General features: G+C 41.6%; 2 protein-coding genes across 5 annotated transcripts; both read right to left on the reverse strand.

Moving 5' to 3' along the window:
• Positions 1–6,194: 6,194 nt before the first annotated feature.
• Positions 6,195–27,018, reverse strand: zgc:100829 (uncharacterized protein LOC445149 homolog). The gene is made up of 8 exons (XM_061804462.1): positions 26,882–27,018; positions 26,212–26,695; positions 19,907–20,051; positions 19,715–19,814; positions 18,368–18,406; positions 18,230–18,274; positions 15,275–15,551; positions 6,195–7,004 (listed from the first exon to the last, which is right to left on the reverse strand). The coding sequence occupies exons 2-8, from the start codon at positions 26,381–26,383 to the stop codon at positions 6,781–6,783; spliced, it is 1,002 nt and encodes a 333-aa protein (XP_061660446.1). The 5' UTR covers positions 26,384–26,695; positions 26,882–27,018; the 3' UTR covers positions 6,195–6,780.
• Positions 27,019–28,340: 1,322 nt separating this feature from the next.
• Positions 28,341–36,508, reverse strand: puraa (purine-rich element binding protein Aa). 4 transcript variants are annotated; one of them, XM_061804466.1, is made up of 3 exons: positions 36,147–36,508; positions 33,442–33,659; positions 28,341–33,332 (listed from the first exon to the last, which is right to left on the reverse strand). In XM_061804466.1, exon 3 carries the CDS (start codon positions 33,236–33,238, stop codon positions 32,378–32,380), a length of 861 nt encoding a protein of 286 aa, XP_061660450.1. In that variant the 5' UTR covers positions 33,239–33,332; positions 33,442–33,659; positions 36,147–36,508; the 3' UTR covers positions 28,341–32,377. The 4 variants fall into 4 exon arrangements, with proteins under 4 accessions (XP_061660450.1, XP_061660449.1, XP_061660448.1 ...); XM_061804465.1 differs by having other exon boundaries at positions 36,106–36,508; XM_061804464.1 differs by lacking the exon at positions 33,442–33,659 and having other exon boundaries at positions 36,147–36,506.
• Between the last annotated feature and the right edge of the window lie 35,581 nt (positions 36,509–72,089).

Below are 72,089 nucleotides of genomic sequence, written 5' to 3' on the forward strand. Positions count from 1 at the left end.
GAAAATGGATGCATGGATGGATGGATGGATGGATTGATGGATTATAGCATTTTACAAAATCACAGTTTTGAAACTATTCTTGTGTCTGCATGACTGTATTGTATAGTATGTAATCCCTGGTGGCCAACCAGTGGACACGAGAAGGAGGAGGACAATGAATAGAAGTGCTACATGAAATCATGATCCACAAACTGTTAAATTATTTACAATATTATGTAATTGTTATTCCATGTTTTTATAAAGTACAATAATGTAGGGTGCTGCTTTCGTGATTGAACAAATCCATTTCAAAGTCCGTCTCACAAGGCACCCCTGTGAAAGTGGCGACAGAGGCCTAAAAATAAAAACAAGTTTTTCCTCAATGGCAGCAGGGAAATAACTTGGTCACGGGTGTGAGAGGTTGATGGGAACAGGAGGTGTCGGGGTGGGGGGGTGGGGGGGAGCTTTGAAGCGGGTTCAGGGTTTGACCGTCTCGCTGCTGCGCAAACATGCTTGACACTTCATTCCTTTCCAGCTAATGTGGAGCCGAGCGCAGGATGTTAACCTTCCGCCTGCCTTCTGATAGGCCGCACTCCTTGCGCCGCTTCCTGCTTTCCCAGCTGTTCGCGACAAAAGGAGACTCTGGAATTAAACACAATGAAAATACAGCGAGATGCCGTCACACAGTTGAAACGCTTTGAACCTTAATGCTGGCTAATGCATCACAGCCTAGCATAGCGATCCCAAGCCTCTTCAATCGGCAAATGAGCCAATCTGGCTTGAACCCGAACAACAAAATAGTGCCACAATCTCTGCTCCAAGTCTTTCTCAACTTGAACTAAACCAGGTTATGAATTTTACATTGGGAAAATCCAGTGGTGAGCAGAACAATTGTTTACTGGGCCTTAATACAACCGCAAACATGCTGCAATTATAGAAATAATCCACAATACCTGTATACAACTATACAGTATATTTACATCCATCCATTATCTGAGATGCTTATCCTCACAAGGGTCAAGGGGGCGCTGAGCCAACCCCAGCTGTCCTCGGGCAGGAGGCGGGGTACACCCTGAACTGGACGCCAAACAATCGCAGGGCACATAGACGAAGAGAAACGTTCACAGTCATGATCCACGGGGAGGACATGCAAACTCCACACAGGTGAGGCAGACTGACAGTTGTGCCACTGTGCTGCCCACATGTTTATATATTGAATAAAAATTGTGGATATATATATTGAACAACACACAAGTGTCCCACGTTCATCATCTGGAGCGGTTCAGAATCAATATTTATCGATTGAATGACAGATACGCGAAACAAAAATTTCAACGAATTTCATTTAACGCAACAGAAATATTGATTATCAAATTTATTCATGTGGGCAGAATGTACAGATGTGTTTTGCTAGTTGAAGTCGGCCAATACTAGTTTTGCCCCAATCAGAGGACAGAATAATGCTGATAGCCCTTGTAAGAACGATTTTGAAATCCGATTGGTTAAAGCAGCCATCCTATTTCTGAAACAGTATAGTTTACGATACATCTCTCATCCTTAATGATTGTGAAAGTCCTACGCAGTTTAGACTCTCATGGCAGCAGGTTCCAAAAACTCCCAACATCCACACTAGAAGCAGCGTAGCCATGACAAATGCTACAAAATGGAGCTGTAATGAGTTTTGTTGGATGGCCAGATGCATCTCCTTCTTGTGTATGACTTGACCAACGTTGGGTCAGTATACTACACAACTATTGTAGTGTGCGAGACGCCGTAAACTGCAGTAATATTGGTCGGTTTTTGTAGAGGCTAAAGAATATATGGCTGTGTGAAATTTATCTTCAAATATCCATCCCTTAAAGGACAGGTGTCAAACACAAGGCCCGATGGCCAGATCTGGCCCGCCACATGAATTTATGTGGCCCGCGAAGCCAAATCTAGAGTGTCAGTTTCAAAGATTTTTCAATTCTTGTCAAAATTTGTACAAACATTTCAACTTGTCATGCATCATAAGTGATAAAGTGGAGATGTTACAACCATTTTTGTGTTACCAAACATGAATAATTGAAAAACACATTACCCTTGATTTCTCTTTCCAAAAGTAGATCAGAAATTGATGATGTAAATACGATGAGATGATTAAATATTTGTATTGTGTCACAGTCATAACGGCCCTCTGAGGGATACCGGAACTACAATGTGGCCCCCGAGAAAAATTAGTTTGACACCCCTGCCTTAAAACATTATAACCATACCACATACATGCTAGCTTTGTTAGCCCACTATGTGCAAGCATTAAGCTAGCAGACAGATTCTGTAAAACAAATAACTTGTAATTGTCTTCATTCTACATTGTGTTTGACAGTAGACTTCAAGTGAAAGTGGCAGTAAATATCATCAAACATTTGACCTCTGTAATTGCAAACAACGGATACTCGACCAAATATTAACATTGGTTTTCTCAGGTGTTCAAATACTTATTTGCAGCTGTATCACACAAATAGATCGTTACAAAAAAAATCACACATTACATTTTCTGGATTTTTCTTTTTAGATGATCTCTCTCACCGTGGACATGTACCTACCATGAAAATTTCAGACCCCTCCATGATTTTTAAGTGGGAGAACTTGCAATATAGCAGGCTGTTCAAATACTCGTTTTCTACACTGTATGACTGTTTGAAATGTAAAGAGGTCTCACCTCGATTTGCTTGTTTTTGTGCCACGGTAACTTGGGACTTCCTTCAAACGTCAAGATTAAGCCAAAATACGGACGAGTGACTCGGACATACAGTTTGTGACTTACATTGTCCATATGTGCCTAATGTTGTGGCTGGTAACGGCGTATTATCTTGTGACGCGTCTACCTTAGCCCGGGTGCTACGTCGTAAAGCAATGTGACAAGCTCGCTGTCCCAGCCAGAGTGGCTGTCACCATGATTTGAAAATTTGGCCGTCACATGCCAGACTGAGTCCTAAGCCACGTTTCCTCTATGAGCGACACGACACCCTGGCACCCGCAAACATTTCATAACGTTGCCGGGGAGACGGAGGTCACATGAGAGGACCGACCCTCGCGTCGGGGCGCTTTGCGCTCGGGCGACATTCCCGAGGATTAGAGTCACGATGCTGCGTAAATGTGAGACGCCGCCCTTGGCAAAAGACAAATACGGTTAAACTTAATGGGGCCCTGATGTGGACGGAGCCTCGTTGGAGAGTCGGGGCAAAACACATCTCGCATTAGTATGTATGTAGCCCGCGTGGAAGCGTGGGCGCACTGCGAATTTGTGTGTTGACGCGGCCCTGGTGAGCACGGAGTTAATGCGAGCAGGGCTGTGGCAGTCCTCCTGCCCCTCAGCCAGATTAATCATGCAGGAGAGACACAGCAGGGCCCCCGTTCGTTCCGCCTCAGGGTGAAGCTGTGCCCGCATGCTCTCCGTATCACATGGTCCTTGCCCCTGGGGTGGCGTGGAGGAGGGGGGGGGGGTTATTGACGGTGTGCTGGAACGCCACAGCACGCAGCAAGGCTTTTATTTCTTTTCTCCATGCTGGCTTTTTTTTCCTTTTTTATCCTCTGTCAACCCTCACTTTCTTCTCTTCCCTTCATTCACCCATCTGCGTGTGAAGGGGGGAAAAAATGGAAAAACAGACGTTTGCCTCCCCTGCAAGGAGACAACAACAGCGTGCGTTTTTTTTTTTTTTTTCTTTTCGGTTTTTAATCTCCCTCCGGAGGGTCCTGACGACAGCAGCGGCCTGGCTCGGTGTGCGATGAAGAGGGCTAGTGTGTCGGGGTGGAGGGGACAGAGGGAGGGACGTGAGGGGAGGGCTGCTGAGGGACCGGCCACAGATATCTCCTGGAAACAAGTCTACGACGTCTCTGCACGTCAGAGAACAGCCACGGCCATTGTTTTGGCTTTTTTTTGGGGGGGGGGGGCGACAGACGTGGCGGCTCGGTTACTTGAGCACTTTTCCAATGGTGCCGTGTGACTGTGGCGGACCACGATGTGTGCTGAAGGAAAAAGGGGATCAGGTTTACGCTACTGGTTACGGTCCATCCATCCATTTTCTTTGCCGCTTATCCTCACGAGGGTCGCGGAGAGTGCCGGAGCCTATCCCAGCTGTCAATGGGCAGGAGGCAGGGTACACCCTGAAATGGTTGCCAGCCAATCGCAGGGCACATAGAGACAAACAGTTGCACTCACAATCACACCTAAGGGCAATTTTAGAATGTCCAATTAATGTTGCATGTTTTTGGTATGGGGGAGGAAACCGGAGTGCCTGGAGAAAACCCACGCAGGCACAGGGAGAACATGCAAACTCCACACAGGCGGGGTCCGGGATTGAACCCGGGACCTTTAGAACTGTGAAGGCCAACGCTTTACCAGCTGCATCACCGTGTCGACTGGTTACGGTTTCACTTGGAATTAGGGACGGGCATTTGACTGCATGACCTCAATCGGGAAAATGAAGTCTCAATTAATCACCTGTTCTTTTCAGTTAAAATTACATGGGGCAGCACAGTGACCAAGTGGTTAGCTTTCCTCACCGCCAAGAAATACAGAGTTCAAATCTTGGCTAGGAACCTGCGACACTCCCCGTGCTAGTACAGTGTGCCACATCCCAAAAATATGCATATTGGTTTTACTTAAACACTCGAAATTGTCCATTAGCGGAATGTGACAGTGAATCGTTCTTCGTCTGTATGGGCTCTGTGATTGGACGCTCACCAGTCCTGGGTGTACACCAAGTCTCTTACAAAGTCAGTCATATGACCCCAATGAGGACAAAAGGTACATAAAATCTGTATCTACGCCATTGTTTTATTGAGCATAACAATTCTGGAAGGACTTGTCTTGTACTCAGTTAAAATCCATGTAAAGTCAAAAGGTCTTTTGAATTTGACCCACCAGAAAAGTCTTGTGAACAACCCTGTCAAATTTAATGATAAGGAAAAAAAAAAGCCAAATATTGTATATAAATTGAGGATTCAAAAGTGTGAAAAAAAAATTAAGCCAATGTCGCCGCTTAAATCCTTACTGAAATGTGCGGAGTCATCATGGAGTTTTTCCTAACTGGGAAAACGAGGCGCTCTAGAGTGGCCGTGACACTACAAAGCCCCGGTTCACATCCTGGCTGTCACGCTGGACTTAAAAACATACTTTTTTCACATCACTCTTCTTCCGCCTTGTATCTCTGATGTGCGTGCAGTCACGATGACAACAAGCGGGTCTAAAGGGCCCACGCCAAAGGTCTGAAACCACTTTATAGAATTTTTTTCGACTCTTATGTTAAAACACAAACGCATAAGGAATCCCTAAGAGTCTGGAAACACAAAGAAAAATGCATACATCCGCGTGTATTTCATGTGAGATTGAATGCAAACACGTCAGGGGATATCACAGTAGTCCCAAAAGCAAAGTTATGTTGACCACAGTAGTAATCTCGAGATACCACACCAAATACACCTCCAAGTGGTTGTGAGAGTAGACGATTTACAGTCCTCGGTGCACCTAAAAGGCATGTTTTTGGAACGTGGGAGGAATCCAAAGTACCTGGAGAAAACCCACGCAAGCGCAGGAAGAAAATGCAAATTCCACCCAAAAACTCCTAAACCCAGAACCTCTCATCTGGACTGTGAGACAATGCACAAATGCTAACCGCCGTGCTGCCAGATTGCACAGAATAAAGTTTTTTTTTTTTTTTTTGCTGGTTTGTCTTAAACAACCCAAATAATTTGCTTGCTTTGATTATATCACAACATATTTAAGTTCTTAAAGTAGCTGTATAGAATACATTTCATTTGTTGCTGCTACGTGGCTTCCCCCCGACAGCCACCGACTTTAGGCAGTGTCGCCAATGTTAGGATGTTGAACGCGTTTGGCCAAAACTCACGAATGACTCAACTTTGATCTGGCAAACCCGAGTTCACTTTACTTAGATTGGAACGCCACAACTTGACAAATCCTGCCCATCCCGTCTTGAATCACACCTGTTACATTGCAACCGCTCTGTAGCGTTAGCTTGATGCTAACGCCAACACAATAGCTTGTCCACCGGCATTCTAAATCATTAAAATAATCTGTGCTTGATGACAGAATGACAGAAACGCTTTTTATCCCAAACCAGTGCATCGTGCAAATTGCTGCCATTTTTCGTTCATTCTGGACATTTTTCCCTTTCAAATAAAGAATGGCTACAGCTGTCATGTGACTTTTAAATACATCCATTTATTGCCTCTTTGATTCAATGACACAAGCTCGACATCCAAAATGCCTCAAATTTGTATACACTTTAAAACTCGTCCATTACATATCATTCTCCCTATAGAAAATGTAAAAAAGTAGTAAAAAAAAAAAGACACTGTACAAGTCTTTAATATAGTACTGAGACGTAACACTGAACAGATTTGGATGATTTGGCAATGCCCATCGAACCTGTCAAGATTTGATCCAATGGGAGGGGTTGGGAATTTTTGGCACCGTCATTGGACCTCAACGAGCTCCACCGAGGCAGGGAGTCATGTGACACACCATAATAACGTTCAATGAGGCGATTCCATTCAAGCGAGGATCCTTCTGTACCTTATTCCACCTCAAGAGAACGAAGAGAAAACCGCGCATGACCTAATGCAAACTGAATCACAAAATAATGTGACAGTCACATGAGACAGTTCAAGCATTTCCATTTTTTTTTTTTTGTGCTTTGGTATACTGACAGCAATGTAACAAATGTCCTTCCACATGGTCCAATATTGTCCAGTGTGGCTTCTCTCTGGATTCTTTGGGTCTGCATCGCGGTTACCTTACCGAACAGAAGAAGTGGCGGATACGCGCAAGTGGCTCGGCTTGGTCGGGAGAGGAGGCTTGACGCCGCGCGTGGGAGTCGTCGGGGGGGTCAGACCAGTATCGACGCTGAAGGTTTTCATCAGCTGGGCCACTCGGCCCCGTCCGGCGTTAGGCGCCGTGCTCCCCGATGAGCCCACCTTCATTGACGACACCCTGCCAGGCGCTTCCAACGCAGTCATCCCTGGGAAAAAAAAAAAAAAAAAAAAAAATATTTATTTGCTTTAGAAAGACCTTTCAGCCATAGTAACAAGTATGATAATAATGTGAATATCTCCACATTGGTGCTGCCCTTTGCCTATTAAAGAATCAGGATCTTGGGTTCTAATACTAGTGGAACAGTCACTACACCTCAAATGCGCTGTTAGGAGCAGCGCTGGAGCTAAGGCTACCAGGTTTTTCCAAATTAAATTTCGTTTATTTCTCAGTAGAACACACTCGACTTATACAGCATGTATTTTTGTGCTGATTTTCTTGGGTTTTATACTTTTTACATTTGTTTTTTTTCCCCACCTTTTCACATTTAAAAGGATTCTTTTAAATCTTGTGAAAGTAAGTGAAGTAAAGTGAAATGTCAGAAGAATTTAAGGTAGAGGTGGGACTGCATCAGGGATCCACCCTGAGCCCCTTCCTGTTTGTGGTAGTAATGGATAGGCTGACAGATGAGGTTAGACTGGATTCCCCTTGGACCACCATAAAACAAATAATACATACTTTGTTTCGTGATATTTTGTGATTGACCAGTGAGCAAGAACTGTGGTTGCACTTTTTCCAGAAAAAAAAAAAAAAAAGTGATCTCATGGCTTCCCAGACTCCAATCAGATTGCTTTGCTGGCCTCTTCTCTGCTGTGATCTCGTCATTACAGTTATTGATTGGGCTGTTCTTGAGAAAATTCAAGCTGTTTCTTTGTAACTTTAGATTTGTGTTACTACAAAGTAATACACAGCATAGGGGCATTTATTGGAAAAATACTAACAGCATGTTGTTATACAAGTACTTTTACAAAATACACTATGCTGCCCACAAACCTACTGACCACATATGAGACGCTTAACTTTTTGTTTGTTTTTTTTTTTAAATCTTGGAGAGATGCTAACACTATTTTCCCACAATTTCTCCAGCACAGAACAGTTTAGAGAGTATGATGGTGCCCAAAAAGGTGAAATTTTGAAAAAAATACGATTTGGGGAAAAAACAGACGAAAATGCAAACTCTAAAAGATTGTTATTAAAGCTAGAATTCTTTCAGCAGCTCTATCGTTTGCTCTTTCCTCACTCCGCTCTTGTTTTTTTGTTTTCGCTTTTCCTTTCCGCCTCCCTTTATCCCACCGTGGCTGAGCAGAGGTCATCCTCCATGGAAGTGCAGCGGGGACACAGCTGGCCGTAGTTTGTCCCTGCGTGTGTGTGTGCGTGCGCGCTCGCTCGCCGAGGTAGAGGGTGTAATTGAGGGAGGAATGGAGGGAACAGGCGCAAGAGAAGGGAGGAGGGAGGCAATGGAGAGCAGACAGACGCTGCTCAGACACCAGAAGGCTTGAGGAGCCACATATTTTTAGCGTCATCCCCGGGGGACGCAGATATGTGAGAGAGAGAAAGAGAGAGAGAGAGAGAGAGAGAGTGTGCGTGCTACACAAGCAGCCTTCGCGCACACAAAATAGAGCGACAAGCATGCGTCTCTGTCGGTGGGGATTTGAAGAGACACATTCTCACGCCACACAACAACAACGCCAAGCCGAGCCTCACGCGGCCCTCCTGCTCACCAATTCGCTCGGGCGTGCGACCAAATTCCACGTCACACGCACGCACGCACACATGCCAGGCGCTCCTCGGGCCTTTTCTTTGAAAAAAATGAACACATGAAAGTAGGTTATTGTTTATTGCTGTTTACGCTTCACCTTTGTTGGTTTTGCGTCTCTCTCCCTGCCTTCCTCTGACCTCTGACCCCACCCCCGGTCCCTGCGTTAATGTCCTCTCGCCGCGCTGCGTGGGCCTGCCCCTGATTGTCTCGTTGTGTTGTGCAGTCACCACGGAAACCCTGGGCAGGCTCCAGCAATTGAGGCTGACACACATTTAGGCACGCACCGAGCGCACAAGGCGGACGCACATGCGGATACGCACACACACATTGAGTGGCGGTCAGAGTCTGTTTTTTTTGTGCTCGGAGCCTTGGTGAAGGTCTGAGTGGAATACTTAATAAACACAGAGGCAGACAGAAAGCGGGAGTTTGTTTTTTTTTGTGTGTGTGTTTTTTTTTTTTTTAGTATCAACTAAGGTGAAAAAAAAAACACCTACACAGTCCGACTATAACAAAGGAGGAAAAAAATGACACTGTTCTGCAAATAAACAACCATCAAGTGGACCAAAATATCTGTGTTAAATCACCCTGAATTGATGAGTAAATCTCTCATTTAGACCTCTCCCACCTTTTTGCAGAGCGGGGCAAGGGGTGCGGGCAAGTGGGCGAGAGGGAGGGTGTGCAGGAGGCGTCGGGCGATAGCGCCACTGACCAGACTGGCGCTGAAATTAAAGACCAATCTATCTCTTTAAAGACCCTTCGCCAAGCGTGTGAGCAGGAGAGAGGAAGGAGGTGGGGGGGGGGGAGGCAGAAGTGGGGCAGAGGGCAGAATTCCCGAGCAGCACGTCTGTGGACAGAAGGACAGTGTGTGTGCGTGCGTACGTGCGTGCGTGTGCGCGTGTGCACGCCACTGAGGCCCCTGTCACTTATCAGCACGGGGCTGAGCGTCGCCCAGGGCTAGAGTCGGGAAGCGGCCCAGGAATGTGCGTCCTTCCCTCTGAAGGTGAGGAGAGAAGAGAGGAAAGCCGAGCCCGCTGATAGAAAAAGGAGGTTATAAACACCAACGCCGACACACATGCACTCACACACACATATATAGAGGACACACACACACACACACGCTATAGCTTCTACAGATGTGTCACATCTTCAAAATGTATTAATATAACCAAACACTAACAAAAGTACAGCTCCGTTCTGGTAAACTGTCATAGAAGTGTAAAAATAATAACAGCTACTGTACTGTGAACGGGCACACACAGTGAGATAGGAGCGAAACTCGTTTTTTTGAGGTACGAGCTCTCTTTCGACCAATTTGCTTTGACTTGCGGAGGCCGACTGGTGGCAGCAGTTTGGCAAAGGGTGAATGATTGATGAAAAAGGGGCGTCAAGCTGTTAAATACTACTCCCAGTTAAGATTGAAAAGAAAGAATTATACCTTGCGTACTGACAACAACGTACAGAAGTACTTGGATTCAAACATGCTTTATCCTCGGTGTAGAATGCAAATTATGAATGCCATACTAATGAAGTGAGCAATTTTATGAATCTCACCCGCAGGACATGCTCCGATGCAATTACCGGATGCTGAATCCAGGGAGGACTCTCTGCAGAACAATATTACCAGCCTCTTAAAAACAACGATTTTAGCAAGAGAAAATATAGAACGAATAATCTTTACGCCGAACGGATCGGTGATATCGGTATCGTCCGATCATAAACATTTTATGCCGATTGGTTGATCAGGTTTATCATCATAATTCACCACACCGCAAAAGACGATTACTCTGCGTCACCATCATGCCCAGTAAGTCTGACTACAAAAGCAAATTTACTTTTAGCCTCCTTGTGTGTCTTTTTACTCAAAACTGTAAATATCTGACGGCCAATATGGTTGTGTCCCTGAAATAGGCTTCACATCGTCATTATTGAAATTTTGCTAAACTCTTAATACACTATAGTTTTTAGAATGAGAATGTTGAAAGAAAAACAGTCTTTTCCTGCATATTTAGCCAATACAGAGTGGATGTCCCCAAATTTGGGCATTTCTGGATATTAATTGTATAACCAATGGCAAGCAACCAATGCACATGAAATATCATTTTAAACGCCCATATAAGTAAGCCAGATCTACTCCAATGAATACACAAACAATTAAATACAAGGTCAAAACTGAAATCTCCGACAGGCACGAACGAACAAGACTTTGCAACTCAACATGCTAACATCACAGATCATACCACTAATGATCCATTTCTTTCCCTTTGTTTTTGAAAAGTAAAAGTAAAAATGAGCCAATAAAAAAAAACACCAAGTTGTCATGTGTACAACATTCACTACAAGAATAGTTCCCTTACCTTGAATATCAACAATAAAAGCACAATACAAGTCAATATTTCCCTACCTTCTGTGGGTTCCAAAGGCATATGGACTCTTATGGAAATTCATTCCGCGTTAAGATTGGATTTGAAACTACAAGGCCGTTATTACATTTTCTATCCTTGTAATCGGATGTCGTTGAAGTGAATGTTTACGCAACCAATGTGGATTGCCCAATTAACATCATGGTATACGTACCATGTGGCGACGTCGGTGCAACAGTGATAATTGCTTTCAAGACCAAGGGACAAAGACTGCAAGTCTTGGGTGTTAAACTTCACACACTCACACTCACACTAGTCGTGGCTAGCAAAGAAAAGAAAAGTTGCATTTAGAGTAAATAATAACAGTCCCCTTCCAAAAAAATTTGCAAGAGTGAGGCCATTTCCTTTAATTTTGTTGCAGACTGAAAACATTTGTTTTTGACTTGTTGTTTTTCAGTAAATGCTAAACGACTGCATTGGTTTGGATCAATGGTTGTGCAACGTCTATCATTGATTTTCATTTTATCCGGTTCCTTTGATCCCCTCCCTCCACCCACCCACCTATAGACAGCACTCTGGTTTTACTGTTGGTTCTACCAGTAATGAGTACAAACATGGTCTTCCCAGGAGTAATCTCTATCTGAAACAGAGAAGACATTCAAAATGATGGGAATTGTTTGGCTAAGCAGTGCATCCGGGCAATAAACCCCACCTGTCCACATAAATATGCGTTCCAATACTTTTGTCCACATTAAATATGGGTGGACGGATATCTGAACCAGATGTCAACAACACTTGTTTCATAATCATCTTTACGCATCAAACCCAAATGTTTTTAGTCTATTGTACAAATAAAGGAATTGGCCTACTTTGCAATAATTTGGGGGGAGTACGCGTGACCTCCGCCAAATCAAAAGAGCATTTACTTGAGAAGGCGCACCCAATAGTCTTTAATTTTCTCAAAAGCTGACAGTGCGCCTTATAATCAGGTGGGCCTTATATATGGATCAATATTGAGCCTTTAGCGCAGCCCATCTAATGGATGCATAATGTAACCCCAACCTCTACTGTCGCGTCTATTCTATGCGCCTTATATATGAAAAAAAAAAAAAAGTTTTAAAATAGGCCAGTCATTGAAGGTGGGCCTTATAGTGCGGAAAATACGGTACACATAATGTAATAAAGTTTGACTTTTGTATATTAAAGCTCTCCCTTACTTGTTGAAAACCAACTTCCCCAAATAAAGATAATTCATGGTAAAACCTTTCATCTTCCTGTCATGTCACGTTATTACATTACCATTATCAAGGATAACTTGGTTATTGTCACCACATTGTGTCGCTCTGGTTTGCACAAGCCTTCTTTCATTTCGTCCCAGGCATCTTTTGACAGTTGTGGCTCGTGTGACAGGTCACACTTCCTGCTTGGGGGAAACAGGAACGGTTGTCACGACCCTCACGCAAACACAAACAGCTGAAGCATTGAGGGTTGAAGCGTTGAGGCGACCTCTACCCCTTGGAACGAGCATCCTGCCATTGTCAAGGACAGACACTCGCTCGGTATTCCCTGTCCGGAGTGGAGACATTTATCCGCCTCCGTGTCCGACGTGCGTCTACCTGCAGCCTGCAGCTGCTCGTTTCCTTTGTTTTTACGGGAGCTTCACTAACGCGGGGCCAGACACATTTCTTAAAGTCCTCCTTTTTTCTCGTATCAGGAGTTGTATTTATTTCCCCTACTATCCAGGAATTCATTTGTATATTTATTGATTCATTCATTGTTACAAATAATATTTTTTTTTTCCCAGAATTGTTGTTTCCCGCTCTCGATTTTAAGAGACACTTATGATGCCAAGCTCCCATGAATATTAAAGAAATGTTAATACTTTTAAGCCATTCGACTGTGTCTGTTGTCCAAAGAAATTTTGGGGAAAAAAATGACTTGAACGTGATGCAGGATGAGGATTCTTCCAGCAGAGGGATCTAACTGGAACAGGCTCCCTCTACAAATAGCCTTTTAACCAACAATATTATTGTTTTCCACTGGATGGTGCTGATTTCAAAGGAATTGAACGGAACAGAATTGCTTTGGATGAGTGTTGTCTTCAGAGTATAGAATTTGCTGCTGTTCACAGAAAAAGTCTGTAAATGGAGCCTATTGGGAATGGGAGAAAAGCAGTGATAATATGGTATCACTTCAAGATGATGGTGCTTGTCAAGTGTACAATTTGATGACAGTACTTTGACATCACCCCTTCTCAGAGTCACTGGGGGGCATAAACCTGTATGTAGGGACTGCTATGATGATCTGCGACGCATTAATTAAAGTGAATCAAAAGTACTCAATTCACTCTCTTGCGCCTTTCAGATGCGTGTCATCCCCCAGCATTCACACACAAATCCTACAGGAATTACAATTTCTCGTAGTAAATCTAAATGTACGCAGCCGTGACAACCGAGACCAAATAAACCAACCTAGGAAATATCACAAATCACAAGTCTTATTTGCTTTCTTTCCCCCCTTCGGGTTGGCCTGGTTTGATTTTGCCACTCCATAAAGATTCCGAGAGGCTGAGGTACTATTTGGCCAGCAGATTAGAAGGGGGGGGGGGGGGGGGGGGAATAAATCCTTCTCCAACTGCTGAAACCTTGCGGAGGCAGCTCCAGCTCAACACTTCCACTTGGAGCACTGTTGTTGCTTTAGTGGAAATTAATGTGACGTCATGCGTGTGAGCTCCGTTTTCAGCCGCATTCGGTTTTCGGTCTTTTGCCGCTGTGAGATGTCTAATTAGAAATGGAATGAAACTCAACTGTGGCAGACGTGTTGGAAAATGTGTCTGTGTGTGGAAAAAAAAAAAAAAATCCCATTTCAGTGTTAGTTTTACAGAGGTGGGTGGAGTAGCCAAATATTGCAATCAAGTAATAATACTGCTGCTTTAGAATAATATGATGCGAGTAAAAGGAATAAGTAATTACTTAAATATTGTAAGAGTAAGAAACTACTCAATGAAAGAAATACTGAAGTAAACAGTAAGTTAGTTAAATCAGCGCAATGAAATAAAAAATGATAATTACACGGGAGTCGACACACGCCTGCCATCATTTCAATTGGTAACCGCCCAAAAAAAAAAAAAACAACCCCCCACCTAAATGAGTCATTTTGATTGGCTTGCGAAAGCTACATGCACAGTCATGTGACTGCCTTGTGCCATCTAATTGGTGAATCGGAGTCAAATAATGCTGGTGGTCGTGTTGGCTTGGCTCAATGGGTGCCCTATGCGAAATTTGAAGGTGGAATCTAAAAATAGCACAAACAGCTAAATAAAAGTAGGGACCGGAGTCAAACTATTGAACCTTCTTCACATAAATACTCAAGTAAAAGTAAAAAGTACAGTGGATTTAAAGTACTCTAATAAGTATCGTCTATCGAGAATGTTACTTGACCAAATATAACGGAATAATGCCAGCGATCATTATAAGAATTTATACATCTTAACGTAATTAGGAACTATGTAGATCTCTAGTTGGTAAACGAAACCTTTGGTGATTACTGGCATAACCGCTGTTGAGCACGTCACTTACATGCTCGACGACTGTGGTGTATTTACACAATTTTGGCATATATGAATTAATTTTAAATTGATTGACAATTCTGCATCATTTGCGCAGTTGTCTTTGTCCGCATTGCCACATTATTGCTTGCCTTACATTGTTCAATGTATGAAACTAATGTATATTTTGTCATATTGGCTTGTTTGCTGTCATACTAGAATGGCTCCAATGTCCAGATACAAAGTCCTGGTGTGGTTGCAACATACAGTATTGGCCAATAAAAATTATTCTAATGATTTAAACGAGCCAAAATGGCAGCTTCAGACTTCATTAAAAAAAACAGATGCCTCTCTGGCAATCAGGGTAAGTAATGATAATAAAGAAAAAAAAACGTTATGAAAGAAAATGTTTTACTGTCATGTATCAAAATTCTAAATATTACATGACATATTATGATTACATTTTTAAAAGCCTTGTAATTTACTACAAGTCATATGGGATTTTATTTTCAAGTATTTTGTAGAGTGTCATATAAAGATTTCAAATTGGAATAGTTTCAGAGGAGAGTGCAGTACTGCATATGTATTGTATACAGTATATATCTCACTGGAGTGGACACTTTGACCCACCTGACATGACAGTATGATTTAATATTTATAGGGTCGTGTGTCCATGCAGGGTCTTGGGAGCCCCTTCAGAGCTTTAAATCCTAACTCCCCATGCCCTTTCCCATGATGCAATACCCACTCACCTTTGGCATTCCGTGACTCCTCAATCTTGTCAAAGCCCTCTGACTGCAAGCCCACTTTAGAAGCCGCCGTCGTTCTGCTGTCCATTTTGGCCGCGGCGCTGAAGGGAGGAGGTGACGCCAGGCTGGCCTGCCTCAGATTTGCGACGGCGGGTCTTGTGTTGACGGGTCCCGGCGCCACGCTGGCATTGGCCGGCTTGATGACGACAGCGTTGCTTCTCCTGGGAAGCCTGGGCTGGGAGACGGCCTTCTCTTTAGCCACGTCTAGTGACTTCTCATCCTGCAGAGAGAAAAGGAAATAATGAAAGTTGGAGAAGAGCAACATACTCAATATGTAATCACTGTCACTGTCATTAGCATGAGCCTTTTTTGCGGGTGCTAAAGCACCCCAAAAATGTATCCTAGCACCCCCCAGCCCCCTGGTTCTAGAATTACGTCTAGTCATGACTCATCAAATTGCCCTTCTCTGCGGGTAATGAGAGCACACGGTAAGGACACAAACAGACCGATGACCGCTGATTAAGGCTTTAATTATGTGTGGGAAGAAAATTATGAGACGACTTGGAAATCAAGCCAGTGCACTAATCTTTCTCACTGGTCTTCCGCCAGTTTAATCAACAATTTTGCTTCCCTGCCTCTCTATCAGTTGGACAAACCTGCAGAAGCCACTGAAACTGCAGCAGTCGACCCTCTTTTTCCTTGAGGAACTAATCGTTCAGCAGTGAATCCTCCAAATTTGAATGCGATGAAGGTTTTTCAAGTTGGAAACCGACCCACATTTGGGGAAAAATAAGCTTTAAAAGTCAGTCACACAAAATTAATTTGAACTGTCTTGCATGATGTGTCAGCTAATCTCACTAGACTTCATCTTAGTAAGCAACTAAAGCACAGGTATTTAATTTCAGGCCCGAGGGATAGATCCGGGACTCCATGTCATTTTACGTTGCCTGCAAAATGTTTTCTTGACTACTATCTTCCCGGCCCCTAAAAAAAAGCTAATGTTCAAATGCATGGGTAATAAAATGGGTGATTATATTTAAGATTCCCACATGGATGAGGTAAGGAACAAGAAGTCTAATTGTGTCATTGTGTCACTGAGACGCGCCAGTAACAGAGCAGCAACACGCGAGCACAGCACTAACCCTAACTAATACAGGACCCGTTAAAAAAAAAAAAAAAAAAAAAAAACATACCAGTAAGTCACTTCCTCGGCACATATATTCCTCTGGTCTCACTCTTACCTTTTCCACTCGAGTGCCCCTTGCGGCCGTTAGAAAAAAATTTCAAATTAGCCGAATCGTCGCATGGCCGCAGGGTTGAGAGCGTGTGAAAAAAGTCACGGAAATTACGGTAGACGTCATGGCTACCAGTCCAGTGTTTAAATAAATAAATACATAAATAACATAAAAATTGCTCCTTCAATTGGCATCTACATAGACTCTGCTTGGCTCTTCAGATACAATAAATAACATTCATGTCCTTATAACATGGCTAAAAGCAACAGTGAGTTCATAACAAAATAAGGACAAAATACAAGCTGTACTTCAGTGTTAATGCATACATTTGGCATATTTGGTCTCTGCATCCTTCATGCATCATCAAAGTTAAAGGTGATTGCATAATTTATAATTTCTAAGTTTTATGATACAGTGATTGCCTTAATTTTACACATGGGTGACAGGAGGCTGGTCAAGGGTTTCAGGATACGCTAAACTAATTTTATTTAACCAAAGCTAAAATATTAAATTCACCAGTTTAAATTTTTCTTTTTAAGTTATGCAGTTTGGTTTTTATGTGTATACTTAAACATTAATTAAACGCAGCCTATCCGATTCAGAATGTTTGAAGACAAACGGTGGCCTCTAAAAACAGCTCAGCGTCCTGTGCTATTTGCAAGGATAGGGATCAAGTCCTGCTGCGGTAGCAAAACTCCAACGCAATTGGCATCCCTCCAAAAAGGTCAAAAATTGCCTATAGAGAGGCCATGAGTGGGGGTCAAAGCATGACTGTTGTTTAAATGTTGCCTCCTTGGCAGCAAGAGGCCACAATATAGCATTTAATGCATTGGGCTGAGTGCAAAAACAGACAATACTGGAGGATAGGTCCCCCCTACCTACCCCCCGAATAAATCAGTGAGAATGTGAATTTGTGAGTGCCGCACCCCGAATATACTGTAAGAGAGTTCACTGTATCTATTTCAGTTGTTTCTTATGGGAAACATTTTTAGAGAGAGAACATTCAGTCGAGAAAAAAAAAAAAAAAAAATGGGGGTTGAGGCTACGAATTTGGTCTTTGCCAAACTGTATTCAAGTGTCCATGCTAAATGCATCAGCATGGCTTGGGGAATAAATAAGGGAGTTTGCTTGTGTGGTTAAAAAAAAATAAAAAAATCTTGAGAACAGCTATTTCGACTCGGCCCACCCCAAAAAACCCCGGGGATGTCCCTGCAATCCCATCCATCGGCGAATGACGCGTCGCTCTAATTCCCTGATCAAGTTCATCAACCATCTGTTCTAGGGCGGCCCGAATATCCGCAGTGGCTCTTCTCCTTCAGCTTCTTATTGCCCGTGTGTGTGTTGTGTGCTTATGTGAGCGCACGCACGCTTGCGTGCACGTGACACAAAAAAGTGACCCAGTGTGAAAGTCGTGCTCCCCAGACTTCGTGAGGTCAGTAAAGTTCAGCTATTTCAAACGCTGAACTCTGTGAAAAGCCCTGGTTAGAGCTCAGTGCATGAAGGCGGAATACTGGGAGAAAGATGATATGCAGTGACGCTGTGACTGAAAGGACCTCTGGCTTAACCACAGTTTCCTGTTACTCGGACGGAAGTGAGAATAACCCGATGAGAACCCATTAAAGCCTTTTTAAAATTAATTCCCATCTTGGGTAACTACTATCACTACTAACTATTACATAGTGAGATCTTAAAATTGTGTGCATCAATTAATTAATTTAAGTACCTTTTGTGCAACTGCGGATGCTGATGAATGCTCACTCACTGACACCTGTGGGCGTAACAAAGACATTACACCATGGTTGGCCATCACGCAATGCAAGCGCTGGACTCACAATGACATCAGGTCAATGCGCCAACTCACCGCCAGGGGGTGTAAAGTGCTCCCCTCTTCACATTTGGCCTTGAGAAAACATACAAAACAAGTCATGTCGCCATTTGAAATTACAAAGACACGATTAAAATTGATTGAAGATAAATACTTTAAAAAAAAACAACAACATCTCCCTCCTGCTCTAAATTGCCCTTAGGTGGGATTGTGAGCAAGAATGTTTGTTCGTTTATACATATGTGCCCTGTGATTGGCTGACCAGCAGTTCAAGGTATAGAGCTCGTGCATTTTCACGGCGCCATATTGCCGGTCAAAAAGAGCTGCTCGACAGTGTGAGGTTAATTAAACCAGAGGAGAATATTCTCAATGCCAGAGACTTGTTGTGCTGTTGGTTGTTACAACAGACAAGACAGATATTCAAAGATGTCATTCAAATACCAGCTGAAAAGACCAGAAAAGAGCGATGGATTTCGGCAATTAAACGTGATGGATGGTGCCCAACCAAATACACATGACTGTGTAGCAATCGCTTCATTTCAGGTAGTAATTATTCTTCTTAATCTCAAATTGCCAAGAAGTATTTACAATGTCAAGTTGGCTCATTTGAGAACAATGCGTTAAAAAAAAAAAAAAAAAACGACAGGGAGTCGTTTCCAACGTACACGGAAGCGTGTTACGGCCACACGTTGTTTCTGTAAACCTCTCCCCGACAGACATTTTATTTTATTTTTTTACTATGCATTGTTCTCAAATGAGTCCAATGCGTAGGAGGCCACTTCGTCTTATTTATTTTTTTTTAAACGCATTTTTCTCAAATGAGCAAACTTGGCATTATAAATAGTTCTTGGGAAACGCTACAGAGGAACCAATTCGCTTGTCCTCTGGTCGTCGTGCTATAAGACGTATTTTCGTGTCGTCTCCACGTGACTTCGGTGACGTAGGTGCACAAGCTCTATAATCCGGCTCCTGTCCGTAAAGAGCTGCGATAGGCTACAATTTTACAATAGCGCCCAGCCCCACTTTTATAATATTTTTTTTTACTCCTACAATTTAGCCTGGCTACGAGAGGCAATCTGTACATTACATATTATGTCACAGAGATAAAAATGGCTTGAGAGACATTTGCAATTGGGGGTAGCCACTGTTTTAAAAAGAGGCGCAAATGTGGATTTGATGGCAACACATGTAATTTTGTCAATGTGAAGAATCAAGATCATGTTTTGAGTGGTGAACAGAATTTCTGTATTTACAGTATTTCATCTTGATCTAACATGTGAATGAGTGTGAAAACACTTATTTTCCAAGGCCTGAGCAACAAAGAACACATTTCCTCCACCCTGGATACTCTTAACAGTTGCGATTATTTCAATATTTACATACCTTCAAATTCAAGGATATTCCAGGTTGTGTCTGAGAAGGAAGGTTCTCTCTCTCAGTCATGACTTCAGCATTAAGTCTGCTTTTCAAAATTGTTTGGTTGCTGTAACAGAAAATGATCTTTTTGGTTAAATCTCGCCTACAGCGAAGTACACATTACATCGACATATATTGTACATAAATACACTGCATTACACTGAATTCTTCTGTGGACAGGGTGCCTTCTTTTCTCCCAATTCCGAGCTGATGAATTTGGAACTCAACTCGTCCATTTCTCCGATGACAATGACGGCAACGTCGCCATCGCGACCCAGCAACCAGCTCACATTCTTGCTGTTGGCTGTGAGGAAAAAAACACAACATTGGAGTAAACCGATGGACCCCTCCCACGCAATGGCAATGTTTGGGGCAAGATTATTGACAGATGTGAAACTTGAGAATGAGAAACAGAATATATACATTAGGTACAGTACATGTACAGACATGATCTTTTGTGAACCCATAGAGCGTAATAATGTTTTATAGTTTACATTGTAAAGTGTATTATTTATAAATTAAAGAATTAATTAAAAACTAACCTATCATTTCATAAAATGAAAAATACATGTATATATATTTTACTTTGACTAATATAGTTTTATCCGCAAAGGGCAACCAAATTTTTAATGATATAAGAAAATGAATAACTACATTGGGCGGCACGGTGGGTCAGCTGGTAAAGCGTTGGCCTCACAGTTCTGAGGAACCGGGTTCAATCCCGGCCCCGCCTGTGTGGCGTTTGCATGTTCTCCCCGTGCCTGCGTGGGTTTTCTCCAGGCTTCCTCCCACATCCCAAAAAACATGCAACATTAATCAGACACTCTAAATTGCCCCTAGATGTGATTGTGAGTGCGGCTGTTTGTCTCTATGTGCCTTGCAATTGGCTGGCAACCAGTTCAGGGTGTACCCTGTCTCCTGCCTGTTGACAGCTGGGATAGGCTCCAGCACTCCCTGTGACCCTCGTGAGGATAAGCAGCAAAAGAAAATGGATGGATGGATATTACAAGACTGATCATTTAAACATTCAGTAGGACACAATGCGGCCTCTGGGCCGTACTTTGCAATGGCTGTTCAATTAATCATTTTCATTTTGAAGAAGAAACATTACAAAGATTCAAGCCACTGACATGTATCATTTCGACCACATGTGGGTTGATTTGATAATCATCATTATAATGAAATTAAAAGATCACATATTCCCCAAAATGTCTCCCACATGTTTGACTTCCAAACTTGAACACAGATAAGCAGCCGCTCTCGCTTTTTGGCTGACAAGTGATTATGCAGCTCGTCGCTGACGTACAAGCGCCCTCAGGAGTGTGAGTGGTGAAGCAGCTGACGCAGGTATGACAGTGTGAGTGTTGTTTATCTTCAAATTAGCCTGTCATGGCAAACTGGTTTTGCCAGCCTAGCCTGTGGATCACATTCTCGCTGGCCTTAGCAAGAGCACGACGATGACGACGAAAAGACAATGGTTGGAACAAATTTGATAAAGAACACGCATGCTAGAATGACGGCGGCAAACAGCCACCTTTGTCAGGTACGTGGCACAAGTTGCACGGGAAATTTGAGACTTGCTGTTAACCACAAGTGCAAGCACATTAGCACCATTCAAAATAAAAATGCCTACACCCTGGTTTGCAGCTGAGATCTCAGACCTCAAGCAATCCTATAGGCAGTTTTGGCGCAAAGTAAAAAATGGTAATTAGGCTACTTCTGCAGATATGCTCAGATCTTGACTTCAAATTTATTTATACGCTCCTGAATTTGATGAAATCACACAAAGTCTGCAACTAGTCTCTCACCCCACCACTCCTCCCAGACATCTGGATAAAGGTCTGTCTAGCTGCAGGGTTCTCTTTTCCCCTCCCTGATCAGAGAGTGAGCGAGATGGTGATGAGCGAAGGGAGGCTGTTTCTGGATTCTGCATCATCTGACCTCAACAAGACCCGAGGAGGACCATCTATCAGGAGGGGTCTACATACAGCACTTCATTTCATCAAATAGACTCTCCTGCTATTTAAACTAACATTGTATAGCACTTCTTTATCACGTCATTTGATTAATGTTACCCACTGTGTATCCATTGCAGCCAGATCATCTGGTAGGGGGAGGCCTCCATCCATAATTTCTTAAGGTTTCTTTCTTTTTCCCCCAAATGTGGTTTTGGAGTTTTTCCTCGCCTAGATAAGGGGTTTTGGCCCAATTGTCCATCTCTGTGAACTGTGAGCCTGTGAACCTATTTGTGACAACTAAGATAAACAAACTTGACAATTTTTGTGCGCCATGGTGCCTCAGCTGGAAAGCATTGTCCTCACAGTTCTAAGGTGCCAGGTTCAATCCTGGCCTTGCCTGAGAGGAGTTTGCAGGTTCTCCCCGTGCCCGCGTGGGTTTTCTCCGGGCACTCCGGTTTCCTCCCGCATCCCAAAAACGTGCAACATTAACTGGACACTCTAAATTGCCCCAAGGTGTAATGTGAGTCCGGCTGTTTGACTCTATGTGCCCTCCGATTGGCTGGCAACCAGTTCAGGGTGTACCCCGCCTCTTGCCCATTGACAGTTGGGATCGGCACTGCCTGTGACCCTTGTGAGGGTAAGCGGCTAAGAAAATGGACAGATGGATGACAATGTTGATAGCCAACGTATAACATCTTGCAGACGATAGATTTATATTAAGGAAACTCCATTCAAGATAGTACACGTTTCAATTCGTACTTATAGTTAATGAAAAGCTGCAATTCAGGCATGAAAAACATTTCTTTAATCCGCATAATACTAATTTGTGTATCGCAGCAGGGTCACCTATAGCAGGTAGTCATATAAGAGTGACTGTGATTGTTCCCCGTCAAGTGTGCTGAGCAACAAGTGGCCAAGACAAGAAAAACTAATCCACCCGATTCTTTTTATCTTCGTTTCTGAGCGTGACAGCCAGCTAATTTTGGAGTACAGTAATAATAATCGTGCACATCACTATTGCTTATCGGTGTGTTTAAGGAAATAACTGCAGGAAGAGAAATTGAAAGTAAAAGTGCATCAGATATTAGGAGAAAGTATAAAATGTTTCATTGTAGTAAAGTATTGAGGTGTAAGTATTTAGAATTCCTCTTTTCACCTTTTTTAGTGCAGAGTTAATTCCACTGCTCTTTGTTGGTTAATGTACTAATTTGCTAACACACACAAATTGATGATCAATTTCCATGAAAATTTGTAGCGGTTTAGTTAGCAAAACTGACCACGCACTGCGCAAATGACCTTAAATCATATCTTCCTGAAAACATCTCACTGCAGACACACATTAGGGAAGCGGCTCTGCTTTTGCGTTGCAGTTGATTTTAGCAGAACAATCAGGGTCCACAGATGGGGGGGTCCAATTCTTGATTGATTCCGACAGCTGGCAAATTTAAAACCAAACTACTGCACACAGGTGGAAAATCAAGATTTAGACTCATATTTCCAGCAGTAAATGTGGAGCTCTCAGTCAGTCAGGGTAATGTGAGCTCTTGACATTTGACATTCACGTTTAACTTTCTGTCACAGGTGATCAATTCATGCAGTGTGAGTTGAGTTTGGGAATAACACTTCTGAAATTGTGGAGTATGTGTATAACTTTTAGTGACTTACTTGGTCAGCAAGTTAATTAAACAAACACCATGTAACAAGCTTCCACAAAACTTTCTAGCTGGTTAGTTTAGAGGCAAAAATTAAATAAGAAATTCCTCCTCCACTTTGTAACGAGGTGGCACATGGGCTAGGCAATAACACGTACATTTTAGTGCAGATCTGAATGACAGGTTTTTGCCGTGCAGCACCGTCTACTCTTCAGACACCCTGAGGACTGCCCATTGTCTACTCTGTCAACCCCCGTGAACCAGGAAGTCACACTCTTTCTTTACAGATGAGCAAACACACACAACATGACAGCATTCCTTTCGTTTTTGACAGTTTAACAGTTAGTCATTGTTCGAGATTTGTGAGTTTACCGTGTGCCATTCTTGTTTTTAGTAGTTTCTTTTCAAATACGCTAGCAGAACATGCGGCTAACACATTGAAAAAAAACATGGATTGCCTGCCCTGTCTCACATTTCATGAGTCCCGTGACTAGAATAGCCCAAAAGCAGCACGAGACACCAGCTTCCCTAAATGTACTGTATTTATGTGAGCTCTCCCACTCAGTTAAGCATAATTCTGTCTTTTGTGTTTCAAACACATACTTTTCCTGTCTACTTCCTGTTTTGTTCCCTGATAATTGTTTCAAGGATTGGCTCACTTCCCATATTGCTCAGCGTGATGAACCATGCACCATTTTCACAATTAGAGTTAAGGCCTCATGATACAAGCCTGGAGCCTTCACTCAATTGACTGAGAGCAATGCTGCTCATTAAAGAGAGAAAAATTGTCGTCTTCTTCCCCACTGCGCCGAGGCTGATAAATACGAAGTGCTTTGTCATTAGCCCAAAAGAGACAGTTCACATTACTGTATCAGTCACAGTTCATGAACCCGTTTAGCATATGAACCAAATGCATCACGGGTCCCGAGCAATACTGCGTGTTCGGTCACGACCGAGCGTCACGCCACCACACATTTTCCCCCAGCAGAGAGAAAATGTAGACTGGCGAGATTCTGCAGTATGTCCAACCAGTTTGAAGTCACGGAGTCCTGTGAGTTACAGCCTGCTTCTTCCACTCCTGTATTTACGCAAAGAAAATAATTAATGGTGACTGCATGTATGACGCTTCTGGGGATTTTTTTTCGTGTTCTTGCTTTCGTCATCATTTTCCATCACGTGATTTCTCAATGTCTCACCGGGTGCTTGGGGGAGAGCTTTAACATATTTAGTGGTTAAAATCGATTGTCGTCAACACATTCTACAGTGACTGACTTCAACAACACCTTTTAATGCTTTATAACAGATTGGGTGTTAGCCATTAGCGATATGAATACGCCAATCATCCAGAGAAATTTGAACACATTCCAACGAGATGCAAAAAAAAAAAAAAAAAAAACAAAAAAAGAGAATAATTGAGAATTCTTTATACTGGTTAATTGTCGCTGTGTGGGACAAAAAATATTTTTTTGTGGCGTATTGTATTAAACCTGAAAAAAGTACTATTTTGATCCTTAAAAACAAATAAAACACGCTCACAAAAAGCAATCGCCCAAAAACAAAACAAAGCCAAGGTTTTTCAGCTGATATATATATATATATATATTTTTTTTTTTACCATTTGTAACACTAGTATGTTGAAAATACATAAGTTAACAGCCAACAAATCCACAACTCCATGCCATGTTTCACTTACTTACGCCAGTTATAGCCAGAACTGACCTTCAAACAACAGCCTCCTATTTCTGTTTTGAACAATAGCAAAGAATAGAATAGCAAAGACAAGGGCCAAAGTTGTGAAGTGTTTGGCAACCTTGGTTAATGGATGTAACCTTTTGCTGCAATTTATTGACAATTAAAGTATCTTCAGGGTCTGATTCACACATCCATGTCAAAATTGGGTGAATAAATGAGACATTTAACCATGAATCATGCTGATTTTGATGTACATTCAGTGCTTGTTGTCAATGAGCTTTTTGGAGATTGTTCAACAGCGAATGCAAAAAGTAGGGTGTCAAAATTTGATGTATGACGAATTGCAGTCTTCAAAAATTTTCGCAAAAGAAGCTCCAATAAAGTTGAGTATTGCACCCTTAAACAACTTAACGGTCTTGCAAACTATAAACTTGTGTATAAAGGGTCTTTAAGTGTATAAGCCAGGTTCACTATGTGGCCGTGTCCGAAATGGCTCACGCTAGTTTAATAGGGAGCAGCTGGAGTTTGTCGAGCTCAAGCAAGTTTGTCTGGGAGGAAACTTTAAACTGCTCAAATGGATTCAGGATAAGCACTGTGCCCGAGTTGGCAAACAGCTGTTGAGACGCCCGCGAACATGAGCTCTCTGCATTCAATGTGTCATGGCAATTGCATGCGTTGTGACTCCAGCTCCTGGGCTGCTCTATTTGTTGACAGAAAACTACTTTGCAAACATTGTCATGAGAAATATTTGGATTGTCAATATCAAGACGAAAGACGGATGGTCCTTTGCTTGAGTGAACGTTAGTTATGCTTTAAAGCAGTGGTTCCCAAACACTGCTGTGGCACATTCTTGCGCTTTGAAAGCTCGTCAGGTCTGAAAATTATTATTTTACATTATCTAACTTTTCCTGAAACATTTAGTAACTGGTGGAAAAATTAAATGCTCTTCCATTAGATGGTAGAAGGTAATGTGTGACTGCTGTTGCCAATCTTACAAAACAATGTTTCACTAAAACCTGAAAAGAGCTGATTTTAAAGTGGGTAAACAAATTTGTGGGTATATTAAGATGAGATCATCAGTAGTTCACTATGTATCCAGGATACTGTGAGATTTTTGTAACGTATTACACACCTAAATCGGAATGCAAAAGAGATGAGTTACCTTTTTTTGGCTTTACTCTCTCGCCTTCTCGCTCCAGCTTCTCCTCACGCTCCATCCAGCGCCGCACCTGCTCCTGGCGCATCTTCAGGAACAGTGTCTTTTTCTGGTCCTCGTTGAGAGCGTCCAGCACATCGGGGTCGATGTACATGTCCTTTAGGATCTGTTGCAGCATTGTGGTGGCAGATTTGACAGCTCAGACAACGGGTCAGTCAGGGGGCCGGGGGGCTCCACCTGGTTGAGGCGGTGCAGGGAGGTAGTTTCTCCTTCCAGAGGTGAATTGTGATGCTTTTATAGTTTCATGTTTTCAAAACATCTCGATGTGCCAAAAATCCTGAAGGATGGGTCTCTGGATGAACTTCACAAATTGTGACAAGTGATCATCGTCAATTCACACTTTTTGAAGAGGACGGGATAAAATTGCTCTACGGAGCGGACGCTTTCTCCCCTACGCCGGGATCTCAGTTTCCTTTCATCATTGGAGGATCTGTACAAGGAAGAAAACAGGGCAAGCCTTTTTGACGGCTTTCATTCCTGTCAGTTACGAGAGTCTACATCCAAATTGACAGACTCTGCCCACTATGGGTGGAGACACTATAAGGAATGGAACTGCTTCTGTCATCAAATAAAAAAATAAATAGACGAAAGAATAATGGAAGCCCCCTAAACCAACCTTTCCTTCTTCTCCAAACCAGGTTCCATTCACACCCAAACTCCCACGAGAAGCCACTTCTTTTGATCAAGTTTTGACTTGAAAAGAAGTGGAAGAGCGTGTCAGACACTTATCAAAGGCAATGAAAGAGAACCGTTCAGCCCCAAAATCACAGCTGGGAAGCAAACAATGCCCCCCCCCCACCCCACAAGCACAGTTTGAGGGAAAGGAAACTCGTCGCCAAACAGAACCGCTGGAGCCCAGATGGTGTTGAGTAAACCAATTTTGTGTGCACACATGGAACCCCCGGCAAAGGAGAATAAGAAAGCAAGAAGGAGTAAGAAAAAGAAGAGTTAAAATGGAGTTGGCTGGGATACTCACAGTAGGATGTAGACGGCTGCTCCACAACAAAGTATGCTAAGTAAGTTGAGAGTCAAGAGAGCCTCCTTGTCTTTGTGTGTGACTAGCTGATGACATCACAGCATTCCATGGTGTCCCTCCCTCCTTCCTTATAACCGCCTTTCTCTCACTTGTCTCACTTCCTCTCAAACTGTCTGGCTCTTGAAACAAACCAGTCATACGTCAGACTTTTGGAAAACACCAAACACAACGTACGTTAGTTTTGTTAAGGTGTGTGCGTGTATGTAGATTTTTGTCGTTATGGGTGCGGTCGGGAAAGGGAAATTTTGCTTTCTCCTCATTTTTTTTTTTTTTAATGTATTGACAACGTGCGGGGACAAAAGTAGCCACTGTGATGCACAACACCCCAGGAAGACCTGATGATGCTGCATATACGCACCGGCTTGGACATGCCTTGACTCACTTCCGTATTATGACGGTGGCCCTAACGGGACAAAGCTACAGCAATTTGAAAAATTTAACCACCATGTCCAGTATTATGCATCATTCAACGATCCGCACAGCAGTTGTACGATGTTAAATTGTTCAATACAGTACTACCAGTCACGTGAGTACATCGTTTCATCTCATAACCCATTTTCTTGCCCGTCATTTGTAAACAAACAGCTCTCCCTACTGGCCAATGGGTGAAAAGATAAATTACGTCACTCCAAAAGACAAAAGCATGCAAGTGAACATGTTGCAGAATCAACGTTAACATAAGGGACATGTAGTAGAACCTTTTTTTTCCTCCATTCAAATGTATTATAGTAATTTTAACAATTATCTGATATAATTGCTTGATCGGTTCTAAATCGCTCTATTGATCAAAGTGACCTGGTTGAAGGGCAACGTTGCCAGACTAACAGAACTCACCTCAATCGTAGCTCTTCATTAACTGGTACACAACTTTTACTCTTTGCACAAATACTAATCTCCTTACAATGCAGTGAAAAACGGTAGTTAGGAGAAAATTGTTGTATTACATATGTGCAACCCCAATCCAGAGAATTTATCTTTGTGAGCAAGATTAACATATACAAATCTGATGCCGTTCTTCACAGGAATTAAAGTAGCAACATCATGAGGATCAGAGATCAATGCTTTATTTTACAGCCCGTTATACACATACAGTACTAGAATTCTCTTTAATAGACGGCACGGGTAATTGTCTGGTGTTTTGTCACCAATTTCGCATTTTTGAGGCTGTAAAATTAAGCTTTAGTCATTAGTATTGATGTAAATGTCAGACAGTGTGGACAAATACTACATCAAAATCAAATACACTCCCCCCCCCCCCAATCAGTGAGTAGTTAACAGTTTGGTATTTTTTTCCCCCCAACAAGAAACATGAAAATACATATTTTGAATATAAATTTACTCTGTCGGGCAAAATCAGAACTCAAGATTTGTCAAATATACATACGCAATATCTAATGTATCAAAACAAAGATGAAATGAAAGAGATGACATTCTTTTTAAAATATAGATCAGGCATTTTAAAACCTGCATGGCAAAGCAAAGTGCTACATACAACAACCACTGAAGACAGTTCACCAAACTGGAAATGAATACTGGACTAAAGCACCTTTTTTTTTCATTTTTTTTACCTTGTGTTAAAAAGGAGTTCAGTTTACTTGTTTTTCCTCATTTAGAAGTGTCATGTTCTTTTATCGCTTGTTACTGTTCTGGCATTGGTGTTGTTTCAAGTTATCGTGAACTGTTTTGACCCAGTGGCTGTTATGACCTTCGTTCGACTACTATCCCCCTCCAATAGTTTTCCTTTTTCTCTCTTTTTTTTGGGGAGAAGTGCAAATAACGGCTAACAACTCCGTCGCTAGAAATAAACATGGAATTCAGCCACATTTTTTTTCAAATAGTAATCATATATTTTTTAATTGATATATATATATATTGCCACAATTGGCACATACGATATTGCACAGTCATGAAATGTTGCACATAAAAAATAGATATATTTTTTTTGTGGGCGAAAACATTCCAAAAGTTACAAGTGGAATAACGCTGAGAAGGTAAATAATTAAAAAAAACAAAAAAAAAACATGCGCTACTCCCCGTTGATAAGACCGACTGACAACATACGTGACTACCTAAAAGCCAGAGCATATAAAGAGGCAGGTGAAGGGGGAGGGGCGGCGATGGAGGCTTGTCAACAACTTTTTCCAATCATTGTCAATATTTCCAATCATTTCAGCCCGCTGCTCCTCCGGCTATATAATGTGCTTGGTTGCTACTCCTCTGCATCTTCTTGCATCGAGGTGACCCCCCCTCCCCTTCCATGTTTACATGTAGGCCGATACCTGGATGGCTGGGGAATAATGTTATGTGACGATGAAGGTACGGGGAAGAAGTAAGGACAAAGCCGTATTTTGTTTTTGTTTTGTTTTTTTAGCACCACGAGTCTGGGCCGAGACGCAAAAATGGAAGAAAACGGTCATCGAAAAAGAAGCCAAACTTGCGATCCAAAGCACCAGGCCAGCGTGTAAGCATGCGGAGTGTGTAAGGCACCAGGTTGTTTTATATGCTGAAGAGGATGCTCCCAGTAAGCTTTTACCATATATAGGTGGTCAAGGACAGTCTAGTTTGCTGGTTTCCAGTCAAATCTAAACATCACGGAAGCAAACACTGAACTCAATGCTGAGGTAAATAGATCTGATTGTTGCCAGTTTCTCTTAGCGTGACTGGCAAAGAGTTTATAAAACTGCTATCACACATCTATGAGATGCGACAGAACTGGACGGGAGCCAGTCGTTTTTCTGTGTGGCAGCCCGAATATATCACCCCCCAGGAAGATATGGGGCCAACAACAATCTAAAGTGAAACATTAAGCCTCTTTTACACAGTAATCCCGCAAAATAGCCGTAACAGAAGATCCGACATTTATCTGCCTTTGTAAATACACAAAACCCAGTGAAGGCAGGACATTGCCACAACTATGTGTGCTTTTCCACAGCTACAAGGCATCGGGTAAATGTATACGAAACGCCAACGTTTGGAATAAAATACAGGGTGTCCCAAAAGTTATGATTCAACCCCCGTTTTGTTCTAGGTTTCGTTCGAACAGACGTGATTTTTCATCACCATTTGACAGCTTCGGCTTTGCACTTTTTTTTTTTTTTTTTTTTTTAAGCAGATCATCATTTCCCTTGGCGTAACCTGGTAAGAAGTTTTTCTGGACCAGCACCAGTTTGGGAGGCTCTAGGGCAATCCCAGTGCTCCAAAGCCTAGTACGCTAGTACGCTATCCATGGAATGTCTATCAAAATAGGGGCCCTGATACTAGCACCAGAGTTGAAAACACCAAACTCCGAGAGCAGGCATTCGCACAAAGCCAGGAAAGGTCTATCCAGAAGGGTGCACTAGAACTCGGCATCAATAAAATCTCAATTTAACCACTGCTTTGAGAGTGATACATCATTACGTGTACAGAGTTCGGGTTGTTGAGCATCACGAGCTTCTGACTGAAGCATTCGAACAAACTGGCATTGAACTCCAATCTGGGACAAAAGAGTTTTTTTTTTTGCTGCGCTGCTCCAATGTCACCTGCTAAGACCCCGGGCGAGGTAATATATTTAAAGCCTAAGCTGTCAAATGCTGAAGGCCTCACATCTGTCCCAATTGAGACCTGGAAAAGAAAAGTACAGGGTGACTTTTGAGACACACCGGACTTGTGGAACAGCAACAACTGCTTTCAACACAACATAGCGGAAATGAAAGGTGGATGTCAAGAGTAACACTCGTGGTGTTACAACCTTGCCTTTCACACGGACAGCTTCCCGTCTATTAGGCCTCCGATAGAACCTCTGTAGGTGGAATATTCACTGGACTTTCACCCTTACTTTACTGTTTGTACAGAACGCTGACATGGAACAAAGGCAGAAAAATGCCAGCTTTTACAGGCAGTGTAAAAAAAAAGGGCTTGTGTCCATATTAGCCTCCCACCAATTGATTTTAACAGAACCAGAACTGAAGCCCATCAGGAAGGGTACGCGGTCACAGAATTGGGAGTTTTGACCCAGGCATGCACCCTTACCTAAAGGCTCCCCTGGTATTGTGATGGTATTCAATTGATTTTCACTACAAAATCACCAAGCCTTTGGATGGACATCACTCAGTACTCCAAGGAGTTGAGCTTTCGTGCAATACAGGCAAAATATGGAAGGGTCCTCGAGACAATATTTTGGGAGACCAACGCAATCGACTTAAGTGCAGACAAACATGCGGCGGCAGCATGCCTTTAATTGGCACCATTTGGACATTTTGTAACCACGTTCTGGGCAATTGTTCGCTTCTCTGCATTTGCTACATGTTATTTCATCACTATGCATTTAGTACCTTTGAACCCAACACTTTGCATTAACGACAACACACGGCGGCAGTCTAATATATCCTTTTGCATGGCAACAATTTCAACTGATTAGATTTACGTCTTTGAATGCCTCGGACAACACGTCAAGAACCACTGACCAATATTGATTTGATTTTGATGCAATGCATATTGCACAACATAGAGAGAGCACTTGTTCCTTTTTGAAAAACTGCATGACATCTAATCAGTTTCCAAAGTAGGCCTAGCCCTCATTTGAATTGTGTGTAAACACAGTCACAGGTAAATAAGATGGCTAATACATGTGACCTTTTTTTTTTTTTTCCCCATTTTATAAACTTTCTGAATTTTGGTTTTGGAAAAAAAGGAAACATCTTATTTGTGCTGAAGTTATTAGCTTACATGAAAAGGAAATGCTTACTCTCAGATCCCAACATTGCAAACACTTTTTTTTCGTTTGTTTTTAGCTTTTTAAGTGGTACAAAAGTTGTTTTACTCTGTTAATAAGGGAAATAAAGACTCGATATTGTTTTTCAAGTAGGAAACAATGTTCAAACATGTTATTACTTTGTTTAGCAGCCAAGTTACTGTATTATGGTGGATACGTGGGCTAACATCCAGCGATGAGTGACAACATGTCAGAACTGTCAGCTTGTGGTGGTTTCTTATATTGTGGGTGATGCTCCCTTGGAGTTAAACCGTTACAGTTAGATTTCTTTCTTTTATACAGTAGAGTTAATGGTTAGATTTGTTATTTCCACGACTCTTGTCTCAATCCTCGTCTCCATCGTCCGCCTGCGCCTCCTCATCCTCTTCCTCCAGCTCGCACGCTCGCTTCTCGCGCTGCTTCTCCTGGATCTTCTTCATCTCGTCGGCGTATTTACAGAACGTATTCCCGAATTTGGACCACACTTTATAGGGCACCGTGATCGAGTTGCGGTAGGTCGGTTTCACCTCGCTTACCCGCATGAACACGCCGTACTTGTTGGAGCCCACGTCGAAGAAGAAGCGCTTGTTGTCCACAGTCAATGACGAGCCTTCGGGCAGCTCCGCGGGTTCCTCCTCCACGCCGTAATCGTCAATAAGTTTGGCCAAAGCGTCGCGAAACTCGATAAGTCCTTGGGCCGGGAGCGCGATGGTCTGGCCCTGCGTGGACCCCAAGCCGGGCCCCCGGTTGACGGTCTGCCGGACCCTCAAGAACCGTCCCCTCTGGTTCTCTTTTAGATCCATGTAGTACTTCCGATTCTCCCGCACCAAGAACTCGCTTTTGAGCGCCCGCCGCGGCTCGTCCTGCACCATGCCCGGGTTGCTGGGACCCAGCTGGGCGTAGTGCTCGATGAAGTCCCCCAAGTAGTCGCGAAACTCGACTGCCACGGACATGGAAAGAGTGAGGCGGCTCTTGTTGCCACCGGCCCCGACTTCAGCTATCTTCAAGAAGCGGCCTTTGGCGTTCTGCTTTACATCCAAATAGAAGCGCTTGTTTTGGATGTCAACCCGCTTGGACGCCAGCTCTTGGGTCTCGTGCTGGAGGCCGGAAGCCGAGCCCGCCCCTCCCGCCGCCGAGTGCATGGATCCGAAGCCTGGGCCCGTGGCCGCTCCTCCCTGCTCACTTCCACTGTCTCTGTCCGCCATGATGCTGCCTGCCTGCCTGCCTGCCTGCCTTCTCCCTCAGTCTAAACCGCAAAGACTCCACCAGTCACAGCCAGGGAAGCAGCTCTCGCGAGATCTGCCGAGAGGTATATGCACACACACACACACACAGATACACGCACAAAAAAAGGATAGGGAGAAATTTAGCATGCAAAGGCGTCAAATATACTGTACATAGAGCACACCTTGAGCGAGCTGGCCCGTAGCGGAGATACGCAGGCGCTTCCGCCATATTGAATGGGTCACATCTGTCCTAAACTAGCCATTTACCATCCATCCATACATTTTCTTCGCCGCTTATCCTCACGAGGGTCGCGGCATTCATTCACACTCCCATGCAAATCCAAAGACAGGTTAGTGCCATCAATGCATGTTTTCACAATGTGGGAGGAAGCCAGAGTACCTGGAGAAAACATGTTGCAATCACATTAAGAACATTGATTTGCCAAAATGTGAGCCACTCATTCACCGTGCCGCCACCAGTAAATTAATGCAAGCCAGTGGATTGACCTATAGCAAGTTTGGACCTTTCCATAATCGGGAGCCTTGCTATCCACCTTCAAAGACCCAGCTCGGTCGTGTTTGTGGTATGTCTCAAAATAAAGTGATGCTTTGAGGTAAGAGTAACACAAGTTGTCAGTTGGTATATTTTGATATGTATTTTTATTTTGAGTTTTGAGTTATGACCCCAATTTCAAGTAACGAGTGTGCTTCCAACCTACACACAATTTCCGGCAACCACCGAGTCACACTGATTTCTTTGGGATAATAGGTACAATGGGGTTGTGTACTCACATTACCCGTGGTTTTGGGGTAAAATAACTTTTTTCAAACTACGGGTCCCAATAAAGTATTTCTAAGTGACAAATGAACTCTTTGTGTAAAGATGTTTTTGTAAAGTGTTTCCATTGTAGTTTGTTTTGCTGTTTTTTTTTTTATACAGTTCAATACTGTTGAGTGTAATTTTGGAAATTTTGAAAAAACTACATTGTTGAGATTTGCCTTTAAAATGTTTCTCACCTTCTCAGAATTTTTTGGAGTGGGGTTAAAAATTGGCCTAAATATGCATTCGGGTATACACTGTGTGGCATGAGTAGCCCCACACCCAAAATTTAAGTATTGAGCGCCATCATGGCGTGTGACACAATCGAGCGTTATTTGGGTCATACAACCTTTACAGAGATAAGTAAGGAAAGTGTCTATTATGTTTGCTAGCCTGCAAGCTAAGAAATTAGCTGACATGTTTAAGTTAACTGTTTACGATATTCACTAGCGTTCGAGCTAACTTCCTCTGTCGTTTGTGTGTGGCTCCACACATAATAGACCCTTTATGGGAAAGTTAACTATAAAAAAAATCTTGACATCTGTTCAGTCTTTAGCTGAATGCAGGATACTTGACCACATGTTATACAAATGTATATGAATGACAGGTGAAGGTGGTGTTTTGGGCACCTTCAGTGGACATAACAAGGTCATTTGACAGTTCGAAGTTGGGCTCTATTTTCGATAATTTTGTTGGCCCATTTGACATATACGCCATTTTTTTTTCCCATTCATTTAAATGTGTCAGACTCAAGACTTTTTTGTGTGTCAAATTTACAGGCCATTTTCCCCCTTTACAGGGTCTTTAAGATCAACGTACTAGTACAGTCGTTGTCAATCTCTTCACAGTAAGTACCGAATGAAAAAATACTTAACTTTTCAAGTACCACCGAAGTGTATTTACTATTGTAAGCCACTGTAACATGAACTTTGAATATTAACATTGCTCTTAAAGATAGAAAAAAAAGGTTAGGTGTACTCAATTAAGTTAAAGAGTCTACTGCAAAATCGTCAGGTTCTTCGCATTTGCTAGTTATGCTGTAGGTACAGTTGATATAAATATCAAGTCAACACACAAAGTTCAAATGGCAGGTCTCTGTGATGTAAAACAATGAGACCACCATAAATAATTTAAAAACGAAATAATGTTCTGTTTTTGAATAGAGGGATAGAAATTTAAAGAATGCATTTACTCAAAAAACAACAGACAGAGTAATCAATTTTTCAAATAATTGTTAGTTGCACCCTTATCATATTTTAAATGTTATTTCAAATCAGTTTATTGTACCTCCAAAAAGAGCGTGATTGCCATAACATCTGCCAGGCAAAGCCTAATTTGCACTGTACTGCTCCACCTCCCAAAAAACAACAAAGAAAAATAAATACTAAAAATAATTTGACCGTTATATTTCATTTTATTTGCTAAATGTTGTTATGATGCCTCTTAGTGGAAAAGGTTGGGCACATGTACAAGCAGAAAATGACACATGCAACATGGCGGAAACGTTTACGCACATTCCTGGGCTAAGGGATATACTAGCTAAAGGTTATATCTATATTAGCATTAGCAGCCGAAATGTCACCTGACCTACTCGGGAGAGGAACTTTCACTTTAAAAAAATGACGACGGCGATTACTAACAGTAAGTGTCATGCTGCAATTGCTTTTAAGGAACGTTGTCTTGACGGTGCTGTCGAATTATAGCCACACGTCTTCACAAAGACGCGTTGCTATGGCGTCGATTGGTTTAACTCGACGTTGTCGTCCCCCCACTCTCCCACCCCCCGCCTTTCAAATGACAGTTCCAACTATGGCTAACCTCATCTGACTACCTTCAAGTAACATGTGGCACATGCTTAAAAGTGCTAACGTTTGTCACTACGATGCGGCATTTGCCACTGACATTAGCTAAAAAGTCACCCAAACACGGCTAAACGAAGTCCAAGCTACGTAGCTTGCGATGCAATGTCAGAACGCACAGGAGCGGCGTTAGTTTCCCAAAACAACGTGACACCGAGCAAACGTACCTTAATTTGCTAACTAGCAGGTTCGAATTCTTCACACGTACCATCTGTGGCTAAGAGTTGATTCCGTGGCGAATACAAGCACCCTTTTCATTGTCGAAACGACGCCTCTCGCTTCAGTGGCTTGTGTATGTGACGTTGGATTGCGTCTTTTTCTTTTTAGTGTATGAGGAGCTCGACGTGGACCCGCCGAAGAGCGCTGGTGGCCTCTTCAAAGAGAGAGAAAGGGGGGGGGGGGCGAGGGGGACTAAACAAAACACGTATTTCATACATTGGTTTCCCACCTTTTTTTTTTTTTTTCTTGTTTGGATCAACTGGTTTTCACTCCACATTGATTAATAAAGTTTTGCAACCAGACTTCTGGTCCTTAAATGCAATCTACTTAACCTAGCATAATAGCGTATTTGGACGTTTTGGGATAAGTAAAAAAAAAAAAAACCTCGACACATTAATAGCAGTCCCAACTGCTGCAATTTCATCTTTGCAAAGACAAAGTAAAATACCTAGAGCAAGCACGTTGAAATATATATCTTTAATTGCTAATGTAACAGGAAGTTGAAACTGGCAATTATACAATTAGGATAACGATATTTTATATCATGACACTTGTAGCACGCAGTGCACAGTAAATCATTAAATATCATAACCACAGTACCCACTGCGGTGACACGAACATCAATATTTTTTTTTCAAATTGATATTGTGACAAAGAAGTTTAAAATGGTTTAGGCAATTATGCTATTAGCTTAATGACTTAATCGGTGTACAGAAAATAAAATCTATAACCAGTTTACAAACACGAATTCAAATTAACAATTCCTCCCAAATTAAGTACACTGTGTATACCTCAGATAACAAGGATGCTAAATGACAAATATTACACTTTTGTTCGCAATCAGTGAGCAATTCAAGTGATACTTGAGAACGATTAGCCTGAAATCCACAAAGGATAATTGGAACTTTAAAAAAAAGTATATGAAACCTGCTATAACAGAGAATGAAATCCATCCTAAAAATGTGAATACATGAGCAAATATCTAATCTTTGCACTTTTCAAATATTGATAAGCCTATATGTAGCACTATTACCTATAACTAATTTCTGCGCCTTTTGGGAAAACGGGAGGGGGGGAGCAAAATCACAAACACATATTAAATCACATTTTTGACAAGCACACACACACACACACACACACACACACACACACACACACACATTTATATATATATATAAAATGTTTTATTTTTAACAACTTTTTTTTTAAATTCTGATACTCCATTTTCCAGACATTCGGCGAAATCTCAAGGGAAATCGCGTTCTGTTTTACTTGTTAAATATTTTAATTTCTCTTAATGGTGAAAGTTACATTTTCGTTTATTTGCAGAAGTCTTTTTTGTTTTTTCAAAATAATGTTTTCTCCCTTGAAATACGTCCCCATTCAGATTTAAGTTCGAAGACCTCTGCTCTCATGTTTATATTACAGGTTGTACAATAACTTAAAAAGTCGCAATCATTCATTTAATATTAATGAATAATGTATTTTACTTTGCTTTCTTGGACTATTAGGGTGCTGCACACGCCGTGCCTTCGTCGCAATATTTATCGGGGATATTGCGTATACATGTAAAAAAAAAAAAAAAAACAAAAAAGAAAAAAAAAACATGGAATGGACCCATTTGAAAGATTTTTTTGGACTGGGCGTCCACTTTAAAATGATTATGAATATTGGTTATGTGTCATTATTTGTACTAATACTTGAAAGCGTGTATAGTATCTTGTGGGGGTCCCGAAAATTCCAGAAGTCTATTATAAGGACGTTTGGGGGTATTTTAATGAAAACCACCTCTCAAAGTAAAGTAAGTGTGTGGTTTTTTTTTTCTGGTTTTATTAAAGCATGAAATGATTGATTCAGCTTCCATCCGCCATTACGGCGCTTACGTCCCCATTTGTCCTCTCATTGGCACTTGTGGCCACTCACAGCATCATCTACATGCCGTAATGTAAACGAACCCCGTCACGGAACCACCCTGACTTGCTACATTCCTTTTTCTTTTATGTAGAAAAATTACAATGTATTGGGAGGCAACTAGTATTTTTTTCGATTTATTTTCTGGCTCGGATTCAAAGGCCCAAGTCAATTCTTTACAAACTTTGCAGAACTTTGTATTATTTAAGTAAGGGAGATAAATTGTTGAAATAAAAGGGCTTTATTTTGGATGTAGAAACAAATGTATTTTTCTTTTCATCTACGAGTGGCTTCTTGCGGTGCTGCTGCTGGTCATAATTGCGATGACTATTCCCCGATGTTGTATTTTAGTCTTGTTTCCTACTAGTTTTTAAACATTATATTAACATATAATAGCTGAGAAACACCCACACGTATATTGGAAGATGTGAAAAAATTTGAGCATTCTCAGTATGTCCCTAAAGGTTTGAATATATTTATACCAACATATAATTAAAAGCACACTTCAACCCCATGCATTAGTCAAATATGTACATGGCCATATTAACGCAAAAGCTGTTTCTTCTGTTTTACTGGAAATATGCGAAACTAAAAAATGGGTTATAGTGATCTTGAACATTTGGCATTAATAAAGGTAATTGAAACCAAAAGAGCTATTGGTTGGATTGAAAATAGACTGCCTCAAGTAACATTTTAAGAAATTGCAATTTGTTGTCTATTCGTTCATCTCGGCCCTCCCCAAAATTTTTACATGTTTTTTAATATCATGTCTTATTTCATTAGTTGTATTATTTCCGCATTTAATTGCGATGTACGCAAGACTTGAAAAGAAATGAATTTGCAGACAAATATGCTTTGTTATAGGTTGATGCTCTAATCACGTCACAAAGAGGACGTATAGACGGGAGAAAGTGGACAAAAAAATTGGAGAAACTATAGTCAATTAAAATAGCTAACAGGAATACTAAAAATATCAGTGGGTTAGTATAGTTTCAACTATTTTCTATTATCGATAAAAGCAAAACCGGTAACCGGCGTTCATTTTTACCTAACACAGTTGAACATTTTTAACTTTATGATCTTTATGCCACCCTTTGTTTTTCGTATATAATTAAATGAAGGAGTTTGGTTTAAAATAGCCACTACGATGACAAGGCAAAAAAAAAAAAAAAAAAAAAAGTCAAAACATTTGTCTTCTCTCATGTGAATCCAGAGAACACACACATAAGCAAACACAGAAGGAATTGCGTGATTTCTCACGATTTGGGCTATTTTCTCATTTTGGTCAATTTTCCAATCGTGATTAAATCAACGTCATATTGCTCGTGTGTCACTTCCATGACTACTTTTTTCACGTGTCAGGCTGCAGCCAAGTTTGACATAAATATCACGCGGGCACGAATTCTGGTATGATAACTCGGCCGTGTATTGCTTGGAATGTGGGTGAACTCTGCAAAGCTTTCCATGCTCGGGTGCACAAGAGAATGTTTTTTTTTTTTTTTTTTTAAGGCCCCGGCGCAGTTAAATGGCGTTGGAACTAATGAAGCGTATTTTCCTTCCAGGCGGTATCTCTTTAAACAAAACCTTACCAGTTGGTACCCTTCAGAGCATCGACGGCGCGCAGCGAATGAGCTGACTCGACACGCCGTGCAAGAAGGCCTGCGCCCGGGATCACGCTCGTCGTCGGACGCGTCTGTCTGCTGGAGCTCCCCTCCCAAAGATGGACCACAAACGGCGAGTCGTGGCACCCAGAGCGACACACGCACCAGTAGGCAGGCGCCGTACGCTCGCCCGTGACGTCACGATGCAGGGCCTGTTTTCTGATCTCTGCTGCCCTCAAGCGGTCATGTTGAGGAGCTGCAGAACCACCTCCCTGATATAGGTATGGAAACGTAGAAAGGATTTTTGGTGGGGGGAGGATGTAACCAGTGTGAATGTTGTTTTCACTCCCCCCCCACCCTATTGTGTTTGTCCGAATACTTATTGGTCTATACGTGCCCTGCGATTGTCTGGTGCCTATAAACCAGGATGGATCCCCACCTCTCGCCCAAAGACTAGTTTGATGGGCTCCAACTCAGTTCAAAGAAAAAGTTTAGTTAATTAACTAGTTTAATGTGGTTGTGTGATGTTGTGCATTGGGTGAAAACATGTGGCCTATGCCTAACTGGACACTTCATTAGCTACATCTATTATTATATTATTATAATTGCAACGTGTTAGCCTTTGCTCAAAAGCCAATATATAACTTTTTTTTCAATTGACCTAAAGGCATTATGCCGTGATAAATATTATATGTACATTGCTCAGTTGTTAGAGAGGAATAGCAATGATTTTTATTGTGGTCGTGGTTGTATTGTAGTTTGCTTTGGTGTAGAACTGCCTTGCGTCATATTTGACTGTTTAATATTTTGACCCACATGTGTAGCAAAGTAAGGTAACAAAATAAGAGGGAAAAATCAAAAGTTCTTATAAATATCCCATAGATATAACCACAATAATATTACATTGTTACCTCTCTGACACTAACAACATGAAATTCAGCTTTACTGTCTTTTTATGGACAGAAGTTAAAATGTATATTGTTTGATTCCAAGTAGAACGTGCCAGGGTTGAGCTGGAGTCTACATTGAACCCAACGTGCATGATTTTGCAATGTACGAGAAAGCCCGAGTAAGCATGGGTATGACATGCAAATGTACATTCCTTAGGTAATATGCAACACATTTAGAACTTTTTTATATAAACAATTTTCGCGAGTGGAGCCTTCTTGTCATGTGAGACTGAGATGCTGCCCACCTGTTAGCTTGCTAATTCCGATGCCTGCCCCGCATTCGCGATGTCATGCAAGCTGTGTCTAGAAGATGTCCTTCTTTCAGGATCTTGACAATGCATTTCCTGTAACAAAACTATCTCCTTTACTAGTCTCCCCCAAATATTAAAATACTGCAGTTTGTCACCACAGTTTTGACTATTATAATTTCAAATATCGTCCTTAGTATTGTTAGAAGTAGTTTCCAGTTGATGTAGTTCTTCAGTATCTTTTTGAAAAGCGCTCATATATGAGCACACACACACACACACACACACACACACACACACCACACACACACACACACACACACACACACACACACACACACACACACACACACACACACGCACAAGTAATCGCAGCACGTGACTTGTGTTGAACTGCTTCTCATCTTCAAATCCATCACGAAGTGACCACCTGACAGGACCTGGACCTGGTAGGAGTGGAAAAATGGAACCTGCGGTCCTACGGGTGCATGCACACCTCCCATCCTGCAATCTTGCGTGATGTCCCCCATCCCTTCATCTACTCCGCCTCCTCCTCCTTTTGGCAATCTGTTCCATTTTCTGTAGGTCTGTGAGAGTGGGGGGAGGCGGAGAGAGCCGCGGCGGAAGGCGGCGAGCAGAACCACAATCATGTTTTAATCCTCAGAATCAAACCTGCGCTTTTTCCAATGCTTCTGCGACGCCAACGAGCAGAACTTGTGGGCCCAGTGGCGCATTTTGGCGTTTTTTCTAGCTTCATAATCCGCGGCTGTAGCCCCCCTTACTGCAATATTTGGGCAAAGATAAGAGCGTCAAGGCTGCCATGGCAGCATAGGAGGGGGCATCATCAGCCAATTCCTTGCTCCCCCTGTCTATGATGCATTATTGTTATTGTTCTTATTCGACTGGATTTGAGAGCCAGCGTCCTTCTATGTCGTACCGCCGCTCGCCGACCCGTTGGAATTAAGCGGGGATCAAGCAGCGGATCCCGATGGCATGGACACTTGTGCGAGGTCCGCCGCGCTGCCGAGCCACTGGAGCCCCCTTGCCGTCTCATCCTCCTCAGCCAAGCCAGCACCGTCGCCATCGTCCCGCAGCCCCGGGAGCCCCGCCGCCGCCCCAGCAGCAGCCACTCACGAGTCACAGCAGGCGGCATGAGGCTTGAGTCGCTCGCATCTCTATCCATGCTGCTCATCGGGGTCTCATTCGCCTGCTACCCCCCGACTTCGGATTCCCTGCAGGACCGGGCGTACAGGTCGGCTGTGGTGATCGAGGGGAAGGTGCAAGCCACGTCGGGGAACGCCTCCGCCTCCGCGGAGCCTGCGCCGCAGCCCGGCGTGCACGTCAAAGTGCTGGACGTGTGGCCCCTTCACAGCGGGGGACTGGAGCCCGAGCAGCTCGTCACTGTGCTGGGGGAGTTCGGGTCGGAGGCTCCGTGCGCTGACGTGCAGAAGAACCGCAAGTACATATTTTTCATGGAGCCCACGCAAGCTCCGCTGGTCTACAAGGCTTCATTTGCGCCACTGGACACAAGCGGGAAGAGTCTCAAGAAGGATGTTGGCAAGATTTTGTGTGAGGACTGCGGTAAGTGGGATCGTGTATTGGAGGTTACCGGTGAACCCGGAAGAAACGCATTCTAGTACAGGTTCGGGGGCGTCGTGGGCAAAAATTGTGGTTATATGCCCGACTTGCAGCCCCCACAGAATCGATGTGGTATTTGCACTCAGTGGGTTGCACATATGTTCCTTAAGGGCGTCTATGCAGCAATTTTCGACAACTCTCGGAGGCTCCCATAGCCCACATGATCAATCAAACTCTCTTTCTCTCTGCTCAGCTGCATCACACATGCGCCTCACACTGTTGCTTGTGTGCAATTGCACTTTGTGGGGCTCAAACTATCTGCATCCTGCAATCCCCCCTTCCCAGTGGAGCATCCACTGCATAGTTTTAACACCGCGGGTGTCCTCTCTCACTACGCTGCTTTTCTAACCTTGCAGTCCTATAGGACTCATTTGCATCCTAATAGGGCTTGGCCCCTGATTCAGAACCAGGGACAGCGGCCGGCGGCACAAGATCACCTTGCTCCAAGCGCATGACTTCCTGAGCTATATTTAGGTTCACACCTGCTTTAATACTGTAATAGCATTCACTTTGACGTAACTCATCTGTTGCACTCTTGCGAAACCAGACTCGTTGTGTACTTGTAGACTGTGTTGCTGCACTTTCCTGAAAGGAGGGGTACATGCCAAATTTAAAAGGCTCCTTTTTGAACATATGATCAAGCATTATTATATTCACCCGAATTGAGTCACTGACGGTGAGTCCGCAACGTGATCTAGGCAGCCTGGTCACAGTTTCCAGTCGGTGACGCGTGATTGTGAATATGAATGGTTGCATGTCGACATGTGCCTGTGATTGACTTGCGACCAGTTCTGGGTGTAGTTTGGCCCAAAAACTGAAATAAGCATTATAGAAAATGCGTGGATGGATGATAATACCAATTATTGTTTCAGAGGTATGTGTCTTCTTTTTCTTTCTTTTCTACTTTCATTCTTCCCACATTCCCAAAGCATACACGTTAGATTAATTGAAGAGAAAAATGTCTATAGTTGTGAATGTGAATGAGAATGGTTGTCTATAATATAATATATGTGCCCCGCAGTCGGCTGGCAAACAGTCGAGGATGTAAATGCTGTGAGGGCAAAGTTCGCTAGGATACTCTCCAGGTCACCCAGGACCTGCTTGACCGGTATTGGAAATGTGTGGATGGTCAGTGTGTTTTTGTTCTTGAGTAATAGTCCAAGAGTCAATTGATTAAACACAACACACTGCTAGTGGTTGCAAGACTAAGCACATAGATTCATTTATATGAAACAGTGTGTATATATATATATTGTTTTTTTCAAATTATTTCACATCAGAATTCAGCAGGTGTTCTGCCACTGAGTGTGGCAACCTCTCCGCGATGTCTCAAATTACACACACGGTGTATTCCGCACTCCTTGGCAGGGAGAAATAAGTCTCTACCTCTCATATTATAGCGACAGGTCCTGTAACTGTGTCTCAGACAGCTCCTAGTTGCTTGTCACAGTGACACCTCCAAAGGCCTGTAACACTGCATCGGAATGGGAGAATGGGAAGTAGCTCTTCTTGTACTCCGTCATGGTCTCTGGCAATTTAAAAGTGTGAGTGCACATGTCCTTACAAAAAAAAAAGTCATATCCCGACATGATTTTGCGTAGTCATTTTAACTTGGAACTTAAGAACATAATGTGCCATGTCCGGCTACCTTCTTAAATTCTTAAATCCTCTTAGTATGTACCCACGAGACATGAATGCTCCCCTGTTCTCCTTTTTGCCACACTTGCTCCTTTGCCCTAACCTTTTTAACTCATGTCCCAATTAGAAAGTTAACACCAAATGGATCTTATCGCCTAAAATCCCCCGACGACACATTTTGCCAAACAGTGAATATTGTCAGTAAGTTAACAGTCATCTTATTGCTGTATTTCCTCATACAGTGATTATTAGGGGGGGTATATATTCTTTATCCTTTGCAAAGAATAACTAATATCACTGTAGCATCATAAATGGAGACCATAGTCTCCATTTATGGTTGTATTACTCAGCCCCATGTGGCCATGTGTGGCCATGAGCACCAGAAGGAGTAGCATAACGTTTATTAAATTGGAAAAAAAATGTGGCAAAAACTGTTTTATGTATGTACACATGAATTGGAGACTCTAAATTGCCTCTCGGTCTGACTGTGAGTGTGACTGTTGTGCCCTGCGATTGGCTGAAAACCAGTTCAGGGTGTACCCTGCCTCCTGCCCGCTGACAGCTGGGATTGGCTCCAGCCCTCTGGTGACCCTCGTGAGGATAAGCAGCTCAGAAAATGGATGGATGGACATTACTAGTGTTATTTGCTTTTAAAAAAGATCACAAAATTTGGAGATGTTTTTTTTTTTTTATGGGAGACTGTAACTGATTAATGGACGATTTAATGTTCATTTCAAAAGACAAACTGAGGGGTGTGGGTATGTTTGTTGAATGGAATGAAACCACACCCCCGCTGTTAATCAAATACCACACATCGATCTTACCTACCCATTCCTACGTGCAGTGAAAATATACCTGCTTAAATCCTCCAGTGGCTAGAATGCATCCTGCCGGGTTGTCACAAGGCTTTCAACAGTAAGTTTAGTGGTAGGTTCGGTAAAGTAACAGGTCAGTTGTGGCAGAGTGTTTGTTAGATGCTTTTTCGGCTACTATTTGACAAAATACAGAATGAGAATCCAAACTTTTTCCATGTCCAACCCTAAGACTCTGCAATAATTTTATGTAAAAAATGGTTTAAAGTCGACAGCAACAGTCCACAGACCTTGTACAATTGAGGATCTTATCTCTTATGTGGATCATAGTTACGCTGAACCTTGCTGAACCTTGCTGAACCTTCCCTTCTCCCCTGTCAGGATAATTAATGACAAAGCCCATTCCCAAAACTAGAAAAAAATCAATCCCTTGACAGTTTCTATTCCCCACCAGTCTCCTTTGTTTACTCATTCAAAATGCTGATTCATTATATCTGTAATTATCACATCTCTTTTCCCTGATATTTTGACTAATTATCAATACAATATGTTTGACGGTACATTTTACCCACAGCTAAACACTTCAATCATTGCTCAGCTTTAAAGCTTCTTCTTTTTGTTCCTGCTTGTGCAGCATTACATATGCTCCCCTGTGTGTTGACAATAGGACTGTACGTACTGTACGTGATATCCTTGTTGTCGTTTGTTTTCTAAGAGCTGTTGAGATAGACGTGCACAATTAGAGAGCCAAAGTCCATGCAACAAATTCATACGAAAACAAAAATGGATTATCGTCATCAATACGTGCATGTGCTCCTTGAATAATACATTTACTTTTTGTAATACAACCCCAATTCCAGTGAAGTTGCGACATTGTGTTAAACATAAAAAAATCCGGAATACAGTACAATTATTTGCAAATCATACAACTTCAGCTGTTCAACTCAATTCAGCTCCATTGTCAGATTTTATGTTTCATAATGCGGCCCAACATTAATTGGACACTCTAAATTGCCCCTAGGTGTGATTGTGAGTGGGGCTGTTTGTCTGAATGTGCCCTGTGAGTGGCTGGCAACCAGTTCAGGCTGCACCCCACCTCCTGCTCGTTGACAGCTGCGATAGGCTCAAGCATTCCCCGCGACCCTCATGAGGATAAGCAGTGAAGAAAATGGATGGATGGATAATGCGGCACACATTTTCAATGGGAAACAGGTCTGGACTGCAGGCAGGCCAGTCTTGTACTCACAATCTTTTGCATGGAAGCCAAAAGAAGAAAAATACATTGCTTGGTTGGCAGGATACATTTTTCCAAAACAGTAGCTATGTACAACCATCTACGTCCATATTAAAAAAAATTATATCCTGTAAAAATGACCAAATTATTAATTATCATTATCATTATTTTATATCATTAATGTGACCAATAACCTGTACAAGTCAATATTTTTTCCTTTCTTTTTAACAAGGGAAGTAAATATTAACTGAAATACTCCAGTTGCACGAGTGTGCACTCCCTCTTTAAATGACTGTTCAATTTAACTATCCATCAATGATCTTTCTGAGTCGCTTATCCTCACAAGGGTTGCGGGAGTTCTGGAGCTTATCCTGGCGATCTTATCTAATCACAGGCAATTACATTTTGTTCATTTTGTTATGGCCCAGTGAAACCAAAGTTCAAGTTTTGGGGCATATTTCCAAAAGGCCTGTTGGTTGGAAACACAAGACTGCTCATAACAAAAAAAAAGGATAGGACGCCTACAGAGAAGAATTGGGGCCTTAGATAAAGTAGAAGGAATTATGAAGCGTTCAAACTAGCAGAACCTGTTTGGTTAAAACACCCTGTGTAGACCTTTTTGCACCCTCTGTCCAAATGTTTTGATAACCCAATTACATGCATGAACGAGGCAAAGATTCTGTAAAAAGCTGTGAGACAGAGCAATTGTACACCACTGCAAATTACAACCACAATAATATTGTTGAGATTAATAGCAGTATGACAGAGCCAGCCAAAACTGAGAATTATCTTTGTAAAAGCAACATTTAGATGCAGCTCTTAGATCGCATTCATTTGCATCAGATATGAAACAATACTGCAATTACCAAGTATAAATGGTATCTATGACACCATAGTAGTCTAAAAGACTGTAAAATACTATTTAGTATAGCATGTTCCCACAAGGCTTTGCCTAAATTGGATGTCTGCCTAATGACACAAATGTGGGCGCGACAACCCCCCCACCCCCAACCCATTTTTCTTCCTCGACCCTGTAGGGTGTTGGGAGAGAATGCTTTTTTCACTTTGTGTGTGTGTGTGTGTGTGTATGTATGCAGAAAGGGGGGAGCACTGACTCACATTTCTGCGCAAAAAAAAAAGCACTTAGCATCTACTATACCAGCATCATACTGATAATTAAGAAATGCAAAAATCATAATGATTTATTCCATTGCTTATGAAGGCTACTGCTTTATTGGGAGTAGTACTTGAGTGTAAAAGTGTTGTTGCGCCCTCCGTCATCGCAAATCTGTCCGCGGTCGCAGATGCGTGGCCGAGGTGGCAGACGGGCAGACGTTTGCCCCCGAGCTGTGTATTGTTGTCTGAATGGAGAGCATTTCTTCAAAAAGCTTGACACTGAAGATGAGTGACATTGACGCCGTGCTGTTGCCTCGTGAGCTCTCCTACAAGCCCACAAGGTTATCTGGCAGCAGCATGAATCAACACGCGTCTACAGATTGCCCATTATCCTCTAAATATTACACTGAAGGGCAATTTAGCCAACAGTGGTTGATCGTGACAAAGGTGCTCATTTAGTGGATTTCACCTCAGAGATTGTACCCCAGCACAGGATGTTTGCTGAGATAAGAATGATTGAAATGTTTATGACTGCCGGCACTGCAGTGCCTCTTGTCCAGGCCAGAGATTGAGGCTAATGGGAGTGACCAGCTGGGTGCACAGATCTCTCTCCATTTACGTTGATACTATAGCTTTGTGGCGGTTGTTTATGTTCATTCACGTAGAATCTCTGTCCTATTAATCTTTGCTTCTCTGCTGTTCCAAGATAACTTGATGAATGGAAAAAAAAAAAAAAATGGGCCATTCCAAATGACTGTTCCCCTCATTTTCCTGTCTCGATCACCTTAAGGGCCATTTCAAAGGAGGTACTTTTGCAAGTTGTAATTTTTATATGGTGGCAGCTTTAGGGTCTTAAGACAAACTTTTGTCGGCAAACTTCAAAAAGGAAGTGTGTGCTAAATTTAAAAGCTTGAATAACCATCAACCTTAATAATCATTGAATTCTATTAATTGGCAATTTGGATGTCAACAAGCTTTTAAACTTGCAACATACATGAATAGCTGATTATGTTATCTTTTTTTAGTAGCTGTCCATGTAGTGAGTGAAAATAATGTTGCTTTCAAATATAATTGCAGTAGTCATGCTCCACTCCCTGAGAAGGGTTGCGTCAGGAAGGGCATCCGGCGTAAAAATTGTGCCAAACATATATATGCGTTCATCTGAGATGACACGCTGTGGCGACCCCGAAAGGGACAAGCCGAAAGAAACTTACTTACTATGGTCAAATACAGTGAATCAAATTTTGTAAATTACTAACCTTGCTGCTGCAGTTTTCATGTTTTAATCGTTGTTAAATAAGTAGTTTGGCATTTTTTTATGAAGACAATCCATGAAAAAATATAAATTAGTAACAGTAATATAAGTAACACCACATTTTGAAATGTCCAAATTGTTGGTAGAATTAGCTTAAAACAAAACTTTGTCAAGAATGTTTGTTGGATCCTTTATACAAAATAGCAAGTATTTAAAATTCTTCCGCTTTCAACTTCCACAGCATGTGTTTAATTCAAATTCACATTTGATGGTTCTTAAACTTCTCCACATGATTCATTGGATGTTATTTAATGTGACCATACTTTTATATCACCGTAGACCTCGCTATTTAGCTACAGTAAAACATGATACAATAGATAGCTATAATAATCCTGTAAAGGACATTTTGTGTTGAACACTGCAGGTGCTCAAATACTCTATTTACATACATACATGACTAGATACATACTTGTTTTAATACCAGTGGCATGTACAGTATATTGAGGATTTCAACAAAGACATGCCTGAATTATCCTGGAAATCATATCTAAAATTTGTAAAGAGAAATTTTGTGTATGCGGTTTGCCACTGCACATTATTCGCTGTGTCTTATATAGAAATTTGTGTGAGGATTTGTGCAAAGCCTAACCATGGCCACTTCAGTGGCGTTGCTCTTGGTAGAAAAAACAAAAACAAATAAACAAATAAAAAAAATGTAGTAATAGCACTTTTTGTGAGGTCAGGTCTTTAATTATGTGTTCCTTGTCAGATGGCTCCATCTGTCAACTTGTGTTTGTCAAACTTTGAGGGATTGCTCCTCTTAGTGATGCCGAGGACATCGAATCCAAGATGTTTGGACTAGCTGAGGTTATAAATCACATAGGTACGTGTTTTTCGTCTGCTCTCTACTTCTTGCAACTTTCAAGTAACATGTTTGTGACACTTAACTAAGTCCACTCCAGTCTGTCTTTTGGTGCCTTGTATTTTAATACTGCCGGCACGTTGGAGCAGCTGTAGAGCGTTAGCCTCACAGTTTTTAGGACCGGGGTTTGAAATCCACCTTCCCCCTGTGTGGAGCACAGGAGTGCCTGCGTGGGTTTTCTCCGGGCACTCCGGTTTCCTCCCACATCCCAAAAATATGCCCCATTTATTGGAGACTCTAAATTGCCCGTAGGTGTGATTGTGAGTCTGGCTGTTGTCTCCCTCCATGGCTGGGGACCAGTTCATGGTGTACCCCACCTCATACCGGTTAATAGCTAGGTTAGGCTCCAGCATTCCCGTGACCATTGTGAGGATAAGTGGCACTGAAAATGGATGGATGGATATTTTTCATCACTTCTATTAGATAGATGAACAACACAATTAGTTCATTTATTTATTACATGTGTTTAGCATTGTTGGAGTTTACAGTGCACTGTACAAAACTAATAGCTGATAGTTGTTTTTCAACAATATTTTGAGATGTCTTTCCAATATCTGACACTGTCAATCAAAACTCAACATTGTTTCCATGAAGTCGTTTCGTCATTCAGATTTCTGCTTGAGTTAAATCTAACGTCACTGATGGTGTATGGCCGGGGTCAGGAACCTTTCAGGCTGAGAGAGCCATGAATGCCAAAATGTAATTGCAAAAGAGCCATGCAATATTTTAAAAACTAAATACAGGTGTATTTAAGCATTTATGTCGAACTATCACTTTTAGAGTACAATAAATCTCTGAATTCTTTTAAAAAACATTCTTATGATGTTGCTAACCAATGATGACAAAAGCACTTCTTACCATGAATGTGACTTCTGGTGCTGCATGGTTTTGCTAATGGCTTTATAGTCTTTCATACGTCGTTAGATTAACCTTCATGCAGGCATTAAGACTTCCATCTGTTAATCGTGAACGTAATTCAATTTGATTTACCATCATGATGGTACGATGGTGAACAGTTCTTGCTAACAATAGCATGTCTTTTATTCATTTGATTATCTTGTTTTTATGCGAAAAGTTGTCAAAAAGTTCATTGGCAACATCAGGCACGAATGCTTTGGCATACATGACTGAAATGACATTGTACAGTATCTCGTGATGAGGGCTCTGCGAGCCATATGCAACATCAAAAGAGCCAGATACGGCTCGCGAGCCATAGGTTCCCGACCTCTGGTGTATGGGTACGCTTGCTGGACATGTTGACTGTTGTGGGAGAATAAACAAACTTGTTGTTATCGAACATACCTAAAACAAATTGTTGAAGACAAAGGTACTTGGACAGTTAAATATTTCTGCAAAAAGGTCAGACATTTTGACATAGAGGCATACAGCATCCCAAGATTCTGGTCCCGAGGGGGGCTCTAATATGGATTTTTATTACATACCTTCTCACATGCAAATTAGCCGACAATACGAGAGATAGGCAAAGCCAGATGGTGCAGGAAAGGAATATCGGTCATCAGGTGCATCACAAAACGATGTTTATAGGCTGCTGTAGAATTGATTAGACAAGATGGAGTCGTTTCTTGTGTTTTCTGATCAAACTCAGTGACGGTGTGAATGGTTGTCTGTCTGTCTGTGTTCACTGGGATTGACTGACTGACGTCAGCTAAAATAGGCTCCTAGGATCATGAGCCTGAACAAGATAACAATATCAAAAATAGAACCCATTCATGGCCAGGGTGGGAATTTTTTTGTCTTAGGGTTAGATGAAAGTCTCCTAACAGGTCACAATCAAGGAAATAACACTTCTTTTTCATTTAAAGCATAAAACAAAGGGCAAAAAAGATGCACCCCATTGCGGGCAGTACGGGTATGTTATCAGTTCTCTGAATTGGTACATACTCGAGATATGTTTATTAATTAATTCTTACTCTAGAACGACAGTTATGCATTAATAATACTGATGGATTAGCATTTTGAAGACAAACTTGGTTGCATACTGACCTCTCTCCTTTCTTCTCTTGGAAAACGCTCCACGTGTACTTGAGGTAGCCATGTTGGGTCAGGAAGGAAAGGGAAATAACTCCGTGCTAACTTTGACCGATGAGTTATCCTCTCCTGATACCAATTTATGACTTCTGATTAAAAGACGTAAATATTTTGATATACTGAAGGATATTATGCGTGAAAATCATGATGTCCCGAAAATGGGACGCTGCCCACGAATGTTAAATGTAGAAAATTCAGCACCCTCACAACATCTACAAAGTTCCTAAAAGTGGCCCAAAAATTCCAACGCTGGGAACCCCCCCATACTCAATGCGTCAGAAAACGTCAAGGACTTCTGCCGTAAAAGATATTTATCTAAACGACACTGTTTTCCACCTTCAATGTTTGGAAGAAGATCCGCTAGACTGAACCCTGAAGATTTCTTCCAGAAGTGCATAAAAGCATGGCAGGAAAAACTGAAAGTATATGTTACATTTGATGGGGGGATTGGTCCAAAAGGGGTAAACTTGCAGTTTTTAGTTCAGACTTCAAAATCTATCTTTTGTGTCACCAATCCTGGGATTTTATTGACACACTTCATATGCTTTGAAAAGCCAACTAGCATAAAACACGGAAGCCTTAATGCAAGAAGACTCTTTAGGTTTGATTTAGCTCATCGCAATTAGGCACGTAATAAAAGCTTTTGACCTTACACCAACCTGAAGTTATCACTCCCTAATATGGTGCTTAGTCACCAGTCCATGCATGGACCCAAAGTACTTGCACTTTAGTTCTACATGGGTGATTTAACAAGTCTTCTGTGGATATTTTTTTCCCATCCTCGTGGATGTCTGTTAACATGCCCTTTGATTTCACACACAGCAAAGCAATGCTTTGGATGATTATACATTTCCATGCCATAATGCAGACATAATGTCCGGGCTTGTGGGAAATAATGGGCTTACTCGAGGTTCAGCCGGATGAGAACTATGAGAACAAGTTTGAAATGCCAAGCGCTTTAAAAGCTGCAGTTTAATTTTGATTTAATTGGAGAAAGTGTGACGCATAACTGTAAAACACTTCAGCGGAGTTTAAAGAAATGAACACGTTTGTTAAGTAGTGAGAATGAGCGGGTCTGCACGGCAATGATCTTCCCTTTGGACCATGTTAAACCTCGTATCGTTTGTCCATTTTGTGATTAAATTGGGTACATACAATTTACATTTACCCACTAATTCTGTAAATACGTTTGCAAAGAAACATTTATTTGTCCATGTAGCGACGCTGCACTTGGTAAACAGCTGGAAGAATCATCCATTGGACAGAAAAGAAGGATTGTGATAGTGTGAAGGGAGATTAGTGATACAATTACTGCACAATACCCTGATTCATAATCTCCTCCTAATCTCTATATTGAATTAATAGAAAGGATGAAAGCTGTTTTAGGAGCACTAAAAGTGTTTTGTGTTGCTTTTGTATGCATTTTTATATAATGGGATTACTTCACAGAATATGTTGAGCATGATACAATGTAGTTCTTCACCACTAAAAACTACCGCCATAATAATAAAAACATTACAAATCTCTCTTCCAATGAAGTTGGGATGTTGCGTAAAATGAAAATAAAACCAAATACAGTGATTTGCAAATAATATTCAACCTATATTCATTAGAATACATTATAAACAAGATATTTAAAGCTCAGACTGATTAACTTTATTTTTAGCAAATAATCATTAATTTAGAATTTAGAACACAGCTGTAAAGCTGCTCTGGGCCTGAGTGCATCCGAGATGGACGGACACAAAGTGGAAAAGTGTGCCCTGGCCTGACGAGTCTACGTCATAATAAAACAGTTCGAGTGCTAGACTGGCCTGCAAGAAGTCCAGACCTGTCTCCCATCGCAAATTTGTGGTGCAATATCAAACGGGAAAATATGACAACGGAGACTATGGACCGTTAAGCAACTCAAGTTGTACATTACGCCAGATTTGGAAAGAATCCCACCTAAAAAGCTTCAAAAATTTGTGCTCTCAGTTCCCAAACGCTTATTGTGGGCTGTTAAAAAGAAAGGTGATATAACAGTGGTAATCATGCCCTGTCGCAGCTTTTTTGGGGACCGTGTTGCAGCCATAAAATCCAAAATGAGTATTTGCAAAAAAAAATGGTAATCAGTTTGAACATTACATCTTATGTCCTGCATTCAATAGAATAGGTTGAAACCCTTCATTGTAATATGGGTTTGTGTTATTTTCCCTAATGGTAGACATTAAAAATTCTTCCCCTTCAATTTTCTGTACTGCTGATCCTTATCAGGGTTACATGTAAACTGGAGCGTATCCCATCTGACTTGAGGCGTCTACACCCTGGAGTGGTCCCAAGTTATCTGTAGAATAAAAAAAAAACTTTTTCATTTTCATTCTCATTGTACACCTTATGATCTATTTCAATTGTGTAGTAGTCTTGTAATCACTGAGTGTAGAACACTGCACTACTTATTCCTGTACTTATTTCCATGCATTTTAAATTGAAGGGAACCCGAGACTACGCCACTACTAGTCTTTGATGTTGTAAGGCCAAAGGTTTGTAATATGGTAATAACTTGGAATGGGACATCATTAGAAAGTCACCTCATAGTTTTACTGCGGCATACCATTATAACCACATAATTTAATGAAATAGTTGTAACTGTTGGGGGGAAAAATGTGTTGCATTTAAAATTAACATATAATTATAACTTTGATTGTGGAAAAACAACATTTAGGCCTCTGCTGTTACAGTTTCCAACTTCTTTTCTGGTTCTTCAGCATTGAGGGACTGAAGAATGTTGCCTTCACCACCATGAGGCAGTATATGATCAGGATCAGGGTGTGCTAAAAAGTTGCAAAAGACGAGCCTGTTGAGAACCTCAGCAGTTGTCTGACTCGATGAGCCACACTGAAGAGTCCACAGTCGTGCAGTCCGGGAGATATGCGCAGGATAACAGCTGTGAAATTCACTGCCATTTGGACGCTTCTTTGTTCATCAAAGACAGTTATATTTCCATTTTTGGGGCTCTTGCTGTTAGTATATCAGTCAGCTATAAACAGACATGCTTCTGTGACTCAACTAACGGTAATGGTGTCCCTCAGGGACGAGCAACCCCGGACACTTTTTGTGCCGTCGCCAAGAAGATCTAAGTCGTTAAGTTTGAGAGGGAGATATAAATGTCAATGACTTACCTCATGTCTGCATTTCCCCAGAATACAAAAGTGCCAGAACGTTTAAATACAGCGCTATTAATTGGGCTTCTATAAAAATAGTAACTACCATTTATAAACTTCAAATAGGCAATAGAAAAAGATCATGAACCTACCACATGAAAAAAAAAATTCTGTGATGCAAAACTAACTACGGGATTAATCTCAAAACAGAGTGGGTTGTATGACATTTTAGTCTACTGTATTGTGTAATTGCCTTACTAAGTGGAGAAAGCGGGATCACCTTTGTTACAATGGAAAGCGATATCAGTTTGGGATCAACTTTAGATCTTAAGTGCTATCATTAAAAAAAAAAAAAAAACACAATGCAAAATTTGTTCCATCTACAACTATGACCTTTGTTTTGCACATGCAAATAACTATAGGTGGCGTGACCAAACGACCACAGATCCTATGCATCCCTGCCGTTAACTGTGTATATACGTCGAATGGCCTTTTTCTCTGCTCCGCTTCTCTGTGTGTTTTGTATCTTTACAAATTGCATCCTCCTGCTTTGTGATGGCAGTTATGTTTACCCCGCCTTTTGAATCATTCAGTAATTTGCAGCTATCTTGGGCGGCAATACACTTCCTTCACAGACTGCAGCTAGTGCATGTAATTAAATATTGAAAGAATTTTTTTTTCTTTTCTCTCTGCACACAGCTCAAGAGGTGGTTGATAAAATTAACCCTTTTAAATTCCAAAACAGCAGTGATGGTTAGCGTAAAAGATAGCTGGGATGGATCGATAAAATTTAGTTCAAAGTGTTATTTCTAAAGTGCTGAAGCTTGACAAAGACGTTTACAGGAAATCCATGTACATATACAGGTACTGCACCATTCTCCTAAGAGAAAATTGTTTTAGAAATTAAATTATATATAACCTTAGAATTGCAGCATTCAAGCCCCCACCCCAAAAAACAAAACAAAACAAAAAAAAAACACGCCAATTCCTGCTGCCAAACAAACATGGCAAAGTTGATTTGCTAGAATTCCTATATTGTTATATGAGCTTTATAAGACCATGGAAAGTGATTTTTGTGATTTTTTTTCCACAACGTATTAAATATGTTTGAAGGTAAGTCCTGAAAACGTACAGTATTCAAAACTGAGAACAAATTAGTACTAGATTGTTGCGATGCAGCATTAAACTCCTTTTCACTATTCCAGTTGTTGCTTAGAATGAATAATTGTAATTATTATTTCCATGTCCATTACTGCAGAATACAGTTAGCTTGCTAGCTCACTAATAAGTCACTGCTTCACCGCCTTGATTTTGGCTCATATGGATTATAACATAACAGGGAAAGCTAACTGTTTATCAAACATCCAGCACACGTGAATCAGCCTATTGGTCACAATACAGATATTTGAGTGTATTTGAGTGCCAGGTGAAAGCTAAGACAAGCTTCTATGATGGAGAATGTCCTTTTAGATTTTTTTGCCCTTTTGAAGCTTTATTTTCGATACTTTATTTTTTTTTTTAATTCATTCAATTTAGGCAGCCTTGTTAGCAACACCCTTCTGTGTTGTGTCAAACTTATAACACATTTTAATTTTTCTGAGACACTAGCCTTTGTCTGTTCGATTTTGTACTCTGATATCTAAGCAAAAATTTGAGATGCGAGCATTCTATTGTGGAAGGGAACTCAAATCAATGCACTTCAAAACAAGCAGCACATTGGTGTAATGTAAAAATATTCAATCAAGAAACTTGAAACTGTTTGATGCCTCTCCCAGTTAAAGTTAAGTGTCAAACTAAACAAAGCACAATTAAGGATTATGCATTTAAAATAGTAACATAATTTCACCTTTAAGTTTGCTATCTTTTTGATAACACATTATGGGATATGCCGTCGGCAGGTAAACAAATAACATCTATGTGGCAGCGCTTTAAGGAATGGACATTTGAACACAAACAGGACAGTAACACAGGTAGACATATTATATGACAATACTCACAAGAAAATACTCTTTTTTTTCCCTCCGTGAGTGACGAGTAATATTATTGCAGATTGTGAAAACACTTCTTCATTTGTTGCCATGACTATATTATACTGCCGCCCGATGGCCAAGTTGCACAGGCTAGAACGGGCAGCAATGGATCATGATACACAAACTGTTTTTTTGCTCTCTGTTTATTTACTGTATGTTATAACTGTAAGTTTTGATAAAGCAAAAGTGCTGTTTTCCATATTTAAAGATTTTTGGTGGGGTGGAGACTGGAACTGATTAACTACATTTCCATTCATTTAAATGAGGAAAGATATTTTGACATTTGAGCATGGAACATTCTCTAATCTCAAAGGATCACTTTATATTAAAATACATTTGGTTGGAATATAAAATACATAAAATATATTTTTAGTCTTAAACTAGTAAGTGAAAATCTCTTCACAAATTATTTACCCAACATACAGTATTTAGCAAAAAAAAAAAAAACCATCGTAATTGCACTAGTAAAGGTAGACTTGGTCAACACATATTGTGCAGTATTTCCACGTGTCTATGATAAAGAAAAAATAATGCATTCTAATTTGTACTTATACATTTGCTTGTTCGTCAAGTTATATTTCCTCCTAAATATTTTACTTCTTAATTTCTCAACTCTCATTGAGAACAGACTCATTTCCTTTACAATATTTTTATTGCCAACTTGCAACTGGGAAAAACTTGACAAAAAAAATCTGCCAATAATTTTTATTCAACATCGTTTTAGATCTCTTGGGATTTGTTTACTTTTATCGACAGTTCTGTTTGGAACCCCAAACATTTAGTTTTGGCAATCTGTCTGGATCGAAACAGGGAATCACCGTTTAAAAAAAAAAGTGGGGGGCGGGGGAGTGAAGCAAAATTTCTTAGTAATCAAAAACCTTATTAAGATGCAGGGTTAAAAGTCAAGCTTTGGTTTGTATTCAAGCTACTTTTTGTTGTGTGTGTGTACAGCGTCAAAGTGACCCAGTTGACTTTTTATTAGCGGCATGTTTGTCCATAGCAGCAATGTTGTTGTCAAGTGTGTCAACATTGCCTTGGCATGTTGTAAAATTGGGCTTCAATTACTCACTCCCAAGAACTCTGGTTAAGATGCCGGCACACATTTGATACTAATCATTACGTCAATCGTCTTACTTTGGCTGCCAGAGGAACATCACAAAAAGTACATTCTTTAACCTGTTGTGAACTTGTTTACCAGTAAAAAAAACAACCGGTCTCTTGAACTGCAGGGTGTCAAAGGGTTCTACAAATGGTGCTGGGTATTTAGATAATCAGTTTCATATTTTAAAATACAGTGAAGAAAATAAATATATGAACACCCTGCTATATTGCAAGTTCTCCCACTTGGAAATCATAGAGGGGTCTGAAATTTTCATCGTCGGTGCATGTCCGTTGTGAGAGAGATAATCTAAAATGAAAAATCCAGAAATCACAATGTATGATTTTTTTTTTTTTAACAATTTATTTGTGTGATGCAGCTGCAAATAAGTATTTGAAAACCTAAGAAAACCAATGTTAATGTTTGGTAGAGTAGCCTTTGTTTGCAATTACAGAGGTCAAACGTTTCCTGTAGATGTTCAGCAGGTTTGCGCACACTGCAGAACGGATTTTGGCCCACTCATCCACACAGATCTTCTCTGGATCAGACAAGTTTCTGGGTTATCACTGAGAAACACGGAGCTTCAGCTCCCTCCAAAGATTTTCTGTTGGGTGTAGGTCTGGAAACTGGCTAGGCCACGCCAGAAGCTTCATACGCTTCTTACAGAGCCACTCCTTGGTTTTCCTGGCTGTGTGCTTCGGGTCATTGTCATGTTGAAAGACCCAGCCACGACCCATCTTCAATGCTCTAACTGAGGGAAAGAGGTTCTTCCCCAAAATCTCCCAATAGATGGCTGCGGTCATCCTCTCCTTAATACAGAGCAGTCGTTTCTGTCCCATGTGCAGAAAAACACCCCCAAATCATGATGCTACCACCCCCATGCTTCACAGTAGGGATGGTGTTCTTGGGGTGGAACTCATCATTCGTCTTCCTCAAACATGGTTAGTGGAATTATGACCAAAAAGTTCGATTATTGGTCTGTTTGGGATGGAACTCTGTTTTAACCAGGGGAACATTCTGTGCCATGCATGATTTCAAACCATGATGTCTTAGTGTATTACCAACAGTCACCTTGGAAATGGTGGTGCCAGCTCTTTTCAGGTCATTGACTAAGTCCTGTGGTGTAGTCCTGGGCTAATTCCTCACCTTTCTAAGGATCATTGAGACCCCACTAGGCGATATCTTGCGTGGGGCTCCACTCCGATTGAGATTGACCGTCATATTTAGCTTCTTCCATTTTCTAATGATTGCTCCAACACTGGACCTTTTTTCACCAAGCTGCTTGGCAATTTCTCCCTAGCCCTTTCCAGCCGTGTGGAGTTGTACAATTTTGTCTGTGGTGTCTTTGAAAAGCTCTTTGGTCTTGGCCATGTTACAAGTTTGAGTCTTATTGATTGTATGGGGTGGACCTCACACAAGTGCATCTGATTCAGGCGGACTAGCAGGTCTTTGAGGGTCAGAATTCTAGCTGATAGACTGGTGTTCAAATACTTATTTGCAGCTGTATCACACAAATAAATTGTTAAAAAATCATGCATTGTGATTTCTGGATTTTTCTTTTTAGATTATCTCTCTCACAGTGGACGTGCACCTACCATGAAAATTTCAGAGTCCTCCATGATTTCTAAGTGGGAGAACTTGCACTATAGCAGGCTGTTCAAATGCTTATTTTGTTCACTGTATACTGTACGTCAAATAAGATACCTTCTTGGTACTATTTGTGAATGACTTAGTTGTTGATGTGAAACCTCTCCATGAATGCAGTAAAAAGTCTCCTGGAGCACCTTCATTCACTAACACTATTCTGCTGTACAATGTTCATGTGGTAAATAGCAGAATGACAGTGATGCATTTGACTTACGTCAACTTTTTCTGAATTTATGTCTTATCTCTGTCTGAAATCCTCCATTAGCCAGAGGGTGGAAAGAGTAATGAATCAGTTAAAACTTGAACGCTGCCAAAGTTTCTGTGACAAATAGTCAATGATTAGCCAGATGTTGTATTCACTTTTGTGTTGGAGTGCAGGGTACAAATGTTTGCTTGCCAGCTCTTCACATTGGATCTCCCTTTGCGTGCTGTCGTGGTCCAATATAAGGAAGTAGTTTGAGTGTGAAAGATACCTCAGGAGATATAACCTTTCACTGCTCACTACCTCTCTTGATTTAATTCACCACAGAAGCTATTGATACTGTCCTCCTAACCAAAGCCAGCGCCTAAAAATAATGTATTTCTAGGTAATGATACAGTCGAGCAGATGCTGTTAGGCTGTCGGGAGCAAACAGATGTTGTAGACACAAAAGAGTCACAAGCATCACCATCATGGCGCCTGCGGGCACGAGGTCACCCCCAGGCACCACATAAGTAGCCCTCGACCCAACTTGGTGGTGAGACTTTGTGATTTACAGGGAATTCAGTATAACTAATAATGTAAAAAATATTAACTATTATTTATAGAAATAAAGTGTTGCATATGTTTCAGTTTCCCACCATGTTAAAAACTGTTGTTACAGTAACTATTCAGAGACGTCATTTGCAGCATATATTGACTGCTTTAAACACTCATATCGCAAACCATTTTTACCCATTGAAATGAATGGAAATGTCGTTAATGGATTGCAGACCCCCTGTTTTACCTTATTAATAGAGTAATACCATAGTTAAATAGAATATAGACATTGTGCATCATGATTGATTAATTGAGACTTTGCACCAGTGCCACCTGGGGGCAGTATACCGCAGACATAAATATACACGAAGATGGTAACATTTCTTCAGTCAGCTTCAGTAATGTTTTTTTTTTTTTGCAAAGGATGAAAAAAATAAATGAGTATTAATATTATTGTACTGTCAGTCTACATTTGTTGCTTCACTGTTTTTGATCAACTATTTTCATAGAGGTTTGTAACACTGTGACACGCATCCCATTGTTTGTTAGCATTAAACAAAGCTAAGCTAAACTAAGGGACCATTCCTAGGGCAAAGCCATATGGTCGTTTTAAATACACAAAATGTAAATCAAATCTTTGTTTTATGATTGGTTTGCAAAACACCTCAAGTAGGAATGGCATTGAACTTTTCAAAGGCTCATTTTTGAATAATGTTTGACCATATGCCAAACTGCTCTTTGTTGTGAATTGAGTTGACTTTACTGCAACCGTGCAGTGAACTCATCCAAAATGTTCAAAGAATCCCGCTTGAATATTGAACTGTAACAGGGATTAGTTCTGCCTTTTTTTGTCCGTGCGATATAACATTTTATTTTTTACGATACGTTTTGTGTAGCGCTTGGAGAAGTGTACACAGACATCCCTGCCCTAAGAACCCTAACCCTGTCCTAGACATTTGCAGGCTGACATGTTCATTGTGAATGTTTTGACCGAAATGTGGGTGTGCCAAAATATGACTGAAAATCAAATAAGTCATCATAAAACAAGCCTAAAATTACTTCTGCATCTATTTTGGGGGGGATTTTTTTATTATTTTTTTTGCAGACATTGTTTTTGAATCTGGACCGGCACGGTGGATCATCTGGAAAGCGTTAGCCTCACAGTTCTGATGTCCCGGGTTCAATCCCGGACCCGCCTGTGTGGAGTTTGCAAGTTCTTCCCATGTCTGCGTGGGGTTTCTCTGGGCACTCTGGTTTCCTCCCACATCCCAAAAACATGCGACATTAATTGGATTCTCTAAATTGCACCGAGGTGTGATTGTGAGTGCGGCTGTTTGTCTCGATGTGTCCTACGATTGGCTGGCAACCAGTTCAGGGTGTACCCTGCCTCCTGCCTGTTGACAGCTGGGATAGGCTCCAGCACTCCCTGCGACCCTCGTGAGGATAAGCAGCTAAGAAAATGGATGGATGTATGTTTTTAAATCCAGATCTATGGAATAAGGGCCAATGTGTGCAGTATTACTTACTGTAGGCCCTTTTATGGACCTTAATCAAGGGTTCCAAACTCATTTTTCTCGCGTGCCATATTGTTATTCCGGTTTCCCTCAGAGGGTTGTTGTGACTGTGGAACAAAATTATTTAGTCATCTCATCATATTTACATCATCAATTTATAAACTAGTTTTGGAATGAGAAATCAAGGGTAATGTGTTTGTCAACTATTCACATTTGGTAACACAAACATTCTTGTAATATCTCAACTTTATCATTTATGATGTATGAAAATTTTACATTTTTTTTTACAGATTTTTACAAGAATCATGGAAATTGACACTAGATTCGGCTTCGCACATAAAATCGTGTGGCGGGCCAGATCTGGCCCCCAGGCTTTGAGTTTGACACCTGTGACCTAAATAATGAAGAATAAATATCGTCTGTCATGATGCAGTTGACCCATCAGCAACATTTGTCATTGTTTAGGTATAGCAACCATTCGTGCAATAGGAAGCGTACGTAGGTGTTGCTCCAGGCTACTTGCGTCACTCTCATGTTCTAGTTTCATCCGGTGCTGGTTTCAGTTTGGAGATGATGCCGATTTTAATGCTGCACTAGGATCCTAATTGAAACTGTTTTTTGTTTAAGGTCAAGTGGTGGTCTTAGTGAATATAACGTTGGCTGACTGTTTTGCTATGATTATACACATTGCATTGCAGTATCTCACTGAAAAAAACCCAAATATGTAGTATAAACCTCATCACAAGAAGACAGTAAGCTGCATCAAAATGGTTTGAACGGTTTAATCAGGAATGTAAGTTATTTGAGAACTCCATCTTCTTTCCAGATCTGTGTCGATGATTGCAAGCATTTGCTTGTTATTTGTTTCCCATCACGTTATGAATTCTGTAAATTTGCCATCGCTCAGTGTTTGGCGAACGCATGCTTGTTTTTCAGACAGTCGAGGAAGCGATCTGTTCCTTGTCGACCTGAAAAAATATCAGACACAAACAGAGTTTTGTTACACAAAAATGAAACACGAGTGTCAGTTGTACAAGTCTAGCGAAAACCGATAGTGTACGCGATAGGAACTTCAGCAAAACGCTTGGGAACAAAAGGAGCATGGGAAGGGCAACTGTGTTTGTGTGCAGCGTGACGAAGTGTTGAAAAGTGGGGCTGCCGGCACTCCCGCTCTGGGCGCCTCCCGATGTAAGGGACATGTCCGGCCACGTTCATCCCACACATACACACACATACATACACGCACGCACACACACACACACACACACACACACACGCATATTCTGAGAAGTTTGTTTCCTCAGGTATGTTGTAGGTGTGGATTGATGTTTGTCTTAACATGAAAAGACTTTAAAACAGAATGGAATGGCTTGTTAGCTGTGCTCGGAGTCTCACCAAGTGGCGGCCATTTTTCCCTCCTCTCGTGAGGGGGGGTGTCCTCCTTTTGAGAATTCTCTGGATGAGTTGAGATGACACATGCGCTCACTACTCTGATGGAAAGTTGCCCAAGTTGTGGTCCATGACCAAATGAATGTAGAACAGAGGTGGAGACAACCGCGCTGACTCATCGACAGATACCCGTAAACAACTCGACACGCTCGTTTCTAATCTTAGTGAATATTTTGGCTCGACTACATGGACACCTACTTATGTCAGGCTAAAAACTGTGATGTCACCATATTGCAAATGCTGGAAAGTTCACCAGCGGTAGCGGAAGTCTTCACAAATCGCGCATCCAACTGTATGCAGCACTACACAGCACAGGTGCATACAGTGAAGAAAATAAGTATTTGAATACCCTGCTATATTGCAAGTTCTCCCACTTACAAATCATGGATTTTCATCGGAGGTGCATGTCCACTGTGAGAGAGGTAATCTAAAAGGAAACACCCAGAAAACACAACGTATGATTTTTTTAACGATTTATTTGTGTGATACAGCTGGCAATAAGTACCTGAGAAACCTGAGAAAACCATTGTCAATATTTGGTACTGTAGCCTTTGTTTGCAATTACAGAGGTCAAACGTTTCCTGTAGATGTTCAGCAGGTTTGCGCACACTGCAGAACGGATTTTGGCCCACTCATCCACACAGATCTTCTCTGGATCAGACAAGTTTCTGGGTTATCACTGAGAAACACGGAGCTTCAGCTCCCTCCAAAGATTTTCTGTTGGGTGTAGGTCTGGAAACTGGCTAGGCCACGCCAGAAGCTTCATACGCTTCTTACAGAGCCACTCCTTGGTTTTCCTGGCTGTGTGCTTCGGGTCATTGTCATGTTGAAAGACCCAGCCACGACCCATCTTCAATGCTCTGACTGAGGGAAAGAGGTTGTTCCCCAAAATCTCACAATACATGGCCGCGGCCGTCGTCTCCTTAATACAGTGCAGTCGTCCTGTCCCATGTGAAGAAAAACACCCCAAAAGCATGATGCTACCACCTCCACGCTTCACAGTAGGGATGGTGTTCTTGGGATGGAACTCATCATCCGTCTTCCTCCAAACACGGTGTATGGAATTATGACCAAAAAGTTCCATTTTGGTCTCATCTGACCACAAAACATACTCTCATGAGTCCTCTGTATCATCCAAATAGTCATTGACAAACTTAAGACGGGCCTTGACATGTGCTGGTTTAAGCAGGGGAACCTTCCGTGCCATGCATGGTTTCAAACCATGACGTCTTAGTGTATAACCAACAGTCACCTTGGAAACGGTGGTCCCAGCTCTTTTCAGGTCATTGACCAAGTCCTGTTGTGTAGTCCTGGGCTGATTCCTCACCTTTCTAAGGATAATTGAGACCCCACTAGGTGATATCTTGCATGGGGCTCCACTTCGATTGAGATTGACCTTCATGTTTACCTTCTTCCATTTTCTAATGGTTGCTCCAAGATTGGACCTTTTTTCACCGGGCTGCTTTGCAATATCTCCGTAGCCCTTTCCAGCCGTGTGGAGTTGTACAAGTTTGTCTCTGGTGTCTTTGGACAGCTCTTTGGACTTGGCCATCTTACAAGTTCGAGTCTTATTGATTGTATGGGGTGGACCTCACACAGGTGCATCTGATTCAGGATAATACATGGAGTGGATGTGGACTTTTAAAGGCAGACCAGCAGGTCTTTAAGGGTCAAAATTCAAGCTGATAGACAGGTGTTCAAATACTTATTTGCAGCTGTATCACACAAATAAATTGTTAAAAAAAATCATACATTGTGATTTCTGGATTTTTCTTTTTAGGATTTTCTCTCTCACCGTGGACATGCACCGAGAGAACTTGCACTATAGCAGGGTGTTCAAATACTTATTTTCTTCACTGTAAATATGGGGAAATGCAAAAAAAAACCTTGCCATACCATGCTACTTTATTGGCAGGCGCCTTTTACCTCAATTTTTGTCTATGTAGCATTCATAGCTCCTCTGACTATGCCTGCATGCATGCATTTGAGTGTGTTTTGCAAGTATGCTGTTACTCCGTCCTTTAGCCTGTGTCTTGCCCTTCCACCAGTGCTCATTATTGTGTTACTCTAATCTGAACAGGACAGCACTGGTTGCAGGAGTGTATTTATCTTCCTGCACAAATAGGACCTCTTTCCGTCTGCGCCCCGCTCGGCTTGTTGTTGCAAGATAGTGAGCAGCGAAGAGCAAGCTTCACTATGGGCATGTGCGTGTGAGTGAGTGTATATTTATGTGCGTGTACACTACTGAACCGAAATGTGGCCCAGCTGGCTGGGACACAAGAGAGCTAGCCCTAGCCTCACCCCAGTAAAGGCAGACAAAAAAAAAAAAAAAAAAAAAAGGCTACATCACCCTTGATATTGATATCCCTTAACTCTGGGGGTGCTCTACCCTAAATGATATGGCAGCATTCCTCACAAAGGTCTGTTGTACTTGTTACAGCCAGCAAGATCTGCATTACACAGAGTTCCTCAAGTCTATGTTCTGTAGCACCATTGCCAACATCACATCTGTTGGGTTGTATACTTTTGCTCCACATTGTCTAGGCATGTTTCTTTTCATTCCCTTTGTCTGCTCAATGACATTTGGCTTACAAACGGGCAGTTGTCATACTGCAAGTGGCGATGGGCCAGGTAAGTGTTATAAGCAAACTAGCATAACAAAACATTACAAAGCATACTATGAAAACGAACGCAATGTTTGTTCTCTTCCTGGGTCCACGTCAAAATTTGTCAGTGTGTTACAGTGAACCTGGGCAAATTGAATGGGAATTCACCTGTGCATGGATTTTTTTTGTGCGGTACTTATCCTCTGTAGTCCAGAGAAGAACTTGCCTATTTGGTATTTTTTTTCATGATGTAGTGAAAAACAGAACAAAACAAATGTCAGTGGCAAAATACTGTTTACATTATATAAATCTTGATGAAATATCCAGGTTTCTCAAATAACATTCTTTGTTTACTGTGTTCCATCCTGTTCTGTGTTAGCGTCAGTTGTCAGTTTAATCACTTTTTATTTGTGTGATGTCACACTTCATTTATCTATCAGGACGCAAATACTGTATCACCATTTTGCTTGCGATGGAAACACAAGCCACATTAGAAAAGACTTTTCCAATGTGTTCCATGTAACTGCACTGCTTCATGGAACTTTCGGTACTCAGTTGATGACCCAATCATAGCTTCCCGTTAGCCTCGTCTTGCTTGGCAAAGCACAGTCTCGGGGCCACCGCAGAGCAGTCTACAGGGGCCGCTCTCCGGCCCACTTATCAATCTTAGTCCATTCGAGTCCGCCTTGATCCCGGCCCGCTTTTGTCAAAGCATGATCTAAGCGTGCACACATGCGTAGTCGCCTGTTTTGCAGGAAAAGCCTTCCACTGATGAAAAACAAACAAGTAGATAAGAAAGGCTCTTGATAAGCTCATACTCTTCCACAAAAAGGCAAAAAGGAAAAAAAAATGCAAATGATTCTGACCGGGAATCTGCTTTCACTCTGTGTGAACCACCTCTCGGTGTCCTCACTGTGACATGTTTGTGCTGCTCTAAAAGCACATTCTGGAGATAAGCGACAAGTGCAGGGCGCAAAAGGAATTTGATTCGATGTGAAGAATGCAAAGCAGAAAGCAGACACACGTATGTTTTTGGAGGGGGCGGGCTGCTCTGATAAGACGACAGCCTTCACGTGTTTTCTGAAGATTTTTGCAGCCTGAAGTTTATTGTAATCATTTTGGATTAACAATTTCAAATTCGCAAGTGAAAATCCTACAAATTATCAATGTTTCAACATTGGCCTTGACGTTATATACTGCAGAATGGATTTAAAAAAAAGGTACAATTACACAATAAGGGCACCCCTACCAAGGGGTTCCAAATACATTTTTGTTTAATTTGTGAGCAAAACACTTCACTGACTCTTAACTGTTGCACTGTTTAATTTATGTGAAGTCTTCTATGCAAAATTTACACAGTTTACAACTTATGAAGTTATTAGTACTATACAGTATTTGTAATGCCTTAAAAACTGATAAACCTACACATTTAGACCTCTGACTTGTTCAAATTTCAAAGTCAAGCGGACAGAGAGTTTTAAAGTAGTGTTTTCACATGATTAATGTTCACATGAGTTTAAAAACAAAATTATCACTGTTAGTAGAGAAATAATAAAAAAAAGAACATCCATCCATTTTCCATACCGCTTATCCTCACTAGGGTCACAGTTGTGCTGGTGCCTATCTCAGCTAATTCTGGGCGAGAGGTGGGTTACACCTCAAACTGGTCGCCAGCCAATCACAAGACACATACAAACAAAGAACAATTTGCAGTCACGTTCAGACATAAGGACAATTTGTATATTTGGGATGTGGGAGGAAACTGGAGTGGCGAGGCCGGATTTGAACCCAGGATCCTCGGAACTGTGCTAACCAGTGTTCCACCAGACTGCTGAGAATGGGTGGGGGTGGGAGTGGGGGGGGTATAGAATGCTTGTTCTTAAATTTAATGACGAATTAAAGCATGACGCAGAGGTGAGTAGTCTCGCAGATATTTGGGCTTTCTTCTTTTAGAGGTTCCAGGGTATTTTGATCTCGGGTTTTTGTGCAATCCTGTCAATCAACATGCCCTCTTAAACCACTGCTGTTATTTAGCACAAATAGGCTCCGTTTGTTTTACGACAGACCTGTGTGTGTGGGTGTGTTTGTGAGTGTAATGGGGAAAACACTCTGCTGTAACACTGTAATACAGATGCAGTGTCCTTTTTGTTTTTTTTCTTCATTTCAGCCACACTCAGAGTGGAAAACAGGCCCGTGTCCAAGACATCAATGGCCCATGTGCTTCTTCTATATACATGTGGCTGCACCTGTGTGTTTTTACGCCCGTGTGGATGTGCGTGTCTGAGGGCGTATGTTTGTGTTTGAGTATGACAGTGTATACTTTGTTGGCTTAGGGACACTTAGATTGAGTATGTGTTGTTCTCTGTGATGAGAGTGCACATATGTGTTTGCGTGAAGACCCGATTCCATGTGGGTGTGTGTTTGATAAACTGTGAGAGCATGTGGGAGACTGTTTGTCTCTTCAGTCAGGGTGAGAGCAGGAGAGAAAGAACAGAATGAGGAGGTAGACGAGGATCTGCTTCCAGCCTCTATCTCTAAGTCAATCTGCTCACAGTCACACAAACCTCTTTATCGCTCCCTTAGACAGATGGGAGGGAGACAAGAAGTGAGAGAGAGAGAGAGAGAGAGAGAGAGAGAGAGACAGAGACAGAGAGAGAGAGAGAGACAGACAGACAAACAGACAGAGACAGAGAGCGAGAGAGATAGAGACAGAGAGACAACTTATTAAAAAAAAAAAAAGTATGTCATAAGTGGAAAAACAGAGGAAAATGGAGATCAGGCAAACTCAGGAAGATAGAGTGGATTTTTCTCTCTAAGAGGCTCACTAAATGTCATCAATTGTGTCCAGACAGCAGCACATCTTAATATTTGTGCACTTGCAGTACAGTCACTATGTTTTCATCGGTCACTTCCTCACCATCTGCTATAAGAACATCCAGTTCAGAAGCCTTATCCAAAAGTATTCCAGCAAAAAGAAGATATTTCTTATGCCACTGTGTCACTATTGGTGTGCAGCTTGCACGGTTCTATTAAAGGGAATGAGAGAGGCCACTTCGATTGGGCAGGATTTAAATCAGCTGTGAATGCGCCCACACCAATGCAGACGTCCCACTTTACACCTGTCCAGGAAATTAGCAAGACTGGGTCCAACCCGACTCCTCATAGAGGTATGCCAGGCGCAGCACAAAATTTCTGCCAGTGACAAAAATAGAGCCCTATAACGGTATAAACCTGCGAGGAATCATGAATTCTCATCACTGGTGAACGGGAGCAATTGGTGCCTGCACAATAGCAAAAATCATCATATTGATTAATTACTGACTTGTCTGAATCACGTTCCTAAAAAGCTGGAATAAGGTCATGTTTACTGCTGCTTCACATCATCATTTCTTTGAACAACATTCAACAAATATTTGGGAACTGAGGAGACTAATTGTTGAAACTTTGTAGATGGAATTCTTTCCCATTCTTGCATGATGTACAGCTTCAGCTGTTCAACAATATTGACATATTTTATTTTATGCTTCATAATGCACCAACCATTTTCAGTGGGAGACAGGTCTGGACAGCAAGCAGGCTAGTCTAGTACCAGCGCTCATTTACTTTGAAGCCACACTGTTGTAACGTGCAGAATGTGTTTTGACATTTTCTTGCTGAAATAGGGCAGGGTGTTCATAAAAAAAGACGTTGCTTGGATGGCAGCATATATTTTTCTAAAACCTGTATTGTACCTTTCAGCATCAATGGTGCCTTTACAGATGAGTAAGTTACCCATTCCATTGGCTTTAATACAGTCCCATACCATCACAGATTTTGTTTTTTTAACTTTGCGCCCAAAAAAGTCTGGTTGATCCATTTCCGAAACAATGTCCACAATTTCGCAAAAGAATTTCAAATGTGAACTTGTCATCCCACGGAACACTTTTCATCAGATCATTAGGTGAGCTGAAGCCCAAAGAAGCTGGCGGCAGTTCTGCGTGTTGTTGATGAACGCCTTTTGCTTTGCATAGTAGAGTTTTAAGTTGCAATTAATGATGTAGCACTGAACTGCATTTACTGACATTGTTGCTTACATGCAGTGATTTCCCCATAATGTCTGAACCTTTTGATGATGATATGGGCTGTCTACGATGAAATCCCTACATTCTTTGCAATTGTACGTTGAGGAACATTTTCCTTAAACTGTTCGACTATTTTCTCAGCGAATTGTTCGCAAAAAGGTGAACTTTGCCCCATCTTTGCTTATGAATGTCCAAAGAGGTGTTGGATGAGCATTCCTTGACTTTCTCACTCTTTTTTGCCACCCGTCCCAGCTTTTTTGGACTGTGATGCAGTCATACAATTCCAAGTTAATGATTTAAAGCAATCAAGTTTGGCAGTTTGAACATTAAATATCTTGTGTTTGTCATGTATTCAATTAATTACAAGTTAAGCATGATTTGCAAATTATAATATTGTGTTTAACACAACGTCCCAACTTCATTGGAATTGGCTTTTTACTTTGGCAAGGGTGTGTCTCTATACTTGTGTGCAGTCTCAAAAACGAGATGGGATATCAACCTGCCCTCAATTGCACACATTCACAAGACTGTATGGCTTTTCAGTGCAGTTGCGAGGACAACGATTCGGACGAGTATCAGGGCTCACATCTTGCAGTTTCAGGCTATCTAGGAACACATACTGTACTTCTCTCCCATGCCCTATTGGCTGATGAGTTGCTATGCTCCTCTCTTGCGCTTCTCACCCCCAATCAAAGCCATTATGATATGAGTCAGCAGCAGCAATCAGACACACAGAGCACAATTCATCCAGCGAGTGTGTGTGTGGGGGGGGATCACTGTGAGGTGGGATGGTGGCCGAAATACAGTGGGAGAATTTAGCAAGCTCTGCTGTCATTTTCTCAACGCCCTGGAGGGTGGTGCACGCTCAGTGCTGATGTTGGTCTGCCCCCCCCCCCTCCCCCACCGTGAGATGCTACTGCAGTGTTTCACAGCAGGCTCGACACAAAGGACACTTAACAAGAGTGTCACAGGGGCCAAGCTCTACCTTCTCTGTGCTACGTCAAGCTTTTCTTTTCCATCCTTTCTCTGTTGCATCCTGGTACGTTTTCTCCTCAGTTTCTCACTCCGATCTTGTCTCCCTATCACCTCCCGTCTCTCTCATCCTCGCTCCGCCCATATCCACATCTCACATGCTCCCGTTGCTACCCTTAAGACTGCGGTTGCCATGGTGACAGGCACGTTCTGCGCAAACATCAAAGAGCCCAAAAGCACCTCGGATGACTTCCTTGTATTTTACCACTTACATTCCTCCTTGCTCTCTTTCTCCTCCGTGTGCCACACAGCCACGCTTGGTTTGGATTCATCCAGCCGTCCATCTGCTCTTTTGAAAACGAGGCAAAAGATGTTATTTTTTTTCCAAATCTTTTTTTCAATTTGTTGTCGTTGGTGTCTTTTTTTTTTTCGGTGTCCCTGAGCTCAGCTGTTGCCGAGCAGATTTCGCTCAGATTTGGAATCCCAGCTGACCTTGGCACTGCTGACCTTGACAAACGAGCCCCTTCCTGGGGCCCCAACCTGTCAATAACATCTGTTTGTGTCATGCTCCCCTCAGGACACAAGCCTTCTATGCCTCACATCTTTCCAAATTCAATTGAAGGATGCTTACAGCAACACGTGGAAAGCAGCAAAACTGGAAAAATATTTCCTGAAAAATGTATGATTTATGCAATTCTTGAGCTATACTTACTAACGATAGGGGAGCTATAGTAGCAGATTTTTAAATCGGACAACGTGCATGTTTACATGACAAACCTTCCTGCATGCTCAACTCACTTTTTAAGAGGTGACTATCGGCAGATATTTCTCCTACTATGTTATGAATAAGGATTTCATTTAAGCAATATATACATTTGTAATGCAGAAGAATGGGCAGTGTAGTGAGTGGGTGGACTTTTGTGGGCATAGTCAGTCTGTTCAGTCAGCAAGGGTGGATTTCAGCCCCTCTTGTGAATCTTCCTGGAGAAACAAATAGTATAGAACATGGGTGTGTCATTGGTAGTCCAGGAGTGTCAAAGTGATTTTTGTCATGGGCCACATTGTGGTTATGGTTTTCCTTGGAGCGCCTTAATGGCTGTGAGCCCTTATACATACATATATGTTCGCCTCATATTATTATTATATACTGTATGTACAAAAGTATTTGATGGATAACTACATTTGAAATCAGAATCCAGTAAAAACTGCTTGTTCGATTATTATTGAATTTTTAAAAGGGGCATTTGGAGAAAAAAAAAGTACTTGCAATGTCACAATTGTTTTTAAAAGTGAAGTCA

The sequence above is a fragment of the Syngnathoides biaculeatus genome, chromosome 18 (genome assembly GCF_019802595.1).
Source record: "Syngnathoides biaculeatus isolate LvHL_M chromosome 18, ASM1980259v1, whole genome shotgun sequence".
Classification (NCBI taxonomy): Eukaryota; Metazoa; Chordata; class Actinopteri; order Syngnathiformes; family Syngnathidae; genus Syngnathoides; species Syngnathoides biaculeatus.

What these genes read in the sequence shown, in the direction of transcription:
- zgc:100829 (XM_061804462.1), bottom strand. Translation starts at nt 26,383, where the DNA reads ATGCTGCAACAGATCCTAAAGGACATGTACATCGACCCCGATGTGCTG. An exon ending in GCACTTTACACCCCCTGGCG is followed by an intron (nt 18,275 to 18,367) that starts GTGAGTTGGCGC and finishes TTACGCCCACAG; the next exon opens with GTGTCAGTGAGTGAGCATTC. An exon ending in CATCCGCAGTTGCACAAAAG is followed by an intron (nt 15,552 to 18,229) that starts GTACTTAAATTA and finishes TTCTCTCTGCAG; the next exon opens with GATGAGAAGTCACTAGACGT.
- puraa (XM_061804466.1), bottom strand. Translation starts at nt 33,238, where the DNA reads ATGGCGGACAGAGACAGTGGAAGTGAGCAGGGAGGAGCGGCCACGGGC.